This window comes from Carassius auratus, chromosome 19 (genome assembly GCF_003368295.1).
Source record: "Carassius auratus strain Wakin chromosome 19, ASM336829v1, whole genome shotgun sequence".
Taxonomy (NCBI): Eukaryota; Metazoa; Chordata; class Actinopteri; order Cypriniformes; family Cyprinidae; genus Carassius; species Carassius auratus.
Window position 1 is genome coordinate 20,491,781 of NC_039261.1, and position 72,089 is coordinate 20,563,869.

The 72,089-nt window shown below is 35.9% G+C and overlaps 2 protein-coding genes across 5 annotated transcripts in view; one reads left to right on the forward strand and one right to left on the reverse strand.

Annotated features, from left to right (window-relative positions):
• Positions 1-23,222: 23,222 nt before the first annotated feature.
• On the reverse strand, positions 23,223-48,958 carry LOC113119747 (histone deacetylase 9-B-like). 3 transcript variants are annotated; one of them, XM_026289388.1, is made up of 12 exons: positions 48,861-48,958; positions 46,463-46,657; positions 40,874-41,088; positions 39,539-39,686; positions 38,424-38,544; positions 38,188-38,309; positions 30,360-30,491; positions 30,040-30,137; positions 28,583-28,690; positions 27,431-27,581; positions 26,658-26,875; positions 23,223-23,626 (listed from the first exon to the last, which is right to left on the reverse strand). In XM_026289388.1, the coding sequence occupies exons 1-12, from the start codon at positions 48,919-48,921 to the stop codon at positions 23,309-23,311; spliced, it is 1,887 nt and encodes a 628-aa protein (XP_026145173.1). In that variant the 5' UTR covers positions 48,922-48,958; the 3' UTR covers positions 23,223-23,308. The 3 variants fall into 3 exon arrangements, with proteins under 3 accessions (XP_026145173.1, XP_026145172.1, XP_026145171.1); XM_026289387.1 differs by having other exon boundaries at positions 26,658-26,869; positions 46,463-46,669; positions 48,861-48,942; XM_026289386.1 differs by having other exon boundaries at positions 46,463-46,669; positions 48,861-48,941.
• A 7,626-nt stretch (positions 48,959-56,584) lies between these two features.
• LOC113119733 (sorting nexin-13-like) overlaps positions 56,585-72,089 on the forward strand; it is a 26,477-nt gene continuing 10,972 nt past the window's right edge. For both annotated transcript variants that reach the window (XM_026289360.1, XM_026289361.1), the window contains exons 1-13: positions 56,585-56,735; positions 63,543-63,655; positions 63,735-63,837; positions 65,773-65,862; positions 67,731-67,852; positions 67,962-68,083; positions 68,623-68,727; positions 69,329-69,417; positions 70,307-70,390; positions 70,466-70,604; positions 70,741-70,829; positions 71,683-71,782; positions 71,861-72,057. In XM_026289360.1, coding sequence (XP_026145145.1) covers positions 56,724-56,735; positions 63,543-63,655; positions 63,735-63,837; positions 65,773-65,862; positions 67,731-67,852; positions 67,962-68,083; positions 68,623-68,727; positions 69,329-69,417; positions 70,307-70,390; positions 70,466-70,604; positions 70,741-70,829; positions 71,683-71,782; positions 71,861-72,057 — 1,365 coding nt within the window. In that variant the 5' untranslated portion in view covers positions 56,585-56,723. The remainder of the gene's footprint in view (positions 56,736-63,542; positions 63,656-63,734; positions 63,838-65,772; positions 65,863-67,730; positions 67,853-67,961; positions 68,084-68,622; positions 68,728-69,328; positions 69,418-70,306; positions 70,391-70,465; positions 70,605-70,740; positions 70,830-71,682; positions 71,783-71,860; positions 72,058-72,089) is intronic.

A 72,089-nucleotide genomic window follows, 5' to 3' on the forward strand; every position in this document is an offset into this window, starting at 1 on the left:
TTTCCTTGCCAAATATCTGCCCATCGCAGTGATTCAGCTGAATGGCGGTTAATGAACGAACCAGTGAAGGAGACAGAACAAAATAAACAACGACAAAAGAGTCGTCTCGCTAACCTCCACAGATGCTAATTCTGCCTAATGAATCGTGACACAATCAAACCCAACCGCGCTGTTTAATTGGCTCCCCATTCAGGCAGCAAAGAGGAAACAGCTAAGATAAACACAGCATGACAGGTCACGCTACACACGCGATGTAGCTAAACCTTAGCATTCTTTCCTTTTTTAATTCAAAGAGCAGAAGACAGTGCAGTACAGCGATTACTGCTCAAAGAAACGAACACTGCCCAAACCCAAACCTCTGAGGAGATTCACTGCCATGTTTGATTAATGGCTTTGAATATGAGAGGAAAACAAACCTTATGCTATGCTAACAAAGGCCTATTGCAATTGAGAAGGATGGACTCGAGTAATAAAAACAACGTACACCAGTCTAAGATAGCATGCTGGAAAACCAGTTCCTTAGAGTGGTGTTTTTGTAGACCAGCCTTTAAACCTGTTTCCATCATACTGTTTCCTTCGACAAAAAAACTAAATAAAAAAACAGCTATTTGGATTCCACTGGCTTTTGGATTATTACAGAGAATAAGCTCTGTGACCCACAAAAGTTTGTGATTCTTACATGTTTGTAAAAGTAAAAGCAAGGGTTAGTTTTCAGATGCATGACTTTAGCTTCACTACTACTAATCTTTCTTTCAAATCTACACGTTTGAGTTAAACTGAATTAAGTAGAGTAAATTGAAAGTTTGAGTCTGAATAGTTTGAGCTGAATTATAAATCCAGTGATTTGTTAGCAACCAACTTTGTCAAGACAAGTGAGAGATTCAAAACCATATTTCAGACATTTAACCAAAAATCCATTAAAAAAAAACATTGACTTCGATTCGATGGGACTGGAAGTTCAAATATGCAACTTGTTTAAGTTTTAAGACTTCAAGGACTTTTAAGAACTTATGTTTTCTTGTAATGTTTCTTGTTGTTTGTTTATATGTCTGTATACTGTCGTTACTAATTTTATTTCGATTTTAGTCTTCTTTGTACATCAAGTTGAACTAAATTAAGAAGTTGAGAAGATTGAATGAGAAATGCGAACTTGATAACTAGCAGAAATAAAATGTTTTATATGTATACATACATATATACATATACAGTATATATAAATATACACATACACATACAATACATACTGTACATTTTCTCTCTCTCTCTCTCTCTCTCTCTCTCTATATATATATATATATACACACACTGATCAAAGTTATAAACGCAACACTCTTGTTTTTGCCCCCATTTTTCATGAGATGAACTCAAAGATCTAGGACTTTTTCTATGTACACAAAAGGCCTATTTCTCTCAAATATTGTTTACAAATCTGTCTAAACCTGTGTTCGTGAGCACTTCTACTTTGCAGACATAATCCATCCACCTCACAGGTGTGACATATCAAGATGCTGATTAGTCAGCATGATTATTTCAGCTTCCAGGAATTGTGCACAGATCCTTGCAACACAGGGCAGTGCATTATCATGCTGCAACATGAGGTGCTGGTCGTGGATGAATGGCACAACAATGGGCCTCAGGATCTCGTCAAGCCATCAAATGCCATCAATAAAATGAAACTGTGTTCGTTGTCCATAACATATGCCTGCCAATACCATAACCCCACCGCCACCATGTGCCACTCAATCCTCAACGTTGACATCATCAAACCGCTCTCCCACACGACGCCATACATGCTGTCTGCCATCGGCCCTACAGTTAAAACTGTGATTCATCCGTGCAGAGAACATCTCTCCAAAGTGCCATCGAATGTGAGCATTTGCCCACTCAAGTCGATTACGATGATGAACTGCAGTCAGGTCGAGATCCCAATGAGGACGACGAGCATGCAGATGAGCTTCCCTGAGATGGTTTCTGACAGTTGCAGCAGCTGTCTGTGTTGCTGGTCTCAGACGATCTTGGAGGTGAACATGCTGGATGTGGAGGTCCTGGGCTAGTGTGGTTACCAGCGGTTTGCGGTTGTGAGGCCAGTTGGATGTACTGCCAAATTCTCTGAAACGCCTTTGGAGATGACTTATGGTAGAGAAATGAACATTTAATTCACGGGCAACAGCTCTGGTGGACGTTCCTGCAGTCAGCATGCAAATAACACTCCATCAAAACTTGTGACATCTGTGGCATTGTGCGGTGTGATAAAACTGCACATTTTAGAGTGGCCTTTTATTGTGGCCAGCTGAAGTTACACCTGTGTAATAATCATGCAGTCTAATAAGCATCTTGATATGCCACACCTGTGAGGTGGATGGATTATCTCAACAAAAGAGAAGTGCTCACGAACACAGATTTAGACAGATTTGTGAACAATATTTGAGAGAAATAGGCCTTTTGTGTACATAGAAAAAGTCTTAGATCTTTGTGTTCAGCTCATTAAAAATGGGGGCAAAAACAAAAGTGTTGTGTTTATAACTTTGTTCAGTGTAGTTTTAGTTAGTGTCTTCGACTTTGTAGCATAATGTATGTTTTTTATTTTTTGTTACTTCCTGAAGATCTTATAACAGAGAGAGAGAGAGAGAGAGTGAGAGAGAAAGAGAGAGAGTTTTTTTGTACCACCATCACACAAGCGCTCTTGAGTCCTGATGACTTCCATGTGTGGTGAGTCCAGCTCTCTGTCCGATGTCATATCCTGTTCCAGGCTGGATGTGCAGCAAGGGTCTGCCGTGTCACTGCTTGAGAGGGGGAGTCTGGGTAATGATGGCAGGAGACCCTGCAGGTGTTCGGCTCCCCTTCCAGACATACATACCAGTGTCAGAGTTGAGCTTCTTAAATACAAGCCCATGTTTGACTCCTGGAGCTGATTTCCTGGGGCATTTCCAACTATATCAAAATACACTGAATGTCATGCAATTTTGTAAAATATCTAGATGTAATCAATGCATTCAAATAGCTAACTGAAAATATTTAATTTAATGCACGTAAAGCTGCATATAAAACTAAATCAGTATCAGCTCATGTTTTATAGAATGAGAAATTAACAAATCTTTACCGCCATATTTTTGATTTTCAGGCGTATTTCTGTCACCTTTTTTTTGTGCCATTAATTTCTGACACAGATATTATTACATACAGTATTAACTTAGCTAGCATAAATATATTTAGTGCATTAAAATGATAAATTGGAAATAATTAATTAAAAATAAACATTTTATAGTTACTATGGTTAGTAACTGATTACATGTAATTTTCATTACACAATCACATTTCAATAAAGCAATTATATTACATTTTAAATTATTGTTATTATTTTATGGATTACGCATATTATTCACACAATGGCAGTAAATTCATAATTTATTGATTCACTCCAATTCTTTATTTTTTCCCCTCCAAACTCCTGCTGTAATGTAATGTTTAATGCATAGCACAATGCTGATAACAAGGATTGGAATATATATTTTATATTAGTTATAAAATATATTAGTTAGTTAGGTATATTAGTTATTTACCCAGCACTGCACATAGAGGATATCCTCAGTGCTAACAGATAAAACTAAAACTGAAAGCCAAATAAAGTGACACTATCTTGCAAGTAAAAAGGTTTAGTAATTTGTGGGAGTTTGTGTAGGTGGACATGTCTGTGTAAGTGTGTGTGTGTGTGTGTGTGTGTGTGTGTGCTGAGTGCTGAAGTCGAGGGTCAGTACTGGTTCACTCCAAAACCACAGTATTGTCCACCTGAGCAAACAGAAGAGAGGTGTGGGTGCATGTCACAGAGAGACGGATGAGGATAGACAGCTTATGACAGACAGATAAAGGAGGAAGAGAAGAAACATCACTGATCTGATTTCTAAATCCCAACCTAATCACACTAAAACATCTCTGTGCTGCTGCTTTCACTTCATTTTTGGATGATTTCATAAAGCCTCTGTGGTTTTTAGGTGTTTATGTGTTTCAGAGACGCTATGGTCAGATGACAGTACTGTATGATTCAGTTAGCGTGTTTGCTAAATGCATAAATGTAAACGTGAATACTGATTTCTCTGTCTGATCGAACCTGACATGTGTACACATTTACATTTGTATTTCTGCATTTGATGGACGGCTTGAGTGTGACGCTAGCAGCACCGAGGTCATGGGTTCATTTCCCATGAAAAGCATGTGAAGTGAATTGGTCACATGCAAATGTGTAGCTTGAATGCAATAGATAAAAAGCATCTGCCGAACGTAGATGTAAATTCATAATGACTTTAATTGCATGCAAGCAAAACTTATTTTAATATTTGAAGTTCAGATGTAAAGGAGAAACAGCTCTGTGAATAAAATTCAAAGCTGATGCTGAGATGGATTTTGCAGGGCATTTCATATTAATAACACAGTGAAAATGCATTGAATCATCATCTGTATTTTGTTTATGCATGTGTTTATCCATAACTTAAGCTGATGTTTATGCATAATGACTTACAGATGAGGAAACAGTGCAGACAGTTTACCATAAAATAAAAAAAAACCACAGCGAATATTTCTCACAGTATGTCAAGCTAAAGTCGCACAGAATGTATCTTATGGTTGTGGAATCCAATTTATTTTTTAAATATTCATAATATTCATAATAGGGAAATTCTGATTAGATAGAGATGGAGATTATTGGTGTAGTTTATGAAAGCCAGCATTAAATCAGAACTGGCCTTTGTGACCTTAATGTAAATAATTAATCTGTTTTTTATTTTCATCAAAATCAAAATAAAAACTTCCATCCTGTCATACAGAGACACTTTCCTTTATTCGGTTGTGTCCTGATGGGTAAAATGAAGACGTTTATTCTTGTTCAGTGTGTTGTTTCGCTCAGAAATCTTACGTGAGGAATGTAAAACGGCTTGTGAACATAACTTCAATCTTTCCAGCACCGAGAGGTTGAGATATAGCAGAGAGATGATTTGTGCTCAGCTCCTCCGTCAGTCAAAGCACAACACACACAGCGGGAGTCCTTTGAGTTCTGTACACACACACACACACACACACACACACACACACACACATGTATGTCTCTGCTTCCAGGCAAAACTCACAGAAGCACTTTGAATTTACACAGCAGCCAAAGAGACCCTAGAAATTAAACACAGGTGTCATACGAAACAAAAGCAGAAACAGACAAGAACGTTTTTTAAAAACATCTGATAAAACAGAGTTCACTGATACAGGAATATGTGTGGTATATTGATAATAATGCAGGTGCACTGTAAGTACAGTGTAACAAACAGAGTGTAATGACCTGTCTGGAGTATGAACACATGACTCAAAAGCTGAAATCTCATTGGTCAATGAATACTTCTGGTGAACAGTGCAGTGAAAATTGATGCAACGGTAATTTTTCTTTTTTTGTCATTAGACGGATATTGTCCCTTATCTGAACAGGTTCATATCAGATAGATTTTTATAGTTTTTGTTCATAATTTAATTAGTAGTTTAGTTTTTATTTTTATTTACTTTGTTATTTTAGTAAGCCTACTTAAAGTTAATTCAAGATAAACTAAATGAGAAATGCCTTGGCAATTAGCTGAAATGTTATTATTATTTTATTTCAATTTTTTTTATGGTTTTAGTTTTAGTTAACGATGATAACTCTGATACATACAAATTTATTATTACAAAAGTTTAGAGTCAGAAAGATGTTTTGTTTTTGAATGATTTTAAGGTCTCTTCTGCTCACTAAGGCTGCATTAATATGATCAAAAATAGAGTAAAAACTGTAATGTTGTGAAATATTGTTATAATTTAAAATGTGCGTTTTCTATGTGAATACTTATCAAAATGTAATTTATTTCTGTGATCAAATCTGTATTTTCAGCATCATTCCTCCAGTCTTCAGAGTCACATGATCTTCAGAAATCATTATGATTTACTGATTTGCTGCTCAAGAAACATTTCTGATTGTATTTTTGTGCAAACCATGATGCATTTAATTTTTCAGGATTCTTTGATTAAGAGAAAGCTCAAAAAGAACATTATACATGTCTATACTGTCACTTTCGATTAATTGAAAGCATCCTTACTAAACAGAAGTATTCATTACTTACTACCCTTCCCATGATGTACCTCGTGGCAGATTGTTTTCAGATCTGGAGCCAAATTGGATTTGTGTATTTTTTTCTCTATAAATGCATAAATCCAGAAATACCGCCCGAGTGTTTGCGGTGAAGTCCACCGTATTGTTGCTGTTTTCTTTGCCGTGTTGCTCCAGTAGATTTTTTCCATCCTTGGGTTCCTGAACCTCCAAATCCACATGAAACAAACCCGAATCCTGCTGGATTAGAAACAAAATGCCAATAGAAATAACCAAGACAGAAAGCATACAGTCTCGCTGTAATACCACCCTCATCCTCGACCCCCAAACAACCAAAACCTGACTCACGGCCTCTCTGGGAAACAATATTTATTCTTCATCTCAAAGTTCCTTTTGGAAAAAAAGGAAGAAAAACAGTCGTCTTTGTTCTTTTCAACTGAAAGACTCACTGGCTTGGGTTTTGACACAGATGGCCGTCACGGTTTTGGGGCTTGAAACAATCCAGACAGAACTGAATCAGTCGCTCTGTCTGAACACAGAAGGACACAGTTGATGCTTTCATGCAAAAACTACAGTATACAACCTGACCTGATTAAATCTACACTCTCAAAACTGATCTTCCGTCAGGGTTTTTTCTACCATGCGAGCGCCTTTGGTCATGCATAGAGACCGTGCATGCTGGGAAGTCACGTGTTTTATATTTGGTTCATCTTGTGCAATTACTTCATCATTTCTTTCACAGCTGGAGATTCCCAGGTTCCAATGGCTGTTTTGCAACGACAGCTTAATTAAGCAGTTTATCACGCTGGGTTATGCTGAATCTCTCCGCCTGTCTCCACGTCGATCTGTCGCTCTCTCTTCACAGCACTTCATTCATCTCCAGTCCGCTCTGTCCACACCGTCCAGATAAGCCAGCTCTATATTTCTGAGAGAACTGTAAATTGTAGTCGTTGAAAGGCAGGAACGGTCCAAAGCATGGGTTAGATTTGCTCTGGCTGAGATGTTTATCTGCAGACCCAGTGGACGGGTGTAAAAACAGGGCGGCTCAATCCAGCAGCACAGCAGACCAAATATACACTCCTCGGAAATCAAATGATGAAGGGCTATTTGAGCGGAACGCCACTTTTCACCCTGACAACATGTTAAAAAACATCACTTTATGAAGTGTGCAACCGGGTTTTACTGTTCAGAATGTTAAACGTCTGTCCAGATGCCAATGTTTGCTCCATTCAGATTAACTGAAGTATTAATAAGATTCAGAATTGCCATCTGAATTTGAATGGCAACACACACACACACACACACACACACAATATTAAGGTATTTAAAGCTTAAAAAAAACTTTTTATTTCCTTTTCTTCCAGAAATGTAATTGTATATTGTGTGTGAATATATACATATCTATCCATCTATCTATCTATCTATCTATCTATCTATCTATCTATCTATCTATCTATCTATATAGTGTGTAAAAAGTATATTTTTTTTACATTTTTCAATTTTTACAATGAAATTTAATAAAAATGTAAAAAAAAAAAAGTGTTTTATGAAATACTGTATACACACTGTTTATATTGTTTTTATTACATAATTATATAATTTTATTTTTATTTTATTTTTTTACTTTCCCAGAATGCATTACTGGTGTTAATTCCTGTTCCTGTCATTTCCATTCAACCATTTCTATTTAAATTCACACTTATGAATTAAAAGGAGCCAATTCTTTGATTCTGAATGGAGCACAACTCTGTTTAACTCTACTGAAAACAAATGATGTTTCCATTCTTGTAGAGTCTAAAACACGCTTCAGAAATCACGGTCAAGCTCGCTTTGAACATCTGCTTTCGTGATGAACTTTGGTTTCCGTGCAGTTGCAGTTCAAGGGGCACATTCCCCCCCAAAAAAAAGAAACTGAAAAAGAGCTTTCCGCTATAATCAAATGCTAGACTGCAATAGCAAGTTCCCTGTCTTACTGAGCGCCTGATCACAAAGGGCTTTCCGCTGTTCTGCGGCGGGGGCTTGATTTGTGGTCTCGTCTGAAAGCAGATCTGCTCCGTCTGACCCGTGTTAGCAGGAGGGAAATCAATGTGCTGATTAGGAGAGAGGATCCAGTTTCTGATTAAAACCACAGAGTGTAAAACAACAGACACTGAATCCTCATCTCAGTGCAGGAAGATTCCCAGAATTCCTTTCAATGAGGCGTCGGTGACATCACAGCCTGATAACGGCGGCACAGACTGATTTGAGTCGTCGAGTTCATGGATGTGAGAGTTTCTTGAACATAAACAGCTGAAATGAATGGTGAGCTGAATTAGTCAGTGCTCTGGCAGTGACAGGATTGATTATCTCGCTCAATGTGATCGTAGATACAAATTAGACTGCTCTGTGGCCTAGGGCTGCTAGATTTGACCAAAAAATAAATCAATTTGTCATTATTTTGATAAATAGGTGGACTTTATTTTAACTTTAGCAAGAAGCTGGAAAAAACAACAACGATCAACACTTTTGCAATTACATAGCAAGCAACAGCCGAGCATTTTGGCAGCACCATACAAATGTATCTTTGAATGATATATTTTGCAATTATTATTAAGAAGAGAGTAAAGGATCTGGAAAGCAAGATCTGTCAGATTCAGACTTACTTCTTCAATGAGAACTGGGTTGGTTTTCACATTTGGATTCACTGAAGGAGCCCAGAAAATGGTTCAGAATCACACACAAAAAAAAAACTATAATATTATGCAAAGTAATATTAATAATATTTGCAACCATGATTTTACTTGTGATATAATAACATCTAATATCTCATATTGCTACTATTTAGACAAAAACAAAAAAACTAAGATTTTAAAGGATCACCGCTAGCATTGTGGCAAGTGTTGGGGAATGCTACTTTTAAAAGTAATGCATTACAATATTGCATCAGTCCCTAAAAAATACTTTTTATGGAAAGTAATGCACTTTGTTACTTTATTCATTCAAACAAATGTTAGATGTTAGATTCATCTAAAGTCATTTCTGCTAAGGTTGGTTGAACTGGATCATCAAAGGTCAGCATCAAAGACAGTGCTTAATAAAGTGGGATTAAACACTTAAAGGGTATTTGTGTTATGTAACATTTAATTATTGCAGGTTTCAGAAATAATTTTTGCATTACACTTTTTATTCCTTTTGAGGAATACTGAGTCTGTTTTTGTGCAGTGAGATTAGTAAATGCATGCATATTTTGTCAAGAGCTACAGTAACATCATGTTCACACAGCTCACACATTTTACTCCAGATTTTTCTCATCACAGGGACAGGAGAGCTGTTCATCTAAACATGGGAAAACAAAGTAACTGCTGTTACTTATTTGAAACGTAACTTGGATATTTTCTTGTAAATTCAAAAGTACTATTTTTTTGACATACTGATAAAAAAATAAACAAAATCGTTGTAAATCGCTTTGGATAAAAGCATCTGCTAAATCAATTAAAATGTAAATGTAATTTAAAATTAATGCATTACAAAAATAAAAACATTATGTTACTCGCATTACTTGTTTTGCGGTACCACCAACACATTGTGGCTGCCACTTCTAAATGAGCAAAATATATATTTTTTTGCAATTATTTTTAAAAAGAGCATGAAGAACAAGAATTTTTAGGGAGAATCTGGAAATCAAAATTAGCCCAATGTTTCAGAGCACATTATCTTAATGTTGCGGGGAGAAAAAAAAATTGAAATTGCGATATGACTGGTAAAAATTAGCAATTAGCATGATGGCATGAATGCACTGTAAGTCAAAAAAAAAAAAGTGGCATGAAACACTGTAATGATTTAATTTTTTTTTTCATGTTCGGTGTAAATAAAGTGAGAACTGGGTTCACTTTCACTCAGTTTACTTTTGGATTAACTGAAAGAGCCTGAAAATGGTTCAAAATCACTAACAATATTTTCTTTTTTTACCCTATAGTGGTGATACTTGCCTTTGTACACACACACACACACACACACACACACACACACAGACACACACACACACACACACACAAATGCACATTCACTGGCTGTTTCCTTGATCACAGTGACAAATTGACAGCTAACAGAGATGCATAAAGATTACATAAGCTGTATCTGCTTCCAATAAAGAGGGTCGCAATCTAAAGAGCATCTCAAAGAATGAGAGAGACACAGACAGAGAGCGAGCCGATGAAACGCTACCTTGCTGTGGGCTATTTGTGTTAGTAAGTAAGTTAAGTATAACCTCTTTAGCCTCAGCATACCAGAAAAAAAACTCATTTTTTTGATGTGGCTCTTCAATGAAGAAAAACAAACATGGATGTATTACAGAGGGCAGAGCAGCGTTGATTTCAAGAGATATGTGCGTAATTAGATTCATGGCATTTTTTCAGGCCTTTTATTCAATTATAGGGAGTTTCAACAATATTTTTGTAAACTGAATTCCTCCCTCTTGGCTTTTTAAACATAAGAAATGGGAGTCTGATGATGAATGATACGGGACGCTTTCATTGTTGTAGAGAATAGAAATATCACAGTTGAAAACTTACTCAAAGAGAACAAGAGAGATGCTAGTTGAAGTGAGACATTTAAAGGAATTGTTCACTCAAAAATATACATTTGCAGGAAATGTCCTCATCCTCAGGCCTTCCGAGATGTAGATGAGTTGATTTCTTCATCAGTTTTAGAGAAATGCAACATTGCAGTAAATGGGTGCCGTCAGAATGAGAGTCCAAACAGCTGATAAAAAATCACAATAATATTCACACCACTCCAGTCCATCAGCTGTCAGTCCAACATTTTGTGAAGTCAAAAACTGCATGTTTGCAAGAAACAAATCCATCATTAAGATCTTTTTAACTGCGGTGTGGATTAAATGTGGATTATTGTGATGTTTTTATCAGCTGTTTGGACTCTCATTCTGACGGCACCCATTTAGGATCCATTGGAGAGAAACATTTCTCCAAATATAATAAAGCAACAAACTCATCTACATCTTGAATGGGCTGAGGGTGAATAATCTTAATGCAGCTTCACTAGGTGAGCATTTACTCTTTGGCGTGCAAACACATGCTTTTGTGAGTTAGTAGTTAGTGCCAACTAGCAACAGCACGTAATTGCATGCAAAATAGTAAATGCTCATTGAGTAAAGCAGCATTAATCACATACTGTACCCATCCTCAGCCTAAAAGCTCCACTTTTCACCACAATGATGATGCAACATAACACAAACAATTCAAAATCCCCTTTAAAAGGAGCCCTTTTTTCTCATCTTGCATAAAATGCTTGAAATAGCATTTTATTTCAACATTTGCTTTCCCCATGAAACCCCATGTAGTGCGTACTGGGAGCTGCAAATCCCTGGCCAAGTTATGCCAACAAAAATTATTAATGCCTGCAGTTTTCGAATTTAAATGGATTGCATGCAATACAAAAGTTATGATAAAATGATCAAGAAATGTGTTGCATTTGCTCATTTTAATTCAGTAGACTGAACAAGCACCTTGAGTTGCATCAGCAGGACTACTCCTAATCTCACTTACTGTTTAAGACAGATCTATAATGATGATGAGACATGACCGTGCCGATGTGCACTGGCTGAGAGACTGAGGACGTGTTTTTGATGGGATGGGGGGAGGTGGAAGTGACCTAAACCTGAATGGATGAAGATCTCTTTGGACTGGAGTCTGCCTCCCATCCACACAACATCTCTCCATCAAGCAGCAGATAAAACTGTTCTCTTTTGAACTCCAGGAGTGAGCTGCCCTCCTCCAGCGGTCTTATCTGCCATAACTTGAGAGGGAGTGCTGATCCTTCAGAAGGGTTGAGATAACAGCGTGGACCAGAAGAGCAATCAGCCTGACAAACTCATAAACCAGCTCCACTAAAGGCTCATTCATCTTTCTATACATGAGTGTGTGTGTGTGTGTGTGTGTGTGTGCATGTCTGTTTCATTGACTGAATTCAGTGGTGCAGGACACTTAGAAGTTAAATGCAATAATGCAACTAAAACATTTACTCACACTTGTCTGTTGATATATTATTAGTGGAAAACCACTCTTGCCAATGTTGCCATAGAAAAACCCCTTCAAGGCAAGACTGTCAAGCTTTAAAATAACACAAAAATAGTCAATACAACTTTAAACTTGTATGGTGCACTTTACATAGTTTCAGAGTAGTAACATATTTTTGTAGGCCAAACCAGAAGTTTACATCACCCTGGTTCCCTTGACAAAAACCCAACGGGATTTTTCCATTGGCTTTTGGATTATTGCAGAAAATAAACTCTTGTCATGTTCATGGTTATCTTCCCAAATGAACACAACTTTTACCAATTTTGATGCCCTAATAAAATCAGCTGAAGTTAAAAGCTAAACATAGGCATCACAGTCACACAACTCCATCGACATCAATTAAGCTTTTCACAAATCTGTTCACAGAATAAATTATAAGAGCTCGCAAGAGTGCAATTATACACAACGTGGCTGTGAAATGTTTAGTTTAATGAGGTTTTTGTAGTCCCTTGAAGGCAAAAGACTTTTTCGAGAGAAAAAAAAGCTTTAAGGGGATATTAATTACATTTATGAGTGGACTAAAACATGAAAACATCTTGAGCTTGTGTTAAACACAGACCTTATTTCATGCATTTAACCAAAAACCCATTCAAAAAAAACATTGACTCGAGAGCAATGGAACTGGAAGTTTAAAAAATGCTGCTTGTTTCTGGGTTTTGGCCTAAAATAATATGTTATCCCCGCAGCACTCTATTCAAAGCTCTTAATTTGTCCATATAATGAGTTGGCAAATACTTTTGAAGGAAACATATCACCCCCTCGAGTACTGAGGTTCATTACCACCATTTTAACTCAATGGGACCACACACCTACAATGAAACATTGTTGAATCATTCATCTCATCTTAGATATATTATATTGGAGCATGACCAAACTCTATCTCTCTATGGCAACATTTAACTTTGATTCAAAGGGATGCGTAAAGCCTTCAGATGTTAGCTTGCATTTTAAAGAATATGGAAGTAGACAATGAAAAAACACAGTGAGTCTAAAAGTCCCCCCGTTATGCAATTGTTTTGGGAGCCTCCTACAATAGGTTTTCATGCATGCAAGGTCTGAATAGGCTTTCATTTTCTTTAAAATATGCATTTAATATCCCCTAATTTTCCAACGATCCTCAAAGCATACTCCTCTGCTCTGATTGGTCAGAAGGCCCAGTCGGTTGTGATTGGTCTACCGTGCACAGTGCATTTCTAATCTAATGTGCATTAATAAAAGAAAAGCTTTGTAATTTAATATCCAACAAATTAGATGAAAAGCAGCAGTCATTAAAGATAGTCCAAGAGTGTAGTGTTTTTACCTTATGATTTGACTTAGGGTCAATGTTTATGTACTATTTACTTTGTAAAAACATGTTTCTGGTCTTAAGGTTGAATGAATTATCAATGCACTAAATGAAGCATCTTTATAATCAAGATTTAATAATGTGTTCCATCTCTGAAAAAACATTTTTTATTTGCTGGCATCACATGCCTCCAACCACTTTGCTTCATTTTGCTAAACGACTCCCATTTTACAACATCCAGTAATTTTCTGATGGTCCAAATCAAGTCTGAGCGTACTTTTCTCAGTTTTGTTAGATTTCAGAGATGAAATGTGTTTTGTGCATCACTTTATAGGTCTTATAATTTTAAATATTGGTGTCATTTGCACCTGCTTCGGTTTAAAAAAACGAAATGTAATGTCCTTCACTGATTCCCAGCATCATTACGAGACTTTAGACAGCTGCACCGGAGAACAGCGATCATAAGTTCAAAATAGATTCATTCATAAACAGCAGAATGTTTTGATTATTCGCCTTTAGCGGCTGCAGCAATGTTATTGTAGCCTTTAAAATCTACAGTGATAAAAACTCATGCTGACTTTTCAAAGAATGAACCTGTTAGGCTTCATTGCGAGTATTTTCAGTTCTGTCAGTCATTGAAAAAAAGAAACAGGGAGCAAAAGTTTGCGGTGGTCTGCCCTGAGCGCATGGCTTATTGCGTCATTTATCCTGTAAAACTCAATTTTCTCCATCCATGCTGAAGCCGTAACTGTTGCCTAACCGAACAAAGCCACGTATTATAGTGGACTGGCGGCATGAACAATCGGACGGCACCAGACGAGTGCGTCTCGTAGCTTCAGAGTCAAACAGAAAGGCTTCACTGGGCCTGTGTTTGAGCTCAGGGTGGTCTGTGTTATATTCTCTGCATCGAGTCTTTCTCTTTAGCCCACTGCCAGTGCTGTCCCACGCCACTCGTGTGGTAATAATGTACGGAAAGAATAACAGCCACGATACATTACTGCTTCATAGCCGAGCACCTGCATGTGAACACAGGAACGCTGAAAGAAGAATAATAAACCAGATTCCACGTGCACACGGCTCGTCATCTCTCCAGCTTTCACAAGTCTGCTCTGTGCAATATTCCTGCTGACAGGTGGACAACGTAAAGTTTTCACTGACAAAGGTTGCAAATGGTTTTGCTTACATTGGACCTCAGGTGAGGAGCTTACAAAAGATACTTAAAGGAACAGGCACAAGACAAAACAGTTGTGAAATGTAACAAAAATCACAGTTTTGAGAAATAAACTCAGATTCGCAAAGTGTAAATTCATATGTACATTTTTTATATATTTATATATTGTGGTTCTAAAATAATTTTGTGATTTAAACAGTTAAATTATCTGTTCTTTGTTTTTTTTATAATATATATATATATTAATTTTATTGTGTAAATGGGTCAGGGTTAGGGTTACATACACAAGACAAAAAATAAAAAATAGACAAGAACAGCACCAAAAACATAAATCAAATCAAAAATAGTTTACATTACTTGAATGAGTTTTGAGAGCTTCAAAAATGTTGGTCTGCTTTTAATAAACTATTGCATAGGAACAAATATGCAATAAATTATATTAGAAATGTCACACAAATCTACTTTAATAGTGCCTTTTTATTAATCATGACAAAAAAATTATACTTTTGCAATGAAACTGTTCCGGGTTGTCTGTGGTTTTCAGTTGAAGGTCCAGTTATGACATTTGAATTGGATTAAACACAGGCAAAAAGTATGCATAGATGAATTATTCAACATCTGTAATATGCATTTAAAAAATGTATTTCATACCAACTTCAAGACTACTGATTTCTCTAACTATGCACATTTATAGTTGGTTGCACTTATTATTTGCACTTATAAGTATAGCATCTTATATCACTTTTAGTATAGCTGAAGCATTATTACTCACCGACAGAACAAACCCGCGAACCTCCAGGTGAGAACCGCTGTTCTCCGCTTGTTTTTTGTTATAAAAGAGTTCACAATCTTTTTAAACATTCAATGAATCAGCGCTGGTGAACATCAGTTTTAAATATATTTCCCCGCGGCTTGCGATGAAGGATTTCTTTCTTGCGTTATGTATCTTCAGGGGCACATAATTCCCTACATGGGTTTCGGATGACGTCATGTGAGCCCCATTTCAAAGCATAAAACCAAACTGTTTTATGCATTTTACACTCTTTTATGGTAATATAATTCTTAACGCAGTATCTCGCAGCTCTGAACGTGTTGATATCACATATATTATGCACAACAAATTTATCACCTTTCACGCCGGGGTTTCTCTGCAGCACAGGTCATGCACCAAGAATGTGCTTTCCTCTGTGTTTTCTTCTCTCTCCGCCGTCTCGAGTGAAAGAAGGGAATAATAAACTTCTCATGGGACCTCAGTGTCAATGCAGTAACAGGGATGAATGTTTTGTTTGTTTAATGATCAGCTCCACTGCATTTCAAGATTAACCGGGATAACTGCGAGACACACGTAAACTGAACCTTGTCTTGAATTTGTCTGTTGGTGGAACCTGTGTGTTCTGTGTTGTCTCCAAAAACACGGATATATTCTGGTTTATCAGTTTGCCTTGTTTTGTTTTAGCACTCCCTCTGTGTAATGATAAATCCTCAGGTGATCATTTACCTGGATCAGATGCAGCTACTGAAGTGTGTCATTTTTTTTTGATATTTTCTTTCACTATTAATCTCTGAAAATAAACTCAGAGATTCTGGAGTCTCTCAGTGGTGAGTGACATTATTTTTGTTTCTCCGCCACAGTCAATCCGCGCAACATCATTAAACTAAATGACAGGAGGCTTCTCTTCTGTAACCTCGACCACACACATCACGAGGGGTTAAAATAGCCCCAAATGCTGCAGAAAATAAAACATATTAGCAGTTTGGTTGTCAGTCCATTCCATGCATGTGATCCAGTCCAGTTTTTGTTTGATCCAGCTTAGTCTTGAGCTTGAGTTTTCACTTAAAATATCATTTAGCAAGGAAAATGCTTCTAAATTTACATTCCTGATATTCTAACCCTAAAAGTTTTACATTTTCAGATTTTCAAAATTTCTGGTTTAGTTCAATGTGTTACTTGCTGTTTCTTTTTAATTGTTTGAAAAAATGTAGCCATTTCTGAGCGAAAATAGTTTCTACACCTATTTTTTAAACACCTATTTTCAAGATTAAATGGTTAGTTCACCCCAAAATGAAAATGTTGTAATTAATTACTCACCCTTATGTCGTCCCAGACCCTTAAGACCTTCGTTCATCTTCAGAATAGAAATTAAGTTATTTTTGATGAAATCCGAGAGCTCTCTGACCCTCCATAGACAGCAACACAACTGAAATGTTCCCAAACACATGTAGCAAGGACATCAGTAAAACTGTCCATGTCACATCCATGGCTCAACCTCAATTTTGCGAAGCTACAAGAATACTTTTGTTTGCAAAGAAAACAAAAATAAAAATGTATTCAACAGTTCTTGCTGAACGTAAACAACGCTGGTTACGATGACTAGCTACGTTCTGGGGAAAACACACACATGCATCATGCTACTGTCCGAAATGGCAGAAGACGGTAACTCTGCGAGAAGAATTGATGAAAACCTCGTTGAACGAAGGTCTTATGTGTTTGTAACTGCATGAGGGTGAGTAATTAATGACAGAATTTTCATTCTGGGGTGAACTGTCCCTTTAAATACAATAAACATGGCTTGTGTTGATCGTGATGTGAGGTGAATTATTGACTGCTGAAAACCAATGTTCAGCTGATGTTTAGAAACCAAACACTGCAAGCACTTCAGCTGTTGTTTACACATTTATGAAATGTCACTTTTGCACATGATAAATATTTTGCATACTTTTGGGCCTCTGTGGTTCATGGATATATAAATAAATGATGAGCAGTTTCACTGTATTTTGTGCTAATTTCACAAAATACATTGAAAAATGCTCATAATTTATTTATATATCCATGAACCGTATTAAAAATATTTAATTTTTTTGGGGCATTGATGGTTATATGAAGAACATTAAACATCCATGGTAAATTTCCAATGAACAAAAGCTTCTTTATAGAGCAGGGTTCTTTAGATTAATTAAATAGTCTTCACAATAAGTGCTAGATTACAGAAGTTTGATTTTTAAGAGCGAACTTTCCTGTTGTGTTGGGGTCAGTTTGATGTACTCTTGACTTTCACGTTGCTTAAAATACTTTATTTCTTCATGAAATTTGGTGAATATTTCTTATTTAGGCTCATGAATGTGCATGCAGAGTTTCATCAGATACATGTTTTAATGGAAAATCTGTACAAATTTTGAAATAGCATTTTTGTTGGGGTGAAATTGACCCTCACTGGTTTCACTGCTGTCTTCTGAATCATTCAAGAAAATCTCACTTGAGTCTTTTTCTTAATCTAGATGAGTTTCACAGTCAAGAAAGTTTGGCAAAAGTTATTTTTTTTAAATCTCAGTTACTAGACTGTTGCAGCACTGAAAAGAAGTGTGAGAAACCCATTATACCTTAAGATGTAAAACCAAGTACAAATAGCGATAAATACATCTTACACTAACTACAAATCAAGTTGTTTATACTTGTAGTAATTTGCACCTCAGTGCACAAATAGTCATTACAAGTATTACAAGTAACCATTGCAAAAAAAAGGTGTCTTTTGCTTGTGCAACTAATTTTGAACATAAAAAGGTGACAAATTTACCCCTAACAATAGAAATAAATACAATTATTCATTTTCTTACATATTTTATGTTTTCTAGTCTCTGAAAGCTAAAATGTCCTGCTTTTACACGTTTTTTTGTGTGTGTTTTTCACCATTCTTTGGCAAACTGCATGACCCCCAAAACAGTTTTTGAACATACGGTAACAGGGAAACCCAAAATGGTTGCATCACTGCAAAAACCCTCTTTTGAAACCTTTACCACCAAAACTCAGTTTCACTGCTGTTTCTCCTACTCAGATTTGGCACCAAAGTGAACATAAATGGGTTATGCAAGGCCTAACATGTTACCTGTAACTGCCAGAATAGCTGCAAACCGAAGTAGCCCATGTAGCATTTAATCTGCGGCGCTGGGGTCTGCTTTCACAGCTGGCTGCGGATGCAGGTGGGCCTGTTTTCTGAAACCCTGCTGAGCCTCAAGATGAATGGCATACCTCTGCAGGAAGGTGGACGGCGGTCTAATTGGGGGTGGGTGGAATAATTCCTCTATTTTGAGGCATTTCCTAATCTATATATAAATGATGTTTGCCTTTAGTTGTGGAGAACCAAATGGCCCCTTGGCGAAAATAGAGAGCCGATGTCAAATTGAGGTCTGACCGCAGCGTTTTCCAGAAAATAAGTGTAAAAGAGCCGCATGGCAGAAAACGGGACACTTTCTTTGTCGAGCAGGTCTGAAAGCAAACCAAAGGAAGGAGTCGCTTTACAGCATCTGGTTGTGTAACTGCTTGGGAAATCAATATTAATTTGATGAAGGGTGTACGACATATTTAAAATTTGGACAACTTTAAAGGTGATTTTCTCAATATTTGGATTTTTTTTTGCACCCTCAGATTCCAGATATTCAAATAGTTATAAATGTTTCTACTGTCACTTTTAATCACTTGAATACATCCTTGCTGAATAAAAGTATTCCTTTCTATAGGCAAGGTATTGTATATTATGCCATAAATGCTGTCAGTGGAGCTTAACATGTATTGAAGCTTTAGAAAAGCAGAGTCTCCTTAGAGGTCTGTGATGTGATGGTCCTATATCTGCGTCAGACACATTCCCTTGATAGCAGCCAGAAGATCACAGGTTCCCTTAAGCACACTTCAAAGGGTTAACCTGATCCCACAGCTCTGCCCGAGCACAAGAGGTTAACGCAACGCTCCCTCAACATCAGCACGAGACTTCAGGAGCTGTGGGAAAAATGTGAGGGAAAGACAGCGAGGTCAAAGCGGAGAGATCGCAGGCATGTTCCCTCGGAGTTACCTTCAATAATGAGACGAGTCTGAGGAGCTTTACAGAAGTTTACAAACAACTTTTATTTGAAAACTATAATGTCAATGTAAACATGACCTTTGACCCAAGGTTTCTCATGCAGTTATTGTTTCAATCTAGCGTAACAGTGGATAATAAACGTTATTTACAGAGCAGTGAAGTAAAAACAGGCTCTTATTGAACTTTTATGGCCGCATGATTAAGAATGAATCAGTCATCTGTTTCAGTAGTGAAAACAATTCATTCATCTGTACATCTCACAGGCCTTTAACACAGTGTATGATCACAAAATCATAACACATATTCACAAAACTTTATACATCTCTGTGCTGGCTTCGTCGTGAACTGTGAAAATCTTGAACTTTAGATGTTACAAACATGAAAACATAAGTGTTTTTTCTACAAACAACACATGGAGAAAAAGTTTTAGCATCGACACCATTGGTGATTCACAGCAAATAAGCTGATTCTGTTCACGAACTAATGAGACATTAAACACCTAAACACCAACACTGACTGATCTGAATCACTGAGTCGTGAATCTGACTTTGGCTGAATCACTGAATCATGTGAATGTACTCTAACACTGAGTGAGTCACTGAATCATGTGAATCACTGAGTCGTGAATCTGACTTTGACTGATTCACTGATTCACGTGAATGTACTGTAACACTGACTGAAACACTGAATCATGTGAATCACTGAGTCGTGAATCTGACTTTGACTGATTCACTGAATCACGTGAATGTACTGTAACACTGACTGAAACACTGAATCATGTGAATCACTGAATCGTGAATCTGACTTTGACTGATTCACTGAATCATGTGAATGTAACACTGACTGAAACACTGAATCATGTGAATCACTGAATTGTGAATCTGACTTTGACTGAATCACTGAATAATGTGAATGTACTGTAACAATGACTGAAACACTGAATCGTGAATCTGACTTTGAATCACTGAATCATGTGAATTTACTGTAACACTGACTGAAACACTGAATCACTGAATCGTGAATCTGACTTTGACTGAATCACTGAATCATGTGAATGTACTGTCACACTGACTGAAACACTGAATCACTGAATCATGAATCTGACTTTGGCTGAATCACTGAATCATGTGAATGTACTCTAACACTGAGTGAGTCACTGAATCATGTGAATCACTGAGTCGTGAATCTGACTTTGACTGATTCACTGATTCACGTGAATGTACTGTAACACTGACTGAAACACTGAATCATGTGAATCACTGAGTCGTGAATCTGACTTTGACTGATTCACTGAATCACGTGAATGTACTGTAACACTGACTGAAACACTGAATCATGTGAATCACTGAATCGTGAATCTGACTTTGACTGATTCACTGAATCATGTGAATGTACTGTAACAATGACTGAAACACTGAATCGTGAATCTGACTTTGAATCACTGAATCATGTGAATTTACTGTAACACTGACTGAAACACTGAATCACTGAATCGTGAATCTGACTTTGACTGAATCACTGAATCATGTGAATGTACTGTCACACTGACTGAAACACTGAATCACTGAATCATGAATCTGACTTTGACTGATTCACTGAATCATGTGAATCTAACATTGACTGAATTACTGAAACATGTGAATGCACTCTAACTCTGAGTGAATCACTGAATCATGTGAATCCATTACTGACTGAATCACTGAATAATGTGAATCACTGAATCGTGAATCTGACTTTGACTGAATCACTGAATCGTGTGAATGTACTGTAACACTGACTGAAACACTGAATCACTGAATCTGACTTTGACTAATTCACTGAATCATGTGAATCTAGCTTTGACTGAATCACTGAATCATGTGAATGTACTGTAACACTGACTGAATCACTGAATCATGAATCTGACTTTGACTAATTCACTGAATCATGTGAATCTAACATTGACTGAATCACTGAATCATGTGAATGTACTCTATCTCTGAGTGAATCACTGAATCATGTGAATCCATTACTGACTGAATCACTGAATCATGTGAATCACTGACTGTCTGGACTGCACACGTCACAAACACAGACCCCATCATGTAAACAAACACTGAAAACCCAAAGCCGGATTCATTAACAGTCTTAAGAAGAAAAAAAAATCTCTGTGACTGGTTAACTTAAGAATGAAATTCCCAAAAACATGTATTTTTCTTCTCATCTTTTATCTTCTTTTTTTGCTAAAGAAAAATGTATTAAGTTTGAATTCCTGGAAAGAATGTTCTTAAAAATCTTTTAGTGATAAATCCCATCTCTTCCATGTTAATTTGAGCTGTTGTCTGTGATCGTGTAGAGAAATTAGCAACCTAATTGTTTTGATTGAAACAACAAGTGTTTTCCGTAATTGTAGGTACAGTACGTCACTAAACTGTATTGTGAGTCAACATTGACATTGGACATTGACCACCAGAAAAAACAAAACAAAAAAAAAAACAGCGTTTAACAGTGAGCACGGTATTTAGCATCATTTCGGACAGAAGTTTGAACAGCAGCAGAAAAGCTCGCTAGCATCAATTCCTCTGGTCACATGACAAGCAGCTGCTGCGCTACTGTTGGTTTAATGTGGGGGGTAAATGAAGCTCTGTGGTCATCGCTTTTCTTTATTTAGCTTCACACACAACAACAACAACAACCGAGAGTGGAGATCACAGCAGAGACAGAGGTCAGAGGTCACGGACAGTGTCACACTAACAGGGCTGAGGACGGACACAAGACAGACAAGCACATGTTCACTCTCATTCCTGCCCACTTTCTCTTCCCTTTCAGTATTTCACTTCACTTTCATCCTTTCTTACCACTCGCTATATCGCTCTCTTCAGCTGAACCTCAGATAAATGTCCAGGTCACATTTCACTCACATTTAACTTTGTTCTGCTTAAAGTATAGGGAACTTCTTAGATAAGATTGCTTTTGCACTGTGATGACAATCACACATGCCTTCCCTGCGAAAAAATCTTAAAGTTATATTATTTGTAGTGTTTTTGGACAATGGCAATATTTGTTCTACATATCTGAATTGAATTTATGAAAGAAAATTATTAGTATTTTTACTGTATTACAGTAATAATTAACCAAATGTTTAAGCATCGTAATGGATCTGAACATTTTTCTTTTTAGGTTTTTATAAAAATTATATGAAACCCAAAATTAATGTTATGTTCTTTACGGTATTTTTGCATTATTTGAGTATTTATTCTATATATCTGTCTTTAATGCTTAGATAAACATAAAATGTAGTCATTTTACTAAATTACATTAAATTACAGTATGATTTCTTTTTTTATTATGTAATACAAAATTTATGTTATGTTATTTGTAGTATTTATTGTACAATGCGAGTATTTGTTCTAAATATTAGACTTTGATTAATGCTTAAACAATTTTTTTTACTGTATTACAGTAAATTAGACAACACTTTGATTAAATCTTTTTACATTTGTAATGCAAAATGTATATTATATTATGTGTGCCATTTTTGCACCATGATTAATGTATGCTTTAAAAAAAGTTGCAGTATTACAGAAAGTCCAATGTCTTCGTAATGAATCTGAGCATTTTGCTTTCAAGTTAAAAACCGCATTTTAATTAAGAATATAAAAAAAGTCACAATGCATAAAAACTGTAAAGCTATATTTAAAAAATACTTTGTAATATTTTAAAAAATTTGATTAAAAACAAATAACTTTATTTAAGTCAATAAAATATGACCTGAACATTTTTTTTTGACATGTTTTGTGAGATTCAGCCCTTGCTTTCTTCATTTCTTTCTCTTTTTCAAACATCACTTTCCGTCATGTCTTCCAGACAGTGTTCAGCGTCTCTTGTCTTCATCTTCGCTGAACTCTCCTCCTGTTTTTCACCTGTGTGTCTCTGTGTGTCCCAGCTCTCTTGCTCTCTCTCTCCGTCATCAGGCTCAGTTTTGAGGCGGATGACTCCTGCGAGGGCGGCCATGGGTTCGCTCGGAGAGTTTCTGGAGCTGCAGCTGCGTATGACTCCAGCAGGGGGCGACGTGATCTCTTCCTCCTCCTCCTCCTCCTCCTCCTCTAGATGGGTGCTGGGGTTCCTCAGCTGCTCGATGGACTGAGACAGAACCTACAGAACAAACACAAGAGTAAGAGAGAAAAGTTAATCATTTTATAGTTTGCATCATGGCTTATTTGATTACATCACTCAAAAAGCTGAATGGGATGAGTAGTTCAGTGCGTTAAATACACATTTGGCTTTATTAATTCATTTATTTGTTCGATTTTCTGACTTTTTAAAACCTAATTGTTTGGTTTGTTTGGAGACCATGTTTCTGGAAAGTACTTCTGGAGCTTGAAACAGTGTCTGCAGCTGTACAAGGTCTGTGTGAAATGAAAAGAGTGGGTAAATTATACATGTGGATACATGTGTGTGTGTGTGTGTGTGTGTGTGTGTGTTAAAGTGCCGCCAGAGTCTGACTGCAAAATCCTCTACTAGACCTCAGGAAATGAAAAAGAGAGATTAATGAGAGAGAGAGAGAGAGAGAGAGAGAGAGAGAGAGAATTATATAGAAAAAGTTATATTGAATAGAGAAAGAAAACAAAGTGTTATTAGAAGGAAAAAAAACTGGGTGTATGGGCCATTGAATGAAAAAGTTACTGCGCAATTTTGATTGAGTAAGGAAAACTGTGAAATTTTCTAAAGTCAAATTAAATACAACTAAAATGTATGTCTTTAAAATATATCTAAATGTTATGTCTATATGTTAAATGAGTTAAAAGCAGCCGCAGTAAAACATCCTGCTGGGATTTACTCACTTCCTCTCCTATTAAATCACTTCCTGTCTCAACGAGGCATCAGTCAGATCAGTTTACACCATCATTTAAGAGAAAAGAGCCCTTAAAACTCCTATGAGGACCACAGACACACTGCAGGATACACAGGTTCACACACACACACGCACACACACACACACACACACACACACACAGACACACTGTGGAGACTTGTGAAAACGCTGCAGTTCTTCAGCACTTCTGAAACACATTTACATGCTTCAATCCATCGATCATCATGTCCTCGCTCTCCTTCCCTGTTTCCAGTGTGAATTAGACAAAAAATATCCAGTCTTCATGTTTTTAAAAGGAATTTATATTTGTACATTTCAGTCGTTGGCTATCGCGACCTAAACTGTATGTTGTCTACTAAAAACATTAGAAACAAATCACAAGTCTTTTAATTGTACATTTCAGATATGTACTGTAAATCTATAACACAATGATAAATTATGACGGTCCTTTTGTTTTGATGAAATAGTGTCCATGAAATGATCCTAGCGCTCTATGCGTCCTCTTTTGTGAAAATGCAGTTTCTCGTGTAATATGTGATGTTTTAGTGCTTTTTAAGACCCAAACTTTTTCTAAAAGGTCTTAAATAAAGGAAAAATGTTGAATGTTTGAAAGCAAGTCTAAAAATGTAATGTGTTAAAAGCCACAGTAAAACATCCTGCTGGGAATAGAATAGAATAGAATAGAATAGAATAGAATGTTCATACATTACAATACTAAGAAACTGGAAGGGAATTACTGTAATATTTTATTTTATATTTTTATATTGTTAGATGAGTGAGTGCATGAGTGTTAGATGAGTGAGTGAGTGAGTGAGTGAATGGTCATTAGATGAGTGAATTAATGAGTGTTAGATGAGTGAATTAATGTGTGTTAGATGAGTGAATTAATGTGTGTTAGATGAGTGAGTGAATTAATGAATGTCAGATGAGTGACTGTATGTATGAATGAATGAGTGACAGATTAGTAAGTGATTGAATGAGTGTCAGATGAGTGAGTGAATGAATATGTCAGATGACTGAGTGAATGATTGAGTGTCAGATGAGTGAGTGAATGAGTGTTAAATGAGTGAGTGAATGAATGAGTATCAGATGTGTGACTGACTGAATGAATGAGTGACAGATGAGTGAGTAAATGAATGTGTCAGATGAGTGAGTGAATGAATGTGTCAGATGAGTGATTGAATGAACGAGTGACAGGTGAGTGAGTGAATGAATGTGTCAAATGAGTGAGTGAATGACTGAGTGTCAGATGAGTGAGTGAATGAATGTGTCAGAAGAGTGAGTGAATGAATGAGTGTCAGATGAGTGAGTGAATGAATGAGAGTCAGATGAGTGATTGAATGAACGAGTGACAGGTGAGTGAATGTATGAACATGTGTCAGATGAGTGAGTAAATGAACGAGTGTCAGATGAGTGAGTGAATTTATGAGTGTCAGATGAGTGACTGAATGAATGAGAGTCAGATGAGTGAGTGAATGAGTGTCAGATGAGTGAGTGAATGAGTGTCAGATGAGTGAATGAATGTACTAGTGTCAGATGAGTGAGTGAATGAATGAGTGTCAGATGAGTGAGTGAATGAAAGAGTGTCAGATGAGTGAATGAAAGTACAATTGTCAGATGAGTGAGTGAATGAACGAGTGTCAGATGAGTGAATGAATGAATGAGTGTCAGATGAGTGAGTGAATGAAAGAGTGTCAGATGAGTGAGTGAATGAACGAGTGTGAGATGAGTGGATGAATGTACGAGTGTCAGATGAGTGAGTGAATGAACGAGTGTCAGATGAGTGAGTGAATGAACGAGTGTCAGATGAGTGAGTGAATGAACGAGTGTTAGATGAGTGAGTGAATGAATGTGTGTTAGATGAGTGAGTGAATGAAAGAGTGTCAGATGAGTGAGTGAATGAACGAGTGTGAGATGAGTGGATGAATGTACGAGTGTCAGATGAGTGAATGAATGAATGAGTGTCAGATGAGTGAGTGAATGAATGAGTGTCAGATGAGTGAGTGAATGTACGAGTGTCAGATGAGTGAGTGAATGAACGAGTGTCAGATGAGTGAGTGAATGTACGAGTGTCAGATGAGTGAGTGACTGAAAGAGTGTCAGATGAGTGAGTGAATGTATGAGTGTCAGATGAGTGAGTGAATGTATGAGTGTCAGATGAGTGAGTGAATGTATGAGTGTCAGATGAGTGAGTGAATGTACCAGTGTCAGATGAGTGAGTGAATGAATGAGTGTCAGAGGAGTGAGTGACTGAAAGAGTGTCAAATGAGTGAGTGAATGTATGAGTGTCAGGTGAGTGAGGTGAGATACCTGGCTGATGTGGATGTGTTGGTGAAGCTGTTTCTGTTTCTCGATGAAGTTGTGGTGTTGTTGCTGCAGCACGAGCTGAGCCAGTGTGCTCTGTGGCAGCGGTGCTGACTGCGTCCGGTTCAGGGGTCGGTGCCGCGGTAACCTGCTGCGAGAACTCACAGACACACGCTCCTTCATCACCAGCGGAGACGAGGAGAGCACAGGAACACTACCTGTGACTGAGAGAGAGACATGTGAATTACACATCTGAGACGTGTAAAAAAACAATTAAAAAATTGTCATTTTTAGCAATTCACTCCATTTTGCACCAATTTTTATGTTTTTACTGTGTACTGATTATTTTTGTTTTATTTTCATTAAATGCACTTAAGATGCTAACTATTTACATTACAAATCTACATAAAATAAACAGCACGCTAAACTGAAATTCAGATCCAATCTTTGATAAAAAAGAAAAAAAAAAGGTTATGAAAAGGAAAATGTTTATTATTTTTCATTGATTTGGAAAGAATCACAGTATTATTTTCCAATAATAGTTCGTAAAATAGTTGCTTCAGTTTTATTTTACTATTATTGATATTGATATACTGTGTAAATAATAATATTCAGTATAATTATATATAATATATAATTATATATAGAATTAGTATTCATGTATTGCTTTACTTCATTTTATTTCAAATAAAGAATGTTTTTTGTGGTTTTAGTTTGAGTGAACAATAGTAACTCTGGTCTGATGTTGGTGTGTCTCTTTAAGAGAGCACTCATCTCACCAGGAGACGTCATCCTCTGCTGTCTCTGCTCCTTCAGCAGGAGGTGTTGCAGGAGCGCCTGCTGTCCGTGGCTCACTTTAGCCTCCATTGAGACGGGGGACACGGCGGCCGCGAGACCTTCTGCGCTCCGATCCTTCAGCGCCGTCCCCGTCTGACACAGACAGATCGCACAAACACTATTAACATTCAACCTTTTCCAATTTTTGCACAAATTTCCACTCAAGCATGAGCGAGACTTGCATAACACCAGTATATGAAATATTAATAACTGTGCTTATTTAAAACACATCCAGTCAGCGTTCCCGTCCGGCGTCGTCCATAATTTGAACATTATTATCGAGCCCCGTTTAGAGCTCCCTTGTGTGTCATTCAGCTATTTTAAAATGTGAAAGTGTTGAAAGTATTTGGTAAGAGTGATCCATGTTTTTATTTGCTGGCATGTTACGTGCTTTCCTGACAGCATTTCTTTAAGTTTTTAACAGCCCGTGATGAACGAGATGCTAAACTCATGCCTTGAAACCCTAAACTGAGAGCCTGTTTATCTAAGGGCTAAAGATCCCGCGGGTCAGAGGTCATGAGCCCCATTAATCCACACAAGCACTCAGTGAGAGCAGAAAATTAGACTTGCTCCTAAACACAGCTCATCTCTGCGCTCTATAAAGAGGATCATCTCAGCGCTGTCTCCGAACACATTCCTCATACAGTATTTTGTGCTTTCACCACAAGTAGATGCGACTCTGTGTCTCACTGTCTCCTAAAAATACCTTGCTTTTTCTGCAAGATCTATTCATATCTGTAGCGCAGCAGAAGAAGAGCCGGTGATGCTGCTTTTGTCTTCAGGCCTCATATTTCTCAGAGGTTGCTCTTTCAAAGTGCATGAGACCTTGTCTCCAGATTTTTCTTTTCTTGAACGAGCTGACAGTTGTCATACAGTTGTATATTGAACGCAGAAAGCAACAGGTTACAGTATTTGATGAAGAATATCTGAGCTCAAAGTGAGATCTCTGAGATTTCATTGTAAACTTGTGTATCTTGTGAACTCTTGAATGCAGTTTGAGACATTAGATGCATAATTTGCATACTTATGTTTCGTTTGTTCATGTTTTGGTCTTTGTTTTCGTCTGTGTAGAGTTTGATGTGTCAGGAACTTACACAGATGTGTGTGTGAGCGGGGTGTAGAGCCAGTGCCAGGTTTGGCAGAGAGGGGGATGTGTAGAGATTCAACAGGGACATGTGCCCGTCCGCCTGAGACAGACAGCGCTGGAGGAGAGACAGACAGAGAGCATTACATCAGCTCTTACATAACACAAACACAGAACAACAGTACAGCATGAGATCAAGAACCTCTGAAGAAGGAGAACAAGTAGATCTCCCAGTGACATAACCTTGCACAAGCATTCGGAGGAACAGATTTAGATATTGACATATGTTCTGCAGCATGTCAGCCAGTATCAGTTAACGGTGTGAGTGTTAATGATGTGATGTCATCTTCAGGTCATGAAGCAGTGAGGTCTCATGCTGTAGGACTGTGAGGGTGAACTCAGAGGAGCGTTCTGGCAGAAATTCACAGGAGAAACAAACCTCACCATCCCAGAGCCCCTCACCCCTTCCCCAGCCACCAGCACAGCCAAAACCACAGCGGAAAAGAGCTGTCACAGTTAGTTCAGCACACACACACACACACACACACACACACACACTCTTCTACATGCTGCTCTGATGTTCTGATGGGATTTTAAAGGCAGTGTTTGTTTGTCAGGCTGATGGTACGAGTGCCCCGTGACGGGGTCTGTGTACTCTCAGCTCCAAACATTGGGGGCCCGACTCCTTCACCCCATACTCTGATAAGAGTAATGAGACGTGGGACCGTGACCGTGTTATTTGGTTTTAGTTTTGTGGGCTGTATGCTTCAGTTCTCAAGAATGCGATCAAAGGAACAAAACTGCACGCAAGTGCATGAAACCGGGATTCTGCTGCTGTGCTGAAGACTACTGACCTGTTTGTTAAGAGAGGACTCATTCTGACTTTACATGCAAAATATTTCACAAAAACAACTCAGAAAAATGCTTATGCAATATTTGTTTTGCTTTGATATTTTTTTTAACCAGTGTCATGACATTCAGACATTTTTAGTCGTACTTGCAGCCCACAGTTGAGTCATTTCTCATGTGACCAGGTTAGTCATAACAGAAGCTATATAGAGGCTTTGTACAGTGGCAAAAATCGCCTGTTTAATTTGGGTGCATATATGGGGAATAGTATTTTGGTGACCGAATTACATTAAATTTACAAAAGATAAAAAATAACTTTTGTAAAAAATGAAATGTCCAAACAAAAATGGTTAAAACAATCTTGCATTGTCATTCAGCATAACAGATTTAAAGACAGAACAATATACTTATTCTTACCTGTACTTATCAAAATATATAAATAAGTGAATAAAATATTTATATCTATTTTAAATGATCAAAAAGTTATTGATGACAAACGGGTAAAACCTAATTGTTTGAACGATAGTGGTAAATATTGGTAAAGATTTATTACGACAATATTAATTTAATTAACTAATTAATTTAATTAATTAGCCCTTAAACTGAGTAATCTGGTACCTCGACTTGAGTGGTGTATGACGCTCCGTTCTCATAGTTGCACAAGCCAATGGGTGAGCTCGGTCCAGAACCCACAGGGCTCTCATTGGCTGATGAATCTAGAGGGGAGGAGATCAGGAATTATTAAAAAAGAGACAACAGCGGTTAGCTGTGACACTGACTGTAAGCTCCGCCCACAGCTGAAGCTCATTGGTCTGTCTATCAAACATCAGATGTAAGTCCTGATTGGCTGAGATTCTGTCTCTTCACATACAGTAGTTGTCTGATATAAGGGCTGTTTATCTGTGTTTCAGGTGTCAGGTAGATGGTCGTTTGCTCACCTGTTAGTTCATGAGTTTGTTTTTTCAGCGGTGTAACGAGGACGCTGCCGTCTCTGCGGCGTATAGGTCCACTTCGTCTCTCAGAAACCTTCTGCTTGAGTCTGGAGCGCACCTTCAGATTGGGCTCCGACGCTGAGAGAGAGACCAAACTGATCGGGTTAGGCATTATTTCAAATAATTAAACTCATTTCATTTTGATTATTACTTTATTTTTTCAGTACATGAGACTTAAAGTCATTTTGATTCTCAAGATGTATCTGGATTTAGATACGTGTGCTGCTAAACAATAGTGAAAACTGCTCTCTGGACATTGGTCCAGTCGCACTGAGGAATTCTGGGATATCTTGCAGCTGTAATGAGGTAAGAAGTGAAGGATCAGTTCCAATGTTCATCTGGAGGACATTAAAAGCGTCTCCATTGGCTGTAGGAGTCCAGGACCTGCCAGCCAACCAACCACAAACCTCCACAGTAGCAGGCTTTAAACCAACACTGAGATATCGGCTCCGACAGAGAGAGAGAGAGAGAGAGAGAGAGAGAGAGAGAGATTTGGCTTTAAAAAAGGGGAAATCCTCCTTTTTATTTTGTCCCACTGTGACCTGTGGAGTCCTAAAATTCCCTGGATTTCACTCAGGCTGAGATGGAAAGCCAGCCGCCCGATTGACGCCACCTACCGCCGGTCTGACCGCTGAGTGGGCATCAAACATACACACATCAGGAGCCCGACGTGATTACAACACACTGTGGGCTGAGAGCAGAGATCTAACCTGATGAGGAGGATGAAAACACACACACACTTCCAAGTGACAAGACTGATTCGTGAGAATATACTACAGTCAAAAAATTATAAAATTAACATTTGTAACTTTAAATAAATGAAACTAAAGTTAAATGTAATTCTATTTATAAAAAAAATGTAATTAAATTAAATTGACTACCTCTAAAAGACGACTTGTTGACAAAAAACTAAAATAAATGCAAAAAATCTAATAAAATTGAAATTAAATATAATTTTTTTATTGAAAGAAAATATTAAAATTAGTTTAAATAAAAAAAAAAATTCATTACTAAAAATTCATTAAAAAACTAAACAACTACAACCTACCTCTAAAAGATAATAAAATAAGATCAAATATAGCTAAATAAAAAATTCTAATGTAATATTATTGTAGTTATATATTAAATAATAATAATAATTATTAAACAAATTAAAATATATAAAATAAAACTGAAATTAAATATAAATGTATTTATAATTAAAATAAAATGAAATAAGATGACTATATTCTACCCCTAAAAGATAACCTTTTTAGGAGAAACAGCTTATTAATAATTTAAATATAGAATACAAATTCTAGCACTAAAAGATACATTTAAAATAAATAAATAAAATAATAAAATTAAATTGAAAACACAAAATTAATTACAATTAATTACAATTAAACTTTAATCGAACAAAAATATAAAAAAATAAATGTAATATAATTATATTTATAATAATATGCAATCATCAAAAATGAGATCCACACATGGAAAAATAGGCCAAAGTGCTCATATGAATTTATTTTCCACAAAAATAAAGTGCAAAGGTATTAAATGTGCAAAACGTTTCTGGGATTAGCCCTTCATCAGTGCCAAAATAAATATATATATTTTTTGCACACTTTTGTACTTTATTTGTGGCGTCTAGATTCATAATATACAATAAAATAATCTATTACATTTTTTTTTTTACAAAATTATAAAGTTAAATATAATTTACCATTTAAAAAAAGCTACATCATACCCCTTAAAGATGGGATGACAAAAGAAGTTTGAATAATAAAAAATGAAATATTCTACCCTAAAAGATAACTTTAAAATCTAATTAAACAAACATAATATAAAATAAGATAAAATTGAATTAAATTCACATTGAAATGAAATATTATTGTATTCATAATAAAACAAAAACATGAATATGAATGTGTGTAACTTCACAATCATGCATATAGTTGAAGGATGAAATTAGCACCACTGTAACCCTTCAGTCCTGCGGCTCTCGCTCGGGAAAAACCCAACATGCATTTCTTTGGCTGTTAAGCCAGAAAAATGTTACAAGCAATTACAGAACCCCACATAAGTTGATTAATTAATAAAATTAAAGACGGCTGACAAAAAAGGCCGATCGTAATGAAAAGGATGCTTTGAGTTTCAGGAGCACTTGGACGAGATTACAGTGTAATTTAGTCTCTCGGACACATGATGAATAAGAGCTATTAGAAAAATACCACAAAAATATTTGCCAAGCAATTAGCAGGAAGGATTTACACATTTTTAATTCGTAGGGAAAATACGCAGAGCGGGCGGCATGTTTACGTTGGGTAACGTCATTAAAGGGCATTTTCAGCGCAGCCCGACTCAAACTTCCTTACACAAACACCTGCGGGACGGAGGTACACCTGCCAGGCTTTATTTAGCTGCTGCTGACCGCTTCCACATGCTTCTGATCTGAGCTCACTTATTAACCACATACAGAGCTCACATCAAGACGGGATCTGCAGAAAACTTTACAATTTAACATGTGTCTAATACCAAGATAGATAGCAATTTTACTGTAAAAAAAAATAATAATAATAATAATTTCTGTACTTATGTACATATTATATGTTGTAAACAGCTAAATAGATTTCTTTAAAATACCAAAATATATTCCAATCCTAAAAAATTTATTGTGGGTAAAATTCAGAGTGTATTCGTAAAAAAAAAATAAAAAAAATAATAATAATAATAATATATATATATATATATATATATATATATATATATATGTATATATTTGGAGAAAGTAATAAATTTAAACAATCAGAAGATGTGTATATTAGTGCTGTCAAACAATTAATTGTGATTATTCGCATTCAAAATAATGTTTTTTTTTTTTTTTACATTTATTATGTGTGTATGTACTGTGTATATTTATTATATACAGTACAGACCAAAAGTTTGGAAACATTACTATTTTTAATGTTTTTGAAAGAAGTTTCTTTTGTTCATCAAGCCTGCATTTATTTGATCCAAAATACAGAAAAAAAATGTAATATTGTGAAATATTATTACAACTTAAAATAATAGTTTTCTATTTGAATATACTTTAAATATACTCTATCCTAAAAATTCAGCTTTGCATCACAGAAATAAATGATAATTTAAAGTATAATAAATTTAAAAACAATTATTTTAAATTGTAATAATATATCACAATATTTCTTTTTTTTTTCAGTATTTTTGATCAAATAAATGCAGGCTTGATGAGCAGAAGAAACTTCTTTCAAAAACATTAAAAATAGTAATGTTTCCAAACTTTTGGTCTGTACTGTGTCTATAAATGCACACACATGCATGTATATATTTAAGCAAAATATGTTAATTTTATATATTAAATATATTTATATATAATACAAATTACATGAATATAAATATATACTTTAGAATATTTACTGTACGTGTGTGTTAATCTGTTTTATAAATTTAAAAAGCTGAAAATATGTAATTTTTACTGTATGGCATATTATTTCTTTATTTTGACCTGTTTTATGGTTCAGCAGGTGTAAAACAACAACAAATGTCTAGAGCACAAATGCTGCGTGCTGACACACTCGCTCAACATTGATGCTTCAAACTAACACTACGGTTTTATTCCGATGTCTAGGAGTAACAGTGCTGCTCTCTCCCGCTGTTCTCTTTCCTCACACAAACAGAGCTGTCGCCTGCACATCAGCAGCTCTCAGCGTCCCGCCCCCTTCACACCTGTCAATCATTCGGCTGTGAGGGTCCTGACCAGGGCAAAGAACAAACGCTACCTTCATGATCCCCCTCCACCCCCCGATCTGAGCGGGAATCTGCTGGGGATGAGGCCTCGGAACAGTGTTGCCAGGTCCTCTGTTTTCCCGTGGAACTGGGCTGCTTTCATACTGTTGCTGTAGGTTGGGGGTTGAAGCGAAACCCAATTTTGGAGTGATTTCCAGAATCAGAATCAGAATGAGCTTTATTGCCAGGTATGTTCACACATACGAGGAATTAGTTTTCGTGACAGAAGCTCCGCAGTGCAACATAATGACAGCAACAGAACAAAAAACACAATAAAAGATACAAATAAGTAGGTAATTTTGATACCCAATTTGCCATGAAATGCAATTAGTCTAGTTTAGGCTGTGATTGGGTTCATTCAGACCTGACAACCCTTCCTCGAAATGTTATTTAAAACAGGTTTGTCTAGCGTTTTATACTGTTACTGTGTTCGGGTTAGAGTTGACCGTGATTGGGCTGGTTTTGTTGCACAGATCTGGCAACCCTGAGGTGTACATAACATGTTTGATATTTCAGCTCATGCATAAAAACATTGTTTTTCCATGTTTTGCGTGCAGTGTTTAAACATCTCGAAACGTAAGGTCTGAAACTGTGGGAATGATTCCATTCTTCGGGCACAGAGAGGTGTTTTGTGTTTTAATGTCTATCTTTGCTCGTTCTGATCTGCGCTCTGAAACTGGAGCCGCAGGAAGTGGCCCTGCACACCGTCTTGTCAGCGTAGACAAATTATTCCATTGACAAGAAAGCAGGCTGTTTTTCTTCTCATTTTTTTCCTGTTGTTTTTGTATCCCCCCTAATGTACCGGACGGGCCTCTTTTTAAAAGCTGTTACCTGAGTTATTGAGAGGGGTTTGGTGCTGATCTCTGAAGCGGCCCGAGGCGGAGCAGACCCCTGCGCTCAGGAAAACTCTCCCTGGAGGTTTGTGGTATTCCGGCCCGCTGAGGCTCCCGGTTTTTTGGCCGTGCTGGAAATTCCGTGAAAACAGTGCTTGGATGGAAACCAGGCCTATTTTTACGTTTCCTTTGAAAGAGGTTTCAGTCTTATCATGGAGTCAGGCGTATCACCTTCCTCTGCAAACTCATCTCGAAATCAGCCTCGCAACCAGACACCGAAATATGCAGAAAATATCTGATTAAGGACCAGTTACTGGAAAAGCAAGCGAGCTTTCAGATGTACTTTTTCATGGTGTTTGCAAAATCAGTTGCACTATCACTAACTCTCAAAAGTTTGAGGTCAGAAAAAAAATCTGAAATATTTTTTTTTTTTTTGAAAGAAATGAATACTTGTATTCTATAAGGATGCATTCAATTGCTTATAATGTTACAAAATATTTCTGTTTCAAATAAATGCTTTTTGAACGTTCTATTCATCAAAGAATCTTGAAAAATATCACAAAAAATTTGCATTACAACTGTGTTCAACATTGATAATAATCAGAAATATTTCTTGAGCAGTAAATCATCATATTATTCTGATTTCTGAAGATCATGTGACACTGAAGACTGGAGGAATGATGCTGAAAATACAGCGGAGCATCACAGAAATAAATTACTGTTTACAGTATTTTACAATAGAAATTTATGCAAGCCTGTTAAATTTTTTTAAAGTAATAAAAAACTATAAAGACAGTTGTGGACTTCGGAGAACAAAAATCAAAATTGTGATTTAACACAGAATTCTAAATTAAAAAAAATAAATAAATAAATAAATAAATAAAAAAGTTTATATGTTGCAATTCTAATTTTTTTTTCTCTCAGAATTCTAAATGTATTTTTTTGTTGTTGTTTAAAAATAACCCCCTCCCCCCACCACAGAATAAAAAAGGTAATTTTATCTCATTTCCCGGAGTTGATATCTTGAAAAATATCTTGATATCTTTTTCAGAATCACAAGAAAAAAACAAGAGTTGTGACATAACTACCTTTTTTTTCATCCTTTGGCAAAAACAAGTTAAAACCCTGTGCAGGGATACAAATAAATGTCTTAAGCTATACTTTCAATCACATACATGCAGCTTTGATGAGCACGCCGTTCAACAACATTATAAAACCATACCACTACTGAACGTCATCATCACTAAACGCTCAGACTTTTCAACCTATAGGACACAATTAAACATGCAAAACAATCCCAAAGACACGAGTTCAAAGGTCAGATGCCCACAAAGGCCCATCCTGAGCGCTCCTCTGAGGTGATTCGTCCCTGTACGACCCAAAGCCATCTACTTCCTGTTAACCTCTGTGCTCTGATTAGGGGCCAGAGAGCCGGACCGGTCCATCTCTGCACCCCTCCGCTGCGTGCTAATTGTTTGCAAACCTCTGCACGGGACACAAGAGTGGTCATTCTCACCGCGCTGACCCCAAAACTAAACAGGGTCACTCACAGCTGTGCCCACAGGCCACTGCTCCCAGTGACAAGCTCAGTTGACCCCTGACCCCGGTGATTAAATATCGTCCAGATTCATCTGCAAACATTTAGGCAGTGTCACCTCCGCCGGCCCTGTGACACTCCTGTAAAGATGTTATATTCTGCACACATCAGCTCACTGGGCTCCGTTTCAAAACCTAGTGAGCACCCTAGATAGACGGCATCAGAAATGTGCTGCCTTCTAAGATACGTTCTAAGATGGTTAAACAAACTAAATGCATCCAGTAAGATTTAGAGAATTATTGATTAAAAACATTTTATTCAATACTATAAAAATACTGAATATTTTAATATGTTTCAAATTAGACCGTTGCCCCAATATTTGCACTGGATTATTATTATTATTATTTTTTTGTCTTATTTCATATTTGTTTATTTTTATTACTAATATCTACAAATTCTTAATTCAAGGTACATATATGAGAAGAACAATTATTTAAGATGTAAAAAAAGCATGTATTGCAATCAAGTGAGTTTCTTAAAGAAAAACACCTGTCATGTGGACAGAAACCATGTTTTCCAGCTGAATTAAGTTTATATTTCTGTTCCCATTTGGCAGATATGTCTTCTTGTTTTATTAAGCATAAAATTTATAACAATATTTGATAGTTTATTATATTTTAATATTTCTATAATATTCTAAGTCTTTGTTTCTATTTTATAATTTCATCTTCATGAATATATATATATATATATATATATATATACTGGAATTTATATAAGATATTATGTAAATATTGCATAAGATAGTAAGTCTTGTTTTCTCTTGAATGTTTCTAAATTAAAAAATTTTATGAGGAAAAAATGTGCCAGTTGGGTATGAAAAAATAATCTTATTTCACCTTTGACCTTAATTTTCTGACCTTATTGGCATATATTTTTGTCTTATTATAAATTATTATTATAAATAATAATAATAATAATAATATTTCATTTTATTTATTTATTTATTTTTAAACAAGACACAGTATCTAAAATATTTTTTGTCTGCTCAAGTAAATGTTATTATTTTATTTATTGATTTATTTATTTAAACAAGACACAGTATCTAAAATAATTTTGCTGCTCAAGTAAATGTATCTTTATTCACTTTTTTCTTTCTTTTCTTGTCTTTCATATATATATATATATATATATATATATATATATATATATATATAAACCTGGCTATGCGTTCTGTACTAGACTAACTGAGACTCGTCATGGCACTTGTATACTGTTGTTGTTCTCTTGTTACTCTGATTGTTTCTATTCTCATTTGTAAGTCGCTTTAGATAAAAGCGTCTGCTAAATGATTAAATGTAAATGTAAATTTAATATTTTTTAAGGCAGTTGCCTACATCTGAAGTGAACATCTAGGCAGCTGAGCTCACTAGGTTTAGAAACAAAGCCATTTAATCTGGATTTACCGAGTGAGACCTCTGTGTGTCGATGTATATTCAGATCGCCCTTGCACTGCCCTTCTCAAAGACCCAACCTGAGGACTTCCAAACATGTCTCAGATTAGAGTGATTTTGTAAGGATCATAGGACGGCGTGACCTCTGAACTCTGACCTACCGGTCTTCCTGAGAGGGAAGTCCTCTCTGTAGTCCAGGCCGGAGGTCAGAGGGTATTTGAAGGTGGGCGGAGTCTCTCCTAGAGGAGGTGAGCTCTGCTCTGCAGGACCCCCGTGGGCGGAGCTGTGAGAGATGACATCATCACACCACAAATCCTACTATTGGATTAAACATTCACATGGAAAAAAGAAGTCTGGAAGCACAGATGTGCAGTGGAGGTGCAGGAGGCTGATGTACCTGTACCACAGTTTGAAGCGGTTGAGAGGGTAACCGGCGGTGGATGCTGACGGGTCTTTAGCTGATTTACTCATCAGAAAATCATGCAGCTTCTGACGAACTTCAGTGCTCGCCATCGCACCTGCACAAAACAAGAACGGAGTTAGACTTTATGACACATTACAGCATCAGAAATCAGCCTGTATGTGATTCTTTTACAGAGTTAAGTTGGAATGGAAATTAAGAGTTTATGGAATTTAACTCATTAAATGCATTTAAAATATAAAAAATAGTTACATATCCATTTAATATATATATATATATATATATATATATATATATATATATATATATATATATATATATATATATATATGTATATATATATATATATATATATGTATATATATATATATATATATATGTATATATATATATATACATATATATATATATATATATATATATATATATATCATATTTTTTAAGCCATAATAATTTTCCTTGCTAGCAGTTTTATTACATTATCTCAAGCTGAATTGTATATAATTTTGTATTTTAATATTCAAATAGAATTTGTTTTAAATACAGTTTTAATTATTATTTGAAAAAATACTTATTTATAGTTTTATATTTAATTATCAACTATAAATTAAATATTTATTTCACATATTCATATTTGTATATTTATATTATATATAAAATATAAGCATTTTATATATTATATTTAGTGCTTAAGTATAATTTTATATTTAAATATTACATTTAAAATTAAATAATTATCTCATTTGTTCTTGTGTATCTCATTGTTTATTTTGTTTTAAAACCTAATACTACTTATTTGTGATCTAGCCATTTAAAATGTCCCTTTTAAGTATGCTTCCCAAATAAAATGTAATTTTAATCATCTCTAAACTCAAAAAGCAATACTATTTTTATATCATGAATTCAATGCATTTTGATTATTTGATATTCTCACTCTGCTCAAGTTACAAGAACAGCTCAGAGAGAAACAGCGCCACCTCGTGGTGAATGAAGCGACTTGCAGGATTAAGTCATAAGGGAAATGTTTCCCATGTCAGAGGTATGTCATAAATACAAATACTACAGGAATGGCTCAAATGAAAGCTCCTCACTGTCTTTAGCTCGCTCCTTCTGTCTGTGAAGCTGGTGTTTCTGTGTGTCCCTCCTGTGAAGCTCCTTGCTGTCCTCCTTCAGCTCCTCTCTGTCCTCCTCAGCAAACAGCTCCTGCTTCTGCCGCAGAGTTAACAGAGCCTGCTGGAGCTGAAACACACAGAGAAATAACCATAAACTTACAGCTTAGATGAAAAAAAGGCTGATATTTAAAGATCAGAGTGGCCTCTAACTGCCATGATGATTATACACAGTGACACCAAGAAGTATTTGGGCATTTAAAGCACACCTTATGTATGAATATCATGTATTAAATAACAAAACATGACAGTAAGTGGCATTTATTTAGAAAATTGCACAAGCATACTTTCCAAAGATTATGTTTAAAGGAATAGTCCACCCAGAAATGAAAATTTGCACCCTTAGGCCATCCAAGATGAGTCAGATATGGAGAAATGCAGCATTACTGTACGTCACTTGCTCACCACTGCAGTGAATGGGTGCCGTCAGAATGAGAGTCCAAACAGCTGATAAAAACATCACAATAATCCACACACCACTCCAGTCCATCAGTTAATGTCTCAAGAACCGAAATAAACTAATCCATCAATAGGTTTAATTTATTATGGACTACAATTTTAGACAAAAGAAACGTCTAAACAATGGATTTATTTCTTACAAAGATGCATCTTTTCACTTCTCAGGATATTAAGTGATGGACTGGAGTGCTGTGGATTATTGTGATGTTTTTATCAGCTGTTTGGAGTCTCGTTCTGACGGCACCCATTCGGATTAATTGCTGGGCAAGTCATGCAACGCTGCATTTCTCCAAATCTGATGAAAAAACTTTAACTCATCTACATCCTGGATGGCTTGAGGTTGAGGACATTTCTAGCAAATCTTAATTTTTAGGTGAACTATTCCTTTACAAGTCATTGTCCAGATGACCATTACCTTCATAGTTGTGTAATTTACTTGTGTCACACGCACTCATGCACACACTCACTCACATCGAGAGTAATGTGATTAAGCTCAGTAATTGTTGACAGAGCAGCTCTTTCCTTCAGGTCAGCCAAGTGTCCTAAAACCACACTGACCTGTTTTATAAAGGAGGATCAGCTTCATCCCATCCACAAATATCTGACACAATCAGTGTCTTATTTTGAGTTCGACAGTCTGGCATGCTGATTTCTCTCATTAGTTTCACCGTTCGTTATTATAGTTTCTAAACATATGATAACTGCATTTGCATACTTGAGATTTCTTTGCAGATTGTGCTGCATCTGCACGTGTGTTTACATGTTTTGAGCTGATGGTGATTGAATGAAGGCTTGTACCTTGACGTGCTCCTCGAGCTGGGCCTGATGTTGTCTCAGCAGACTCTGGTGCTGCTTCTGGAACTCAGAGATGAGCAGCTGTTTCTGGATCTGCTGCTGTCTCTGGATCAGAAGCAGCTCGCGCTGTAACTGCTTCTCCCAGTCGTCCGAATCACGCTCCCAGTCCAACATACCGACCTCCGACACACTGCCCACCGCCGACAACGCCTCTGAATCTGAGACAGAGAGAGACAAGACTTCATAGAATACTTTCAGATTAGATTGGTTTCAAAATATAGTACAATTTTACATTTTATGCATTTAGCAGACACTTTTATCCAAAGCGACTTACAGTGCATTCAGGCTATCAATTTTTACCTATGCATTTCCAGGGAATTGATCCCTCTACCAATTGAGCTACAGGAACACATAGTAGCTTTTCCAGTTTCATTGTATACTCTCAAATAAAAAAGGTACAAAAGATGGGGCAATATCTTTTCAAAAGGTACACTTTTGTACCTTTTAGGAACTAATATGGACTGTTTAGGTACAAAGGTGACAGTGACAGCTTTTGTACCTTTTTTTCTGAGAATATAGTTTGATTTATTTTATATTGCCCACTTAAATAGTTGCCTATAAATGTAGCTATAAGTACTTTTGACTGTAGATTAAAACTAGTTTGAAACTGTAGCTTCCCGGGCTACTTCACAGTTTAAATTAGCTTCTCAAATATTTTCATCTAAAACAAGCTTCTGGTAAACACTGTCGGTAGTTTAACTAACTTAACTAATCTACTGCTGTTGACCTGAAGGATACTTACACAAACTTGCATTGCATTATGAGTTGTTTTCCGACACATTTAAGTGTGCAGTGAGCTTGTAAGTGTTCATTCACAACAAATGCTGTATAAATACCCCAGGTTTAATGCTCATACAGATTGCAAACTGATTGTGTCAGAAATGAAGTATCGCCATGTTAGCTGCATCAGAAGATTCATTTAAATAAACCCAAGGGTATTAGGGGATTTTTATGGGGTCTATTTCAAATGCCTCAAGCATAAACACGGAGGTATTTCAACAACTTTATTTGCAACAACCCAAATCTTATTTGAGCTCAATCTAAAGTAAGACAGCATGTGACTGTCACATTTGAGCAGCACTTCGTGTATTTTTACTCATGTGAACGAAACAGCGAGAAAAGAAAAGGTGTTTGACGTGCATGTGTGTAGTATGTGTGTGAATGATCTGGCCTCGTTCTCTAAAAAAGCCACGCTGTTAAAACTCACTCGTAAACATGCCCTTAATCTGCCGCCCGAAACAAACTAATAAAACTCTCAGTGCGTTCATCATCAGGCACACAAACACATGCAGGAGGATCAACAAACAACTATGCTTTAATATTTCATCTCTTTTAGTATCACCATATCAGTCAGTATCAGATTCTCAGCTGTTTCTTGGATGTTTCTTGTGAAGAAAAGAAATCTCGCAGTTTGAGATTGGGACATAACATTACGAGAAGAAAGTCAAAATTATGAGAAAGTGACGACTGGCAAAAAATTATGTTATAAAGTCATTTAAGTCGACATTATAACATTATTTTGACCCTTAATGTCAAAATTGTGACTTTGTATCTTATAATTTTTTATTTATTATCGTAATTAATTAAGACAGTATGTCATAATTGAGATTTTTGCATCATAATATGACTTAGTATATCATTTACATTTTACATATAAACATTTTTACTTTTTATCTCTTTATAATTTTTAAAATAATAGATATTTGATGTCACATTTATCACTTAGTATGACTTCTTAGTAGTCTTAATTTCGATTTAGTATCTCAAAATCGACACAGTTTGTCATAATTTTGACTTTTTATCTCATAATTATGATCTAATGTGATCATTTTAAATTTTTATCGCATAATGAAGACTCTGTATGTCATAATTGTGACTTTTTTATCTCATAATTATGACTTGTTTCATCATTTCAATTTTGTTTATCTCAACATTATAACCTAATCTCGCAAATATGACCTATGGGATAAAAAGGGGTAAATATATAGAGTGAAAACTAGCTTTAAAAACTTTTTGGACTTTTTATATCTCATGCTATCTCATAATAATGATTAACCAAATCATGCTTTTTCTTCTGAAGTGAAGGGAATTGTGTTTCCGTACAGAAGATGATCTCAATGCTGTGCTCTGATTTGACAAGCCGGAAATCAAGCATCAGAAATCTCAATACGAACTTTTTACTCTTACAGTATAATCAATAATTCTCTCGTTTGAGACTATTTTTATTTGTCCTTGAGAATTTTAGGCTAAACATCTGAGACGAAGTTGACCAAGCTCTCCATGAAGTCTCCGAAGCTTTGAAAGAAAATCCTCACTGCAATGAAACCTTCCTCTGGTCGCATACAGTTCGTTATTCTTTGATGGGGTTATGAGGGTGACTATGTAAGAGGCGACAGTTGCAGTTGACTCACGTCCACATTCGGGTGTAGAAATAAAAAGGGCGTTGTGAAACCATCTCTCACTCCATCGGGCCCCCGTCCCAGAATACACAGGCCACCAAAACAGAACCACAACACTGGCCAAAGGTGTCGATCTCGACTCCAAAAATACTGCAGCATGTGCTCTGAACGCAATAATAGAGCCGAGACGCAACCCTCTGACTTTCAAAACACGTTTCTTTTCTCCTGCTGTTATTCAGAAACAGAGAAAAGCGTGTGCATTATAAATAAAGCCTTCCGGTATGTAGTGACGTGAGGAGTTAACTCAAGACAGAATGATAACCGGGGCTAATCTTAGCATCCTAATGCCTTAAATCCAAAATACAGCGGCTAATAATAGTCGAGCTTGAAGTCAAGAGGCCAGAGCGTCCAACATGCAGCCGCGGGGCAGTAACGGGGCACAGAGGGGTAAATAACTGCCCTCTCACGCCAATCCTAAAGAGGGACGCCTGAGCACAACACAACACAACACACTTGTCAAAAGAGGTTTCTTAGAAACGACAAATCAAGTATGAAGTAAACACGCATCCACCTGCTAAACGCTGATTAGATCTGACAATACTCTACCATTCAGAAGTTTAGTGCTCACAATGAATGCGTTCATTCATTAAAAGTGACGGCTTAGACGTTTACAATATTACAAAAGAGTTCTATTTCAAATAAATGCTGTTCTTTGGAACTTTCGGTTCGTCAAAGAATTCTGAAATGTATCACAGGTTCCACAAAAACCTGAAGCAGGAATAATCAGAAATGTTTCTTAAGCAGTAAATCATCATATTTTCATGATTTCTGAAGATCATGGGACACTGAAGACTGGAGGAATGATGCTGAAAAAACAGACATTTAAAAAACATATTCACACAGATAAAAAGCTATTTTAAATTGCAGTATTATTTCACAGTTTTGCTGTTTTTAGTGTATTTCTGATCAAATGCAGCCCTGGTGAGCAGAACAGACTTCTTTCAAAGAAAGGTAAAACTCGTACTGACCTCAAACAGTAGTTTATGGTGCTTAATTCATTGGCTGTGTCCCAATTATCATACTATCCATGTTAAATAGTGTGCAATATTAACATTTTTGCCTCCAGAAAAATAGCAAGTGGAATGCAAGTTCAAAAGTAGGCTAATTGATTGTGATAAAGAGGTCTTTTTTTAATGAACTAGCATTCACTTTCGCATCAGCAGCCATACATTCAGTGCATAGCAGGGATGCTAAATGGAACACACACACACACACTCACACACACACTCTTGGAGGAACATCTGAGAGAAACAACTCCTCAACAGATGCTAAAAACAGAGTAAAGATCATATCGCTGCACTGTTAACATGATGAGTGACGAGCTGCTAGACTCAATAATCAATAGCTATTTCTGGAGGCACACTGCAGGGCAAGAAGGATTTTGTCTTGTTCTCCTTTACAAGCATGTAAAATCAAGATGTACATTTATTTGATAAGGAAAAATGGCATCAAGTGTTTTTTCTCAAACAAACAAGAATCATCTGTCAGTGAGAGTTTATTTTCTTGTTTTAAGTATACAACATGGCCCAATGCATGATGTACTGTATCCCACAATGCAATGCGCTCAGCTTGACCTTCCATTTCCAGTGTGATGAATGAACCAGAAGTAACACCAACCTATTAATATCTCCTGCTTGACTCATTTTTAACAAGTTAAGATGGTTTTGCATTTAAAAAAAAAAAAAGCATTAGAAATACAAAATAACTGCCACTCTTTTAATGCAATTCACGAACTATGTTTAGCACTACTATATGTGTTTTTTAATAGTTAGTATGCAGTATATACTTCCGAGTGTTCAGTAAGTTAGCTAACACGCCGAAACATTGCAGAAGAGAGTTTGCTGCCGTTCATTTGATGTGAGTCAGTTGCTTTTGAAAACCATTCACTGAATGTGATCTGAAAGAAAGCCTGAAGCTATCAGTGGCGTCTGGTTCTAGATTTGTCCTGGTTGAGAGCTGTTGAATCATCCACACACACTCTGATGTGAAATTCCCCATAACTCACAGAGATCTCCATACGAACGCAAACTCTTCTCATCGCTTCTCTCAAGAGCAAACCGTCTGAGCTGCTCTCTACACTCCTGTTATAGCTCTGTTCTCTCACCACATGACAACTATTTGTCCTTTTTTAATTTCTCAGAGGAGATTAAACATCTAAGGAAAGGCTGATTTGTAAATGATGCAAATAAAATTCCTTTTAAAATCATAAATATTAATGTAAACTGACTTTATATATTGCAGTAGATCAAAGTTTTTAAATGGCAAAAAAACTAAATTGTCATTCTAATTACTTGTAATTCATTTAAAATTACATTTGAGTCATTTTAAAATAAATTACATAAGATTTTCATAATTTAATACATTTTGTATTGTACATTATCTGATTGTTTTATTGTGTCAAATTAAAATCAGAATGGTTTTTCTTAAACTGCATCTGATTGCTTTTCTTAGATAAATAAGAACATTTTTAATTTTCATTACTGCAATGTGAAATATTTAAATTATAAAAATTTTAAATTATAGAAATATCAATTATTATTTAGATTACAAATACAAAAATTTGTAATGAATCCAATTTATTTTGATTTGAATTTCAGCTTCAATAATACAATAAAATACCATACAAAACATAAAATTACATACATTTTTATGATTTAAACATTTGTTTTAAGTTCCTAAAATTCCTCAGGAGAACTAAAATTATTTTAAAAATGTTTATAAAACAAGACAAAAAATAAAGTATGTATATGCCGATGGGGTAAGAACATTTAACCTCATTCAAAGGGAAAATAAATGTTATCTTTCTCACCCCTTTGCCATTTTTAAAGTATAAACTCACTTGAATGTGACAGAAACTAACCTTTACATTTGATCTTACTTTACTTCTCAACTAAATGTCTCTTGATTTAAGAATGTTTAGATACTTGTACTGGAAAACAACACAAACAGACTTGACTTTTGCAGTGTAGACAGTGGTGAGAGTTAAAGCAGGTGGGCTTCTGACAAACATCAACAACTCATGTGTTAAAGACTGCAGCATTGTGTCAGAGGTTCCTCTCTACGGTAGCTGTACCTGAAGCCATGGCCGTGCTGTGAGAGTCCAGGCGTCTCCTGCTCCACTCAGCACTGATGCTGGAGTCAGATTCATAAATGGTCTGCAGCATTGCTCGAGCGTCCTCCGCTCCTCTCCGGTCCGGTCCTGTACACAGTCCTTGAGGTTTCTCTGTCTGTGTCTCTAGCAGGTAGATGAGTTCCTGCCTCTCGACCTCTGCACAGGAAACTGAAGCAGCTTTGTTTCACGCTTTCTCTCTTTGTTACTCTTCCTAACCGCGCTGTCTCTCTCTCTCTCTCTCTCTGTGAGGTGCCAAGAATAGCAGCAGGACCAGCCCAGGACAGAAATAGGCCGGGCCAGACCAGGGGAGTAGAGCAGCGGCCAGACGCTCTAAATAGCAACACAAAAACACAGCTGTCTGCCTTCATCTCCTCCCTGCGCTCTCTCTTTCTCCTTTCATTTATCTCTGCATGGGTGAATCGCACGAACAAACCACCAGCTCCAGTTTCACCACAAAACCAGAGGAGAGAAATACCAATCTAGGTCTTAGATGAAGAAAATGAAGCCTGCAAGGCTGTGTGGTATTATTTTCATGAGAATTAAGCACATTTAACATCAAATTCTCAAGACTGTGATGCTTTTGTTGCTTAATTTCTGTTGCACAAAACAATACTCATTTACTTTAAAAAGGAAAAAAAAAGCTTATTAAATAATTATTGCACAATTAATGAAAAGTAGATGGATTAAGTTAGAAATAAAAATATTAATGTAATATTACTTTTTGTAATGTATAATTAACAGTTTAAAAATTAATAATTTAATAATTTACTTTGTCAAAAATTACATAAATTCAGTTAAATGTTCAAAGATTTTTTTTTTTACATTGCAGCAAATTCTTATGCTTATTATTGTAGTTTATTTTAAACTTAAATTAAAATTAAAAATTAAAAACTGTTTATGTCATTAATGCTGGAAATATTTTCAGAAACATATTTACATTATTTTACAATTACATTAAAATAAACTGAATTAACAAATTATGAATGCAACTTAAATGCTAATAGCATTTTTATTTACTTCAACAATATTTTTTTGTAATCATCATCATTATTGTAAAATTTTAAAATTGTATTACAGTACAAAAATTGAAATTACATTCATATTTATATTGTAACTTAACTTTTTGTACTGTAATACTTTCATATATTTATATTAAATTCAATGCTTTATTATTGAAGCAATATATCATTCTTTTTCACAGAGTTATATAAAATACTTATATAATGCCTCAATTCAAAGTATAATTTTAATATATTTCACTCCGAGCAGTAAAATTACATGAATGCTTTTTTTTTTATATGAATTTTGATCTTTTTTTTCTCAAATATCTTAATTTCTTTCCTTTGATCTTTAGGTTAAGCGCAATCCAGACGTGTTCTTGTCAGGTTTCTCTGTGTTGTTGTGGTCAGTCTTTCTGTCACTGTGTGTTTGATCTGCTCTCTGTTGCTCTGTCTCGTCTCATCTTCACCTGTTTCTCTCAGCGGTTTAATCTTAGTAAATGCATTAGCAGCACAGACCTGTTTCAAAGGCAGATTGACACAAGCTGTTGACGTTAAGCAGAGCACTTCCTGTTTCCCGAAGCATCCTCAGTAAACAAACAAACAACTCTTTGATTTTCCATCTGCAAAAGGACACTCAGATTCAAACCTGATGTAACTGATGTATATCCCCTTAAAACATAAAACTGTGGTGGAATATATATTAAGAAAGGACTAGTGCTATCAAAAGATTAATCACGATTAATATATATATATATTCTCTCTGGATGACCCTTTGAATCTTTATCTCGGTTTCTCTTTCTTTACAATACTCCAAATCTGATTTCATGGATTCTTTAAACAACATCATGAAAACACGGTTAAGCCGCACTGTGGGGAAAACACCTGACAGTCAGCCAGTTCAGAAGAAAAATAGGACATAAACCTCCGGTTAATGACATGGAATACCCTCAGGCCTGCTTAATGAATTAGGAAACAGAGGAAAGCTTTTTGTAATCCAGAAAAAGCACAATTCCCAGGAGCGAAACATTCCTAATGCGTGACAGAGATGAAGTTCCTCTGTGGCCACAAATGTCATCGCAGCTGTTTTCCCAAGCAGTTTCAGTGCAGTTTGCTAAAACATGCATCACCTGGCACCTTAGCAACCAATCAGCACACCCTAGCAACCGCATGCCAACACATGCAACACTTTAGCATTGCACCTGTGAATTTTGTACATGCAAACACTGCTTTCTTGTGAAAATAAATGCATGTATTGACTTTTTGGTTAATAAGTGCATGCTCTTGATAATACATCATTGTTACTTATACTGAGTGCTTAACTCTTTAACACACTCACACACACACACACACACACAGACCTATAGCTTTCCTGATCTTCCTCTCCAGACAAAACAATGGCAGTGTTATAAAATAGGTCATCTGCACAGGTCGCTGACAGAGAAACAGACACTCCCGAGGTAAAAGGGGACAGATAAAAATAACCACGCCTGCAAAACAGCCTGTTCTATCTATAAAGACCAGAGTGTGTGTGGAACAGAATACAAGTGTACTGAAAACTGTTATGCACAGTATGCACTAATCATTTTCAATGTTTCATGTGCTACTCTGGCATTATCTACTCTATTTATGTAGATAGAATATGTGGAGCTATGCATTATGTAATGATAAACATGTCAAACAGCAGTTGTCACATGATGTCATTCTATTGTTTAATCCAAGGAGTGGTAACAATTATCTCGAAACTAACAAAAATTGATTATTACATCTTCTTGGCAGTCTAACCAATTCAGACACACTGGATGGAGACCATCTACATGTCACACCTCATGACACGAATACAAGGAATCAGACAAGACACACATAACACAAAAATGCACACATGCTCGTGAACACAGCGCCTTCTTGAGGCTAAAATACACAAGTGCATGTGGCTTTTGTGAAGTGCAGGTGGAGATATGATGCAAACCAGATGTGTGTGCTTGAGCTACTGTTCAGAAGGGAAATTAATACTTTTGTTCATCAAGAATACATTAAATTGTTCAAAAGTGACAGCAAAGATATTTATTATGCTACAAAAGTTTCTAGTTCAAAGAAATGCTGTTCTTTTCAACTTTCCATTCATCTGTGAATCTTGAAAAATAAAATGTATCAAAGTTTGAACAAAAATATTGTTCAGCTCACCTGTTTTCAACATTGATAATAACCAGAAGTGTTTCTTGAGCAGCAAATCAACATATTAGAAATGATTTCTGAAGATCATGTGACACTGAAGACTAGAGTTATGATGCTGAAAATACAGCTTTGATCACAGGAATAAATTACATTTTACAAAATATTCACACAGAAAACAGTTCAATTAAATTGTAATAATATTTAACAATAAGTTAAAATATTACTGACCATTTGATCATTTAATTTATAGTCTATATTTTTCTGATAACTTAAACTATGTTAAAATAAATGTTACTGGAATAATTTGAGGAATGTTTCATTTGCATAGAACGTGTTGTCTTTCTTAATGCTGTAATGCACCCTCGCATAAAGTGAAAAATTGATACTTGAGCAATCGATACCAACTAATTCAGCACCTTAGGGACAGCGCCTTTGTAACGTCGAACGCACACTCTTAGAAAAAAAAAAGGTTAATTGGGGTTCTATATAGAACCATAGGGTTCTTTTTTGACCACAGCTGCTGTGCTTCCCCCGAACTGACTCAAATGATTCGCGAACCCGCTACGAACTCCCGAACTGATTCAAATGACTCGCGATCCCCAAACTGACTCAAATGATTCGACATCCCGCTCCGAACTCCCGAACTGATTCAAATGTCTCGCGATCCCCAAACTGACTCAAATGATTCGCGAACCCGCTTTGAATTCCCGAACTGATTCAAATGATTTGCTATCCCCAAACTGACTCCGAACTCTTTGACCACAGCTGCTGTGCTTCCCCCGAACTGACTCAAATGATTCGCGATCCCGCTACGAATTCCCGAACTGATTCAAATGATTCGCGATCCCACTACGAATTCCCGAACTGATTCAAATGATTCGCGATCCCGCTATGAACTCCCGAACTTTTTTTTTTTCAGTTCCATCACACAAAGACTGAACAGAAAAACATTGCACATCTCAAAGCATGCAAAACATAACTGCAGCAACAACAAAAATTACAATTGAATACAAACAAAGACAAATAAAAATAAGAAGACAAAAAAAGATACAAAATTAAATAAATAAAAATAAAAATTGCATTAGGGAAAGAAGCTTTAGAATTTGTATTGTTTTTAAAAGCTTCTTATTTTGTGATCTTATATTAGAAAGGGTTTCAAAATATATTTTTTAGATCAGTGTTACAAAATGTAATATATGATGGTTTCTTTTAAAATACTTTTGACTTATGAATATAAAACTTTGCTAAGATAATTAACAGATTAATAATATACATATGTTAATCAGAAAAAGATGGGTTTTGATAACAAAGTAAAATATCATGAGGTTCTAAATTAAGGGCTTTGTTTATTTTTTTTATTTTTTTTGTTATGTCTATTTTAAAGTCAACCCAAAAAGAAATAGACCAAGGGCAATAGAAGAATAAATGTTCAATATGCTCAACAGATGCATTACAAAAGGTACACTTATCACAAACACTATGAATATATATGCTAACAACTGCATTTACAGGATAACATCTGTGAATAATTTTGTCAAGTACAGCATCCAAATGTTGCGCCAAGATATACATTGAGGTTTAAGCCATTTTGATTTACATGGAGGACTGGATCCAACATTAAAGGAGTTTCTTACAAAACTATTATTAAAACGCTTGTCAAAAATAGAGAGACCATTTACAAAAAGTTGGAGATTTTGTTGGCTTGTATTATTGATATTTACATCAGAGGATTTGGTTAAAATTAGTATGCCACTATAGGAATAGCCTTAATTACTTTGTTAAAACTTTTTCACTTACAAAAAAGCCATATCTTGTAATAAAATTAGGATAAGTGTAAAATTGCCCATTATTGTCAATAAGCTGGTTTACAATTAATATGTTATGCCGAACCCAATTCTCCATATATAATGACTTGTTACTATGAGTGATATTACCATTGACGAACTCCCGAACTGACTCCAATGATTCGCGATCCCGCTACGAACTCCTGAACTGATTCAGATGATTCGCGTTTCCCAAACTGACTCAAATGATTCGCAAACCCGCTTTGAACTCCCGAACTGACTCAAATGATTCGCGAACCCGCTTTGAACTCCCGAACTGACTCAAATGATTCACGATCCCGCTACTAACTCCCGAACTGATTCAAATGATTCGCGATCCCCAAACTGACTCAAATGATTCGCGAACCCGCTTTGAACTCCCGAACTGACTCAAATGATTCGCGAACCCGCTACGAACTCCTGAACTGATTCAAATGATTCGCGATCCCCAAAATGACTCAAATGATTCGCGAACCCGCTTTGAACTCCCAAACTGACTCATATGATTCGCGAACCCGCTTTGAACTCCCGAACTGACTCAAAAGATTCGCGATCCCGCTACGAACTCCCGAACTGATTCAAATGATTCGCGATCCCCAAACTGACTCAAATGATTCTCGAACCCGCTTTGAACTCCCGAACTGACTCAAATAATTCGCGAAACGGCTTTGAACTCCCGAACTGACTCAAATGATTCGCGATCCCCAAACTGACTCAAATGATTCGCGAACCCGCTTTGAACTCCCAAACTTTTTTTTTCCATCACACAAAGACTGAACAGAAAAACATTGCACATCTCAAAGCATGCAAAACATAACTGCAGCAACAACAAAAGAATTGCATTAGGGAAAGAAGCTTTAGAATTTGTATTGTTTTTAAAAAGCTTCTTATTTTGTGATCTTATATTAGAAAGGGTTTCAAAATATATTTTTTAGATCAGTGTTACAAAATGTAATATATGATGGTTTCTTTTAAAATACTTTTGACTTATGAATATAAAACTTTGCTAAGATAATTAACAGATTAATAATATACATATGTTAATCAGAAAAAGATGGGTTTTGATAACAAAGTAAAATATCATGAGGTTCTAAATTAAGGGCTTTGTTTATTTTTTTTATTTTTTTTGTTATGTCTATTTTAAAGTCAACCCAAAAAGAAATAGACCAAGGGCAATAGAAGAATAAATGTTCAATATGCTCAACAGATGCATTACAAAAGGTACACTTATCACAAACACTATGAATATATATGCTAACAACTGCATTTACAGGATAACATCTGTGAATAATTTTGTCAAGTACAGCATCCAAATGTTGCGCCAAGATATACATTGAGGTCCCGCTACGAACTCCCGAACTGATTCAAATGATTCGCGATCCCCAAACTGACTCAAATGATTCTCGAACCCGCTTTGAACTCCCGAACTGACTCAAATAATTCGCGAAACGGCTTTGAACTCCCGAACTGACTCAAATGATTCGCGATCCCCAAACTGACTCAAATGATTCGCGAACCCGCTTTGAACTCCCGAGCTGATTCAAATGATTTGCAATCCTCAAACTGACTCAAATGATTCGCGATCCCGCTACAGAGTTCTCAAATGAGCTCCGAACTCCTGTACCTGCATCCAGCGGTGAGCTTCATCAGGAAGCCAGCCAGTGATGAAGTGTGTACAGCATCATGTCCTTTAACAGCAAAATAAACACAAAACACACTGACTGTTATAATCACTTGTAGATGTTCAGATGTTAATTCAACTACAGAGTCCAAACAGCTGATAAAACCATCCCAATAATCCACAAGCAATGCAATGACTCCAGTCCAGCAGTTAACATATTATACACTTCCTCCAGTGAAAAACTCCATCTCCTGTTGTCTCTCACTTCAAAATGCACCCACATATTTGTTTATAGATATTTTGGACTGTTTTGGCTTGTAAACAGTGCTTCATCTGTGCAGATATTTATCTTGATACAGACAACTTTTTCAATGTCTTAATGCCTTCACAAGTCATTACCTGCTGGACTGGAGTGGTGTGGATTATTGTGATGTTTTTATCAGCTGTTTGGACTCTCATTCTGACGGCACCCATTCACTGCAGAGGATCCATTGCTGAGCAAGTGATGCAATGCTACATTTCTCCAAATCTGATCAAGAAACAAACTCATCTGGACTGTCTGAGAGTGGGCTTCAGCAAATTCACATTTTTGGATGAACTTCTTTAAGACAATACACTACAGGCAAAAACATATTTTGGACTGTTTGGCTTTTTATAATATGTTGTTTCAGGCTAGTGGAAAGACTTCCAAAATATTCATTTAAATGTTCATTTTATTACACCAGCTATTTGCAGCTGTACTTTAATGATTTATTTATTTAATGTTATTTACGAATGCTATTTAATGTTTAAATATCCATTTCATACAGTTACATACACCACATGTCTAAAGTTTTTTACATAGGGATTTGTTCATTTATCATTCACCAGATTTCTGTTTTGGAAATGTATGCAAGTTTGTGCATCTTTAATTAGATGCAGTATTTTCATATTTGTACCTGCTGAAATTTCAGGAAAAAAATGCAATTGTTACTGATATTTTAATATTTTTTTACCCTTTATATTTTACAAAAAAAAAAAAAAAAAAAAAAAAACCTATAATAGTTTGTTTAATGGCAGTTCAATAATAGCACCAGACAGAAGCACATTCACACCCTTATTTATAGCAGATCTGTTGATCCATGTTGCTATGCAGTTCAGAAATACATATAACATTCATCATATGAATGTTATATGCACAGCAATGCAGTAAAATCAACTGAGATGCACTGGAGAAACATCCTCTCTCTCTCTCTCTCTGTGTGTGGCTGCTGTCAGGTCTATTTATAGCTCAGTGATGTGTCCCCCATCCTATGAGCAAATGATGCATATGTTCTCTACCTGTTACCAAGATCTCCAAGCCCCCTTTTTAAAAAAGAAGAAAACCACAAAATTTAGATTTGCATTATAATTAGTGTTACATTTTACTATTATTACTGACTAACCTGAATAACAAGCCATTAAATCTGCTAAATTTAAAAGACAGATTAAAAAAAAATCAAGAACTTTTCTAATTAATACCATAATTGCATCCATAGCACATTGAACAATGTCACACACAATACATGACCCTTATTTTACACAATAGCAATTCTCTGATTCAAGCCTATATGCAATAATTATATATTTAATAATTATTTAACAGTGCACTCACTGACTTGCTCAATATCTACTCTATCTATCTATCTATCTATCTAGAGGATGCTAAAATGAGACATGCACTCACCTGAAGGAGTATCTCTCTGTTCGTGCTCGCTTGTGGGATGCTGCGATAGAAAGGACGACGATCGCGCACACACACACTCATTCATAAAAATGCATAGCGGATGTTCAGCGAGCGCGCGCTCCCAAGCACAGCAACCAGACGTGAGATCTAAAAATATCTCGACAGGAGAGATGCAGCAGAATAACCCACACTGACTGTTCCTCACATCACTATACTGCCTTATATCACTCGGGACATGCTGACAGGGTGAAGAACATAACGCAGTGACTACATGATCTTATACATCATCATAATACTGTAAAAGCATTCTGATACAGATACTAAATATAAAATATATAGCACATTTTATTTGGCTTTATTGTAATTTGTTGGGGGAAAATATTGTTTTTTTATATGCATTTTTGAAATAAAAATATTGACATTGCATATCAAATACTGAATTAGAATGTTAAAGAAATTATGACATAAATATTAACATAAATGTTATCATATATTGCTGTCGGGGAAATAAATGTTTTTTTTTAACTATAAAGGAACATTAGGCTATCCTTGTCATGTTCATTCAAATGCAAAAACATCCATAAATCAAGGAAATAAATAAATAAATAAATAAAATTATTTTAAAAAATATTTTTTATTGTTCACAAAACTGCAGGCTCTTTTATCAGAATCACTTCAGAATCATCAAAGCAATATACCGTACCCTGCAGTGGTAGCTACTTTAATCTTCCTGGTCTGTTTTTCTGTACTCTCTTATGGTCATAAACCTATATAAGGTCCAAAGTTTGTTTGGGATACTTCTGTGTGACGTCATGAGGAGTCAACTGGCCTGGAGTCAACCGGTCTTTATCCTGTTGTGGGACTGTCATGAAGAAAATACAGTACATGCTACTTATTTCTGCCTTGGACTGATAAAATCAAGTCTTATGTTATGATGAATAAGCTCACTTGGATTTTGAAATGGCCTGGAAATATGCAGTGTGACCCGACCGAGGCTTTGCGGAGCTGGAAACAGGTAGCCAAATGCATTTTCATGATGCATTAAAAGCTTTTGTACCATGCAACATGTTATTGCAGTGATTACACCATGCGACACGTTGTGGAATACGTTTGACCTCATGAGAAAAAAAAGGAAAGAAGATTAAAAGACATGCATTTATTCCAGCTGTGCGCCAGAGCATGTTCAGTGTTTCATTGTGTCACATGTTGAGAGCAGTGTACTGAGAGTTGGTCAAAACTGCTGGATCAGTGCTGGATCAGCATAATGCGTTCAGATGACGCACGGTTTGTGAACTAATTTGATTGTGAAAGATTTTTTTCCACAAGCCGAAACACGATACTATATATAGATCGTCGAATCTAAACAGAGTCTGTGCTATTTTAAATTTACCAAAAGTCGCTAAAGATAAAGGTGTGTCGTCACGCGCTGACCAATCACGGGTTACGCTAAGTAAACTTTTTGACTAGTATACCCACTCTACAGCAGCAGCGTAGGCGAGTCTATATTGCGAAGCACTGTAAAAAAAAAAGAAAAAAAAAGTGTACTAATACATTCTAATATTATTTGATGATGAAGTTTATTTAGGCTAATTTCACAATGTGTACTTTTGTCAATAAAATGTAACGTTAGTCATATAATAACCAAACCGCTAGATATAATCCCGCGAACCAATCGGAGTCTGCGTTTCCCGTCACGTGATCTTTCCTCAGCCGCTCGCCGGAGTGTACGCTCTAGTTTTTGCATCGAATCACTACGGTTTGTCGAGCTCGCGCTCATGGCGGCTGCAGACAGGGCGCGCGCAGTCCTGAAGCGCTTCAGTTTATGAACTTGAGAAGAAAGGAAAACGTTAAAAATGTGGCGGAGATAAACAGAAAGACCTCCGGTTTTGCATTTTAAATAATGTTTGCAGAGGTAAGTCGCGGTTTTCACTCGCTGCTTGGCCAGTGTGCTGTTTTCGCTGTATTTCCCGCTGCCGTTAGCTTAGCCGTGGGTTACCTGAACAGGTAAATAAACGCACACACGTTGAAGTATACACACGGTTACACACTTTAACGCACACACGACTTGTGTGCGGGATTACACGTATTAATGCGAAGAGATTAGATGTTTCTTAGCGCTGACAGTAAGTCTGCAGCTAACGTTAGCTCAGCTAACAACAGCGGTCTGTGTGTATTTACATTATATATGTGTGTTTACACGAGTAATGTGTGCGTGACAGCTGTGTGTATAGCTGCCATGGGTGGAGATTAGAGGATTTTGTGTGTTTTCTGCGTGGTTCAGCTTGTTAATGTTGAGTGCTGGTGGGAAATGACAGATGCGTCGTGGCATGTGTGTGAAACTCATGTTACTGTCATATATAACTTCTGTGTGTTTGTGTCATTCAAGCCTTTGATCGTGTATTTTCACTAACATTGAACGTGTGTTGAATTAAATTTCAGTTTTGTGTGTATGGAACAATTTAAGTGTTGTTATCCAGGTCATGAATTTGTTTATGATGACACACCTGATAACAGACACTTGTTTTGTTTGTCTGTCACCACGTTGTTTCAGTATCTGATCATATGTTTATATTAAAAACGTACATGTTTACATAAGTAAAAACGCCTGTTTTAGCTGTATATCTTGTAGTTCAGATCATGAGTTTGTTTGTATGATGATGAGAAGCCTGGATTTGTTTGTGTTGCACTTTTTATGTTATTTTAACTGTTCAATATATGTTTATATTAGATTATTTAGAAAGCCAGAGTGTTTTCCATTCCAGTAAGATTAAAGATAGTCAAGATAAGCCTGGCTTTACGAGACTAGTCTTGTGTGTGGATTTTATTTCAGTTTCTGATCATCTCATTTTAAAGTTACAAACTTACTTGGGCTTCGGCAAAAGTAAACTCCTGTTTTGGCTGTAAGTGACATTTAAAGGAATAGTTCCCCCTTTTTTTGTGTGAAAATGTAGTCTTCATCAGGCCATCTGAGATGTAGATGCGTTTGTTTCTTCATCAGATTTGGAGAAATGTAGCATTGCATCACTTGCTCACCAACGGATGCTCTGCAGTGAATGGGTGCCATCAGAATGAGAGTCCAGAAAGCTGATAAAAACATTTCAATAATCCACACCACTCCAGTCCATCAGTTAACATCTTGAGAAGCCAAAAGCTGCATGTTTGTAAAATACAAATCCATAAGCAAAATGCATTTAATTTCAAACCATTGCTTTTGGCTAAAATATGAGTCCATATTAACACTTCCTCCAGTGATAGAGTCCAGTCCCCGTTGCCTCTCACAACAAAATCCCAAAACATATTTGTTTAGAGCAGTTTTGGACTGGTGGCACCCATTCACTTCAGAGGATCCATTGGTGAGACAGTGATTTAAGCATTTCTCCAAATCTAAAGAAATAAACACATTTACATCTTTGATGGCCTGAGGGTGTGGAAATTTCCACAAAATGTTCATTTTTAGAGAACTGCTTCTTTAAGACCATGCAAATGCTGTAGTATAGTTATTTATATTCACATTTATTTATGCATTTAGCAGATGCTTTTATTCAAGCGACTCAAAGTGCATTAATTTTTTTTTTATCCAGTTATGATGACGACAGGCCTGATTTGAGTCTGTTACACTTGTTCTGTGTTGGGGTTATTTCAGGTTAATAATCTGATAATAAAATAATTACAGGTTAACCCCTTGTTGTGTTATGAAGAGACAAGCCTGCTAGTTAGTTGCATGCCATATTTCATCAATGAAAGTCATGCATTTGTCAAAGGTTTCAGTGCATTGAAATCTGTGTCTTTATTTCGTTACCTAAAGAGGTGAATCCTCTTTAGTCACATGACCCATTGTAAAAGCATCCACACGTGTCCTGGCGTATCAGGACACAGTCGCTCTGTCTTTGCATTTTAGGGCTGGACCTCGGAGTTAATGCATTACCACTGAACCAAAGCATTTCAGGCCAGCCTGCTGTGATTTATGTGATGTTATGTTTTTGCATTAAATAAGAACAAATAGATCTTTAGCAATGTCATGCACTGGGTCTTATCATGTTAGTTTCTGTTGTCACGAGTAAATATTAAGAGGTATGCATGCTTGCACGGTACACTGCTGGGTTGTGTGTCAACAGAGGAATGCAAAACTGTAAATGGGAGCACTTGACTAAGAGTCAGGCTCGTATTACCACACGAGTAGCTCAGTTCACCTGTGCTCTGAATCTGTTCCTGCGTGCTCGATGTGCTCGATGTGCTCTCTGCATGTGCCCTGTTTATACGCATCAGATTTGCCAGATATATGCTCTAAATCTCATCATCCGCTCATTATCAAAGCTTTGGGCAGCTCCTGGTTATGGGGTGTTAATTAGCTGGTATTATTATGTAATACTGACAGGCTGTTATTTCACAGTTACACCATGTAACCTGTCAAATAAATGAAGGGGTTAAAAAAATATAAATATATATTTACGGTCTTCAAGATAGATGGATAGATGTTTACATTTTTCACCAATATTAATTTGTATTTATTTCATCATATTTATTAAGAAATTAACTTTTGTAGAACAAGGTGGAAGAGCACAGTGTTATTTTAATATAAGTAATATTATAATATTATTGTTTTTATGACTATTTTATATTATAATTCATTTTATTTTTATATTTTCCGTTTTAATTTAAATTTTAAAGAAATGTTGTTGGTTGTGTTAATTTTAGGTGAAGTTTCAGTATTTGTATTGATCGTGGTAGGATCCTTGGAGGGTCAGAAAGCTCTCGGATTTCATCAGAAATATCTTAAACTGTGTTCCAAAGATGAACGGAGGTCTTATGGGTTTGGAACGACACAAGCGTGAGTAATTCATGACAGAATTTTCATTTATTGGTGAACTAACCCTTTAAACTGGGAAATGCTGCCAAAATTAGAAATTTATAGTTAGTCAGAGTATAGTTAGAGTAATAATACTCCATGAGCAAATACAACTTGTTTTCTTAAAGACTAAAAAGTGTTACATTTTTAAGAGCATCATTTTATTTGATTGTCAGTAAGTATAATGCAGCTATACTGTGGTTTCTCAAGAGCTTGTACTCTTTTCTCTGTAAGTGCTGAAGCTTATATCTGGACTATGTACACAGCGTTTGATCTCAGGCCAGCGGCACTCGAGCCTTGGGTATTTACACAGCTCTTAAAATAGACCTCAGTGACCAGCCTGAATTAATGGAGAAGCCTGATGAGTTTTGTGCAGGATCACACTTGAAACCTTGGGGAACTTGTTGGCACTTACAGTGATCATTTAATGAGCTCTTCTCAGTGCTGATTCACCGTCTAACTTTATCAGGTCAGGCTGTGTATAAAGGCCTCGTCCCAGCTGAGGATATTCAGGCGTTATGTTAATGAATTTTGCAGTTTAAGAAGGAGGAGCTTGTTTGCAGCAGGTGATTGAATGGCAGTCGGTAGATAATAATCCTAACCTGGCTTAAGTTTTTGCTGACCCGTCCTGTGAGGAGAACGCAGCAGGACAGAATGAGATCATCGCTGTTAAGAGACCGCTTTCCATTGACGAATGGATGGTTCATTGATAAATGCATTAGATTGAATTAATGTCCCCTGCGTGTCTGTCCTCGAAAGCGCACCGCTCATCTGTCTTCTTCCTGGATGGAGATTGTCACCTTATATAATGTGTTCTGATGAGAAAACATGGTAAAGGTAAAGCAGCTGTTGGATTATTGTGTGTTTGACGATAAAGAGAGCAGCTTTAGTTTTCTAGTCCCGCTGTGGGCTGTAATCTGCTTTTATCTTCTTTAGAGGTTAGTTTGGTGGTGATAAGAGCCAAAACATGTTTTTCAGAGCACACGGAAACCTTCCCACAGACAAGGACATTTTTCAGTCAGTTAGATTGTATGTGTATTTCAGCAAGACTCTTTATATAATAAACACGATGCATACTTCTAATATAATATTACGTTTATTAACTAGTGCACAAATAGACTTTTTTATGACTAAATGTAAACGCAGTTTAATGGCTGGAAAAGTTCTCAGTTCACCTGCCATTGGAAGGTGTGGCAAATCATTTTACATTATTTTAAACCATTTGTTTTGCTCTGATAGTGTTGTGTTGTTTTGCTGGTGTTTCTTCTTGAGTAGTTTGCTGACTGCTGCTTTGGGGTCCCATGTGAAAGCCTGTTTGTTCACCCCTCTAATAACACAAACATACATTGTGTGGCATAAATCAGTCTCTAGAAAGTTGCAGCAGTGTGTTTGCAATGCTGTTTGACCAAATCCACAGGATGTCAGCAGCACGAGTCGTGAATGGCTCGCTGTGGGCAGAGGACTCAACATGAGGTCAGCGGGTCAGGACTAGGGTTTGTGGTCCTGAGGTTAAATCAGTGCTTTCATGTGCTCTAAAGCTCTCATGATGCCAGACCTTTAACATTGCGGCTTATTCTGGCCGAGAGCTGCCCACTGTGACCGTAAGAGACTGAACCAACCATTCATCTCCCATGTAATGTTTGTAGTGCCCTATGTTTTATTTCTTCAAATATACAGTATTATTTAATTTATTTATTTCTAAATGTATTTTCTCTCCTGTTTTAATGGATTCCATTTTTTTTTCTGTTAATCAAAAAGCATGTCTAATTTATTGAGATAATTAAACATATTATACAATTGAACAGCAATTTATTAAAATTTAACAAATTACATTTTAGGGCCCTTTTAGGTGTGTATATATCATCTGCAATAATATCATAATTGTTGTTTTAACGATGTGCAAATGGAGATTGTCGAGGATCTTGTAAAAACCAAACAGAAGACACCATAGAGTGCACGCATATATGATTTTACACATTTTCACTGCATGATTCAGTCTATTAAAATGCATTTTGAATGAACACAAAATTCAAGATATGGGGGCAGAAAATGAATATTTATATAATTTCCTAAAGTTAATCATTATCACACAGAGTGGCATTTTTTTTTTCGCCAACAAAAATAATTGTAAACACAGCAACAGCACTGTTTTACGTCTCTGAGCAACATGACGGTGTTACGTTCCTGATTTAATTGTTTAATTATACGTTTTAATCGCAATGACTCTCTTATTAACAGCGAGTTGCTGCCACCTGCTGGTGGTTTTAGTTTCACATTTAAAGTATCTTTTCATTTTTTTAATAATTTCAAAAGTCAGTATTCCTTGTTTTATGTTTAAACTATCAAAACAATATTCATGCGTTTGTAACTGCAGGTTGAAGCATCCCATGTTCCTCTGAGCTTGTAAACACGTCTAAATGCCTCTTCAGATGCAGCTTCTCGAAAGACTTTGTTGATACTGATTTCATTTGTTTGGTAAAGACTTAAATGTCTTGATATTCTGGTTGACTGATTGAATGTAAGAATTTGACTCAAAAGATGGACACTTTAAGAAAAAATGACTTTATAAAGTTAAAAATGCAATTTAAACTTATTGTAAAATATTCATTTTTATCATTGATGTGAACTGACCAAACAGATTATGAAAAATATATCAGTTGTTTACGGTAGTCCTTAAGATATCAGCAAAATAACACACCATGCAACGTTTTAGAATATTTATTTAAATGGCATTAAATAAATGTATACTATACTATCAATAAAATCCCAACAATCTTTTTTTGTTGTTATTGCACACCCCAGGCAGTATAAAATGCATTTTGTTTTTCTCATATTCCATTTTATTTTTACCAAATCCTTTGTTTTCCATTATAATATTTCTGGATTCCATTTTAATAGTTTACATCAAATACATGTCTAATTAATTGAATTCATAAAAAAAATACAAAAATAATCATTATTGATTGGTTTACAAAAATAGGGCCTATTGTAGTTGTTTTTTCTCTTAACGATTCTTTGTGCATTAACATTTTTTTTGTTAATAAACTTCTTAAAGTTAAACTGAACTTTTATTTTGACAGGTTGCATCACACAGAACATCCATATTGCAATTGTATTTAAATGTACTGACCTTCTTTCTTTCTTAGTCATGTTCCTCTCTTGATTTCTCAGACGAACGTTTGATCATATTTTTGGCTGATGTTTATTTAACACACTTCAGCTGAGCAGGACACACTCCATGTCTGACCCTTCAGATCCGTGTGCGTGCGTGTGTGTGTGTGTGTGTGTGTGTGTGTGTGATCGGCCCAGGAGAAGGAAGGGAAGGGCACATATTGGGACACTGAGTTTCCTGTCCTTGCAAAAACAGGAAACCTTTGCCATTGGACGCATTCACACTCGCATCTCTCATCGGTCCCGTCTCTGGTTTATTTCCTCCTTCAGCTCTTTAGGAATCCTTTACCTGTCGGCTGAAAGCTCCTGCATTGTGCTTTCAGTTTTTCTGGATCCCTGTTACGATGATGATGATGATGATGATGATCTGGGGCAAAATGCAGCTTGATGAAACGGCCTGTAATCGAAATTAAATCACACGATTCTCATGCGTTCTTTCAGTTCTGTGATCAGCAGTAAATCTCCATTCACACGTCAGAGGTCACACACTATTTTGATCATTTTGGACCCTGATGATGTGCACTTTGAGTTGTTCAGTAGCTGCAGTCATGTCATGGTTTTCTTCTGTATGTTTAATTACGTTACATTCATGCTGCTTTTATTCCGATCAGTTAACGCTCTTTAGCATGAGCACTCACAGCATCCAAAGATAAGAAATAGTGTCATTAACTCTCCATATCTATCTGTGTTTGTGTGTTTCAGGCCAGTCTGTCCATCTGGGGATGGGGGGGTCTCGGAGTCGTCCTCTTCCTCATCACATTTGGACCCTTTGCTATCTTTTATCTGGCTTTCTACATCCTCTGTTTCATTGGCGGGTAAGTGGCAGCATCAGTTTACTTTACGCCCTGTGATGTTTCCGTATGATGATACAGTCTCTCTCTTCTCTTCTTCTAGGGGTTTTGTAGTGCTGCTTTTATTTGGAAAGATAAACTCAGAGAAACACCTGGAAAGGTGTGAACACTCCTACCTGCCACCAACACAGATGGCCATACCGAAGGTGTGCAAACTCTTTTATTTGTTTTTATTTATTATATTTACCACAACATCCTAGGGCTGTCATCGAATATTCTAAATTCAAATATGTATTCGAATAGTTAAAAAAAAAACGAATTTCGAAGGTGAAAATTAATATTCGAATATAAAGAAATGTGGAAAAAAAGGCCCGCGGTAGTCGAGACGTGGTTGTCTGCTTTGCGAGTGGGTGCGAGGGTTCAGGGACAGGTCACAGCCTCACAGGAGTCGCTCTGTCTGGCACAGCATCACTGCTGAAAGTTGACGCGTCTTCATGGAAGATGGCAGCAAGTGCAGAACCCAACTCGACCGCAGCAGAGAAAGTGAGGGAAAATTGTTGACCCGCAAGATAAAGTTGTATGCAAGCTATTTAAGATACAATTAGCATACCATTCGACCACTAGCAACATGAGGTCACATCTCAAAAATGTGCACCCAAATGAGCATGGCATAATGTGTGGAGCTCCAGCTAAACAGTCACGTCTTGACACTTAACGTTACTTTGCATCGCCCGCCACAAGCTCTTTGTCTGCAACACGACAAGAGGCCATAACGGATAAAATAATTTCGTTCATTTGTAAGGACACGAGACCGATCAGTAACGCGGATGGGGCAGGCTTCGGGGAGTTCTGTCGAGCAAAGGATCCGAGGTTTAATTATTTATCGTTTCATGTCAAGGAAAAGTTCCATGTTTACCACAGCACAGCTTGCTCGGAGCATTCAATGTCAGTTCTATATGCTGTAAAACTTCAATTAATATTAATAATATTTATTTCAATCACTGGATGAAGCCTGCTATATTTGGGACAACAGTCGCGACCTTAAATTGCTTGCACAAAAATTAGTTGGTTCATTTAAACCATTATGCGCAGAGAACGTGAGGGTGAGAGAGCGTGAGGTCTGCAGTCTTGGCCATTAGTTGATTTCCTTGTTTTTGTGAAGGTAATATGTTGTCACATATGTTTAAACTTAAATAGACTATATCTATACAAGTAGTTATGTCTCTTTGTATTATTTTGGCCTGTTATTGACGTAATGCGCGTCATTGACAACATGCGCGACCAGATGTTTGAATATTCGTTTATTTTTAGGGAATATTGAACGCCATTTTTGAGCCATTTTTACAGCCCTACTGTATAAAACTTTATAAAAAAAATACTAATACTTAAAAAAAAATGACATGCAGCATTTTTTTCTTAAAACATTTGAATTATATATACATATTTTTTCATTCAATTATATATAATGTATATTAAAAAATGTAATCAAGCAAACATTTCCCTAACCAATTTTTGGGGGGATATTTTTGACCTGCTGCACAACAGATATTAAAATATGGAAGAAACTATTTTTTAAGTATTTTTTGTTATTATTTTTGCTTTGAGAAGTAGATTCTCTTGTACAAAAGTAATATATTTCTGTCAGTTTCTACAAGTTAAACTGAACTTTTATTTTGACAGGTTTTGTGAAGACCTCTGAGTATATATATATGGTGATAGTTTTTTATTATTCAATTTAAATTGGTTTTATTAAGCTAATTCATTATCATTCTTCTGCTACATGATATAGTCACTGACATGTAAACTAAGGCTCATAATTAAATGAGTGAAAAGGTGTTTATTAAAGGGGTGGTTGATTGTGATTTATTTTTTATTTTTTTTATTATTTTTTTTTACTTTAGTTTATGTGTAATGTCGCTGTTTGAGCATGAACAATATCTGCAATCTACGATGCTGAAAGCTCAATGCAAACAGAGATATTGTCTTTTAAAACTATGGCAGTTTCATGCCTAAAAATATGGCTCGTAGATAGTACAACGAGCTACTTTCTTAAAAAAAACCCTTTAAGAAATGAAATAGCTGATTTTTATTTCATGATGACTTTGAGTTTTGAGTTTTAATTCTTTGTGTTTGTTGGTCAGGTTTCGGAGGAGATGAAGTCCGAGTCCAAGCCCATAAAGATCGACCGTCGTCTGACAGGATCCAGTATCATCGATGATCCACTGCAGCAGGTACAACGAAACCGATGAAAGTGCTCATTCATGCATCTGAGGAACCTGTGGTTTCTACACAACTTTCACTTCACAAATGCCGTTTGTTTCCGCCCGTGACATGCGTCAGACGCAGGTTTTTAGAAAGCAGATGTACTGAATCGGTTTTACATCTGCTTACAATGAACATGTTCTGCTGGGGTCACTTTTTTAATGCTACACTTTATCTTTTATTTGCATTTATTGTTAGCCAGAGAGGTTTCTTGCACCATAAAACCACCATATTGATGTTGCACAACCGTTTTACACCTTCTCTTTGACATTTAGAAAACAGCTTGTTTTACTGTTGTACCTGAGATATGTAAATGACATTCTGGTGTGTCTCAAACTGATGTTCAAGTTGCATCAAGTTACAATGAAGTATATTTATATACTTGATTTTTATTGGTTATTTTATTTAAGTCAAGTCATGTTCATTTGTATAGTGCTTTTAGAGCTGGGCGATAATATAGTTTACATCTTGCATTAAATTTAATTGAATTAAAAAAATAATTAATAAATGTTTAATGTAATTTACATTTAATTCAATTTAATGATTACATTTAATCATGTTTAATTAATTGAATAATTTATTTCCATTTAAAAAAAAAAAATTGGAGCCCTATGAAGTATTTTCTATAAATATTTTTCAGAATTCTCAGTTATCTGTTTTGGTTTTTCTGGATTTATTATTTAATACACATTTATTATCAAAAGCGGTGGTAATCTGCAAGCATGCATTTGCTGCTGCCTTGGACAAGTGAACTATAACTAGACAGCATGGTGTTACCTTCTGTTTTGAACACCATTAAAAATTTTGTCTTTGTAGGCAGCAGTCTAGGTTTTTGGAACAAGGCTAATGTGTTCATAAATGGTTCCTGTTTTTTGTGGTTAATTTCAGTAACTGATTTGCACGGACTAGAGAGACTTGTAGACATGAGAAAAGACTGATAAGTATCCGGTTTTTCCATGATGTGACTGCATTAAAACCTCGTCCCTTAGTATAAGACATCTTTATGAGTGAAATCCTTGTGTAACTCCTCCTATGTAAGTCTGAGGTTTTGAGTCCTTTGAAGTAGCAGTGATGGGTCATTGTGTCTGTGCCAAACAGAAAAGAGAGCACATGATCCAGATACATTTACAATTTACATTTACATTCAAATTTACTTGTGAGGTCCTATGAAATCATGATTTTTTTTTTTTCCAAATTCTGTGGTTTCCAACATATATTTATTTTTTTAATGGTTTAATTAAATCATTTCATAAATAAAACTTTACAATTTTCACAATAGTAAGGCAATAAGAAATTGTTTATTTTTCGGAAATTGTGTTGTTTTCTCAGTGTTTCTGAGCATTTTGAGGAAAACTGTCATCATATTATATATATACAGAAACTCAAAGGTCTTCATGGGAAATAAAAGTTCAGTTTAACTTGAAGAAGTTGTGACAAATAAATTACTATTGCACATAACTTGATCTTAGTTTAATAATCATAATATTATTTGTAGTAGTAAAATGTATTATTTAAATTTAATTACTATTCAAATGGAATCTACAAAAATTTAAAGGAAAAACACAGAATTTGGTAAAAACATTTTTTTTTTTTTTATATTTATTAATATAATATTATAAAAATTAAACTAATTTATAAATGCATATAAAAAAATATATATTAATATATTACATTTAAATTAGATTTGCTTTTGAATTTCACCATTAAAATGAATTTATAAAAAAAAAAAAAATCTGATAAATTAAAAAAGAACGCAATTTGGGGAAAAATAAAATGGATTGAAATGAATTTGAAAAAAAAGGGATTTCATAGGACCTCTTCTCATGTCGTTCATCAGGTCATACAGTTCGCCCTGAGGGACTATATCCAGTATTGGTATTACACTCTGAGTGATGATGAAACGTTCCTCTTGGAGATCCGTCAGACGGTCCAGAACGCCCTCGTCGAGTTCTCCACCAGGTAAGACACCTGACATCTGTGTCAGCATGTGAGTGACAACACCTGGCCACCAACCCAACACTGCTTTAATCCTGTGATTCATTCAGTGCTCAATCTTTCCTTTCCCTAGGTCTAAAGAGGTGGACTGGCAGCCGTATTTCACCACCAGACTGGTGGATGACTTTGCCACTCATCTGCGTGTCTTCAGGAAAGCTCAGGAGAGGCTGAACGAGAGAGACGATCCAAAACAACGTAAGGATTCTTCTGTTCTCTTCTCTGTTCAAACTGTCTGTGTGCACAGTTTATTAATGGCAATACTGCTAACCCTTCACTCTAAGGTCTCATTAGGTAATGTTAGCTCATGCATTCATTAACTAACTTTTCAATAATTAATCAATGAATATACATGCATTTATAAAATGTATCCATATTTATTAAACTTATTTTATTTCAACTGGTTGCCAAAGAAACATTTATCGCTTTCATGTAGTTTATGTCGTAACCCTGATTGTTAATTCATGTTGACTGAGTGTAACTCTAATGAAGCAACGAGTCAAAATGTCATCATTTGCTTGCTCTCATGTGTTTTCGAACCCATTTAACTTTTATTACTTCAGAGGAATGAGGAGGTAGATGTTTTGAGGAATGAGAATGCAACCTAGAGCTTTGTATTGCATCACCGCTGATTAGGACGTGATGTAAAGATCTCAATATCAGGACTAAACTTGAGTCTTTTATGGCAGCTTGATTGCACTGACTGTAGTGCATGACCCTGTCTGTGTGTTTGGCAGGTGACGCTCCAGACGAGCTGCTGGACTCGTTTTTTGAGGCGGAGGTGGAAATGGAGAGGAAGATTTGCAGAGATGTGGTGTGCACGTCACGCAAGGATGAAGAAGGCAAGACAAACACGGAGGAGACTCCAGCTCAGTGATTCAAGGCCTGATTTGGGTTTATGTCAACAGTAGTCATGAATAAGTCAAACATGCTTCTCTAGGGCAGATCTTATACACCTCATCAGCTGAAAGACTTAATTAAACCCACACCCAGTCATGAATACAAGGAAGTGCTTTGAGAAATCTTTCAAACAGGATTGCTGGGTGGAGAAGTGTGTATAAATGTGCCCTGTGAATATAAAAGATGTCATGTGATCATCAGTGATCACAAATCATTTACTCATCCTCGTGTCTTTCAAAACCAACTTTCTTTGGTCTGCAGATGTTTTGAAGAATGTTTACGCTGCTGTTTTCCACACACTGATAGTAGATTGGTTACAGATTACAGAAATACACAAAAAAAAAAACACAACGTAAAAGTAGATTATGTGGTTTTTAAAGAAATTTTAGGACATGAAAAGTCTTAAATGTTATAAAAAAAGCTTAATTATCAATTTTAGATGATAGGTGAGTCACGATGAGGCCAAGTGTGATTGATAAACTCTAAAAGGCAATGTTTTAATTAAATGTATGTGAGCGCTGCACTTTTGTTTTTCTGGTGCAGGTTACCTGCGGGATCTCTGTGAAGTGATGCTGTATCTGTTACTACCTCCTGGAGATTTCCACAACAAGAATATGAGATACTTCCTCAGGGTGAGACACACACACATGCTGAATCAGTCCCACATTCATCCAAATAACATCTGGGATGAGAACTGTAAAGCACTGTTTATGTGGAGAAAACCATGCATTATTGTTATGACCTCTAACCTTCTGCTCTGCCTTCCGTTGCATTCAGAGCAAAATTAAAACTGTTAAAAATAGTTTTTGTTATTTCAAATAAAGCTAAAATAATATATAAGATGAAAAACTGAAACCTAAAAACCTGAATTGAAATAAAAATGGAAAATATAAAAATAAACTTTGATTCAAAGTATTAATACAAACTATAATTCAATACTACAAGAACACTGTTTTTAAAACATTTTCAGTCTGCAGTATTTTAATGCCATTATAAAAGTAAAAGAACAAATACGATGAAAAACTTAAACCTAAAAGCTTAAAAATAAGGAAATGTTGCCTTAGAAACTCATTGAAATAAAAAAAAGTTTAAGTACTAACATTTCTTAAACATAAAGTAAAATAAATTTAAATAAAATTCAATGATGTCTTGGCAACTTTTGAAAAGGCATTTTTTTTTTAAATAAAAAAAAGTTCTAAAATTACATATACTAAAATTAACAATAAAGCTAAGTATAGAAATAAAAAATGACAAACACAGGAAAAAAAAACTTGAAATAATATTAATTAAAATAAAATAATAATGGAAAAGTCAAATATTAGTTAATACTCCAATATATCAGATAACATTTATTCTAATTTAAACTACTGCAAAATAATTTCCCTGTGAGATGCAATTTTAATTATTTTCTGTGGAATTTGATATTATATCACAAAAGATGTGGATAGAGCTGAAGTTGTATGTAATCCAGACTGAACAGACTTATGTTGATTCACTGACTGACTCTCTGGTGTCCTGCAGGAAGTTTTGGCCAGAGGAGTTCTGCTGCCCTTAATTAACCAGCTGAGTGACCCTGATTACATCAACCAGTTCATCATCTGGATGGTGAGACCTGCTCGGCTCTTACAGTCCAAGAGCGTGTCACAAATGACCTTTAACACGTTTTGTGTGTGTGTTTAGATTCGTGACTCCAGCTGTAACTACGAGGCCTTCTTGAACATCTTAAAGCTGACAGACAAAGCGGCCGAGCTGGAGGCCGTCAAAGACAAAGTCCTGGAGGAGCTTCAGTACCTGCGGTCTCTGGACACGGGAGGAGACGGTACACACACACACACACACACACACACGTTCAAGTGTCAAGTGCTTTTTCATTCGGTTGGGGTTTGTTTTGGAAAATCTGAGAGCAAGTTCAAGGCTTTATAATAACAAACACTGTTTACTCTTCATCTTCACAGATATCAACTTCATAAAGAATCAAATCAATAGTTTGCTCTTTGTGAAGAAGGTCTGTGAAACACGGATACAACGGCTGCAATCAGGGAAGGTAAACACCTCTCTCCCTTTCCATTCACATCTGCTTCATTATAATACATGAATATTCATTAAAAACATTTCTATTTACATTTCTTTTAAACAGTAGTGGAAGTGAAATATATTAAATAATTAATCTTAATCAGGGTTATATAGTTAACTGAAACTAAAACCATAATAAACATTTTAATTTCTTGAAATAAGACTGAACTGAAAAAAACAATATAAAAAAAAAAAAAACTATATTTTAGCTGCTTGCAGGGGAAGCATTTCTCATTTTAATTTTATTTGCCTTGATGTACTTTAATAACTAAAGCTGAAATATAAATTAATAAAAGCTATACAGTATCTAATTATTAAAAAAAAACAGAATAAAATAATAAAAAGTAAAAAAAAAAGTAAAAACAAATAAAAATGTTAATAAAAACTGTAATATGATCTAAATAAGAGTGTATAACAAAAATTATAAATATATGGTTATTATTAATGTTTAATTAATAATATTATTAAGTTTAATTAATTATCAGTTAATTATTACAGAAATAAATAATTAATTTTATAAATAATAATATTTTTGGAAAATACAGAAATTAGTATTTTCCAAAATCATTATTATTATTTTTAATAACAGTATTATGTTATTATAGTATTGAAAACAGTTATTTCTGTATGTTCCAATATAATTAATAACTGTTTTTAATAATGTTGTTTATTATAGAAATACAGAAATAACTCTTTTTCAAAAAAAATGTATAATAAAATTTACTTATTGTACATAAAAAAATAATAATTTCAGGTTTTAACAGCAATTAATCAGTTGTCTGACAATTAACATTTCACAAGTTTTTTATTTTTTTTTCAAACAGGAAGTTGACACATTGAAACTGGCAGCTAATTTTGGGAAGCTGTGTGTGATTCCGTTGGAGCATATATTAGTGCACAACATCGCGCTGCAGTTCTTCATGGGTGAGTCGAGGCAGATGCACACAAACTGTCCTCTCTTCAGATATCATTCCTCAATGCGTTTAATCTCTCTGTCTGTAGACTACATGCAGCCCATGGGCGGTCAGGCGATCCTGTTCTTCTGGCTGACGGTGGAGGGCTATCGGGTCACGGCCCAGCAGCAGCTGGAGGTCTTACAGAGCAGCCAGAGAGACGGGAAGAAGCAGAGCAGTCAGACCACCAAAGGCCTGCTGAGAGCCGCCGCGCTCGGCGTCTACGACCAGTACCTGTCCGACAAGGTGAGAGGATTCAGATTAACCACTAAGATTGA

Bases quoted from the DNA above. Each gene is read 5' to 3' on its own strand.
- LOC113119747 (XM_026289386.1), bottom strand. From the start codon at position 48,921: ATGACCTATTTTATAACACTGCCATTGTTTTGTCTGGAGAGGAAGATC. The intron at 39,687-40,873 runs GTACAAGCCTTC...TGTGTGTTTCAG, and splicing joins AGCTCGAGGAGCACGTCAAG to CTCCAGCAGGCTCTGTTAAC. The intron at 26,876-27,430 runs GTGAGATGAGTG...TCTCTCTCTCAG, and splicing joins GCAGAGGATGACGTCTCCTG to TCACAGGTAGTGTTCCTGTG.